The sequence below is a fragment of the Schistocerca gregaria genome, chromosome 5 (assembly GCF_023897955.1).
Source record: "Schistocerca gregaria isolate iqSchGreg1 chromosome 5, iqSchGreg1.2, whole genome shotgun sequence".
In the NCBI taxonomy this organism is placed as follows: Eukaryota; Metazoa; Arthropoda; class Insecta; order Orthoptera; family Acrididae; genus Schistocerca; species Schistocerca gregaria.
The window spans coordinates 188619857-188691945 of record NC_064924.1 but is presented as its reverse complement, the minus strand read 5'-3'; positions in this window follow the sequence as shown (position 1 = coordinate 188691945).

Below are 72089 nucleotides of genomic sequence, written 5' to 3'. Positions count from 1 at the left end.
TGGAATGTTCAGCTGTCGTGACACAGATTGAGCACTTTTTTAAGCTCGCACATTGCGTTTAACGTTCTCAGCCATGGCAAGAGTAACTTGAAATAGGTACAAGTAACGAAAATTGAAAATTTTAACGTATTATGCAAGAGCATAAGCGATATATCGATTATAAAGATGTACGTGTGAAAGAACGCTGCGAGACAGCTATCGATGAGGCAGAGTATGTGTTACATAGAGCTTACGTTAGGTCGCGCGGTTGTAGGCAGATGTTGCTCCGGAGTAGCGAGCAGTAGCGCGCTGGAGACTGGTAGTGTCTGTTGCGATTGCTCGGAGTGGGCAGTCGCTTAGTATTAAATATTCAGTGTCGTAATTTTAGTGTTGTGTATTAATGATTTACGGAAGAAATAAGATTTGAGTTAAGGAAATGTTACAAATATTATTATGAAATTTTGATGGAGAATCTTTCTACAAATTGTTACAACGATCTACTATAAGATAATCATTACTCATTTATTTATTCGCTTTTGCTGTAGAACGAATTTCAATGTGACCAGTTTTGTATGTAACCCCAAGTTTTTCAATTGTATTTTTTTTGTATAAAAAAATGACTCTCAGCGCTATGGGACTCAACTGCTGTGGTCATCAGTCCCCTAGAACTTAGAACTACTTAAACCTAACTAACCTAAGGACATCACACACATCCATGCCCTTGGCAGGATTCGAACCTGCGACCGAAGCAGTCGCACGGTTCTGGACTGCGCGCCTAGAACCGCGAGACCACCGCGGCCGGCTATATTTTGTATAGTCATTTGCTTGCGTAAATGTAATTTTTATGATATGGCTTTCAGAATATTGTAAGATTTTCAGGTAAGATATTACAATGAATCTCCTCAGACATAAATCGCCTTCCAGTTCCGAGTCATTTGTTTTCAAACAAATTCTAAATGTGACCTGTAAATATGAATAGGTACAAAAGCAGTCCCTGTACGAAAACTCGTAACCTGTGTGAAATAAATTTCTTACCTCATAACGCGCTGTCCTTCACTCAGCACTACTTAACTAACTACAGCTGCAAAAGTAAAAAAATGAAAAATATTTGATTGAGAAACATTTAGAATTTGTTTAAATAAAAACGGATAGTAATCTGAAGATGGAACATGACTCAGGAAGTTGACTGTAATATCTTATTCGAAAATCTTACTATATTGTGATAGCCATGTCATAAAAATTACATATACGCTAAAAAATGATCATTACAAAAAAGTCAATAAAAATATTGGAGTTATGTACAAAACTGGTCTCATGCAATTTCGTTGTAGAGCAAAAGCGCATAAATAAATGAGTATTGATTACCTTATAGTAGACTGATGTAACAATATGTAGAAAGATTCTTCATCAAAGTTTCGTAATAATATTTGTAACGTTTTATTAACTCAAATCTTGTTTCTTCCGTAAATCATTAATACAGAACACCGACGTTATTACACTGAATACTTAATACTAAGCGACTGCCCACTCCGGTGCATCTCAACAGTGGGTACCAGCCTCTGGCACGCTACTCCTCGCCACTCCGGAGCAACATCTGCCAACCATCGCGTGACCTAACGTCAGCTCTTTGTTATTCTGCCTCACCGATAGCTGCCTCGCGGCGTTCTTTCACACGTACATCTTTGTGGTATCGATGCATCGCTTGTGCTCTTGCATAAGACTTTAAAATTTTCTATTTTCATTACATGTAGCTATTTCAATATTGACAATAATTGCTATACAGTAGTTGGGTTGAGAAGTCACTCCCCACCTACCTTACTCATATGATCTTCCGCCCTTAGAATTTCACCTTTTCCGCTCTATATTGAAAGACCTTCAAGGAACTATCTACTCGGATGAAAATGAGGTCCGAATATGACTTGACGAATTCTTCACCTCAAAACCACGTGATTTTTACAATTGCGGACTCGAAAGGTTACCCCATGTGCTGGCAGATAGTTGTCAGATGTTACTTTATGTGGCTTTTTATTGCAGTTCTATAAAGTCTCTAGTATTAATGATAAGACATGGAGAGAGCTTTAGCGTGCAAAGAATCCGCTTACAACCCGCAATCCTCCGCTATCGAACTGGAGGGGTGCATGAAATGCGTTTCACTGGAGGTCAATCGTAGGAGACGAAAATTTTTCGTGTTTCTAGCTGGGTAACAGAGAATTTCGGCACAAATCCATTTAGAATAACACGGCTTACGGCGTAGCCCGCACCAAGTTATGAAACGAAACGCAGAAAATTATTCCCAAGTTCGCCGAGTAAGATCTAAAGGACCGTTACTGCATCCGCAGCCTCAAGTTTCGTTCTAGATGGCAATATCGACACGTTTATTGCAATGTTTTTACCTGTTTTCAGTCTGTTTCGATGCGGCTTGCCACAACGTCTTCTCCTATGCCAACCTCACATCAGAGCAACACTTACATCTTGCGTTCTCAGTTATTTAGTGGTTACGTTCCTCTACAATTTCTGTGTACTGTGACTCTCTGTGGTACAATATTATGAAAGTTATTACTTCATCTCTTATCTCATACCCAATATCTGGCTCCATCTAGTCACTATTTTCTTTGCATATTCTTAACTGTCCACCTCATTTTCAACATCAGTCTGTATCACCACATATCTAACGCTTCGATTCTCTTCCGGTATTCCCATAATCCACGACTGAATTTCGTAAAACTCTGTGATCCATAAGAAAATTCTCAGAAACTTCATCCTCATAAGGTCAGCATTCGGTACTAGCAGTTTTCTTTTGGGCAAGAATGTCTTCTGAGCATGTGGTCGTGTGGTTTTTATGGCCTACTTTGCTTCGCCCATATGTTATTGTGCTTTGAAATGAAAAATGATTCGTTCACTTTATCTACTCCGCCACATCAGACGTGACACTCGCTTTACTTCCTGAGATATTCAAGACATCGAAGCAAAAATTTCAGGAATCGATTGCATTAAGTGAGTCGCTATAGAGTGTCGATGAGTAGTCAACTCTACCCTGAAGCGAGATTTTTTTATAGTGATGATACATGGTTAATTCTGTGTACTATAAAAAAATATATATTGAACAATCCTTCATTCTGTTTTAAAACTGTTGAAAAGACAAAGACATCGAGAGGGCATTAATGCGTGGACAACGCATTGCATCGTTACGTGCGCCTCATATTAACGCTTTCACTGCCAAATTATTTTCGGAGTGAAAGCCGATAATGTACCGTTATTTCAATCAATGTCGTGGTCAGAAGCAAAAACTTGGGAAAGTATTTCCTATCACCGTGAAACGCAGAGAGCGATGGGGCATACAGCGTTTTTCAGAAGAACCTGCAAGGTTTCAGAAGAGGACTGTACAAAAATTACAGGTCATATAGGGAACAGACACTCATCAGTGGACAAAGCATCTCTCAAATTCATAGTTGACGTTAAAGATGCTCTATATGGGCACAGTTTGTCACACAGCAAACGTCAATACATGCATATAGCTCACTGAAACACATTGTCTGGGAATGAAAGATAACAGCCATTTTTGAAAATTGGTTCCTCAGGTTGCGTGTCTGTAGATTCAGTACAAAGTAGTTCGATGCAACAATTTGGAGCAGGGATTAACAATGAAAATTCAAGACAACACAGTCACTAGGCGGAGAACTCTGCAAGCCATATTCAGTCCTCCCTTTACCAGTACGAGTTGAGGCATAGTAGCAACACACAGCAAATTCCCATTTTTTCTCTGATAACATACCTTGAGGCACATGCGTTTCAATGGTAGTTAGAGGGTTAAACAGGAGAGCGTGCAACTATTTGAAATACACTCCCGGAAAAATATTATCACGCCTGGAAAGACGACGTCGAATTCGATCCGATGGCGGCATAAGCCACCTGGGGAGAGTAAATGTACTCACAATGGTTTTAACGTCGTCCACCGCCAGCGTAGTGGCATAGTTACAAGAGCGCCATCTGTGTCTGCCCTTTAATAGGCAGTGCTCATACCGGGAAAGCTAAGTGTTTTCTAAACCGCGTGAAGCAAGCAGGTAACCATGTCACGGAGACGCATTAGTATTTCCTACAGCCAACTAAGAGCGTTTGGAAGGGGTCAAATTGTGGCCTGCCGAATGGCGAGACGGTCCTTCCGGAGAACTGTCGCACTAGTTGAACGTGCTGGGACGGTTATGCAACGATACTGGTATAAGCGGTCACGTAAACATTCTGACAGCCGTAGACGAGGTTCTGGACGTTCACACAGAACAGACGCCCGAAAATATTATCTTACTACAAGGAAAGCAATGATACGCCGTACTGAAACTTCCTGGCAGATTAAAACTGTGTGCCCGACCGAGACTCGAACTCGGGACATTTTCCTTTCGCGGGCAAGTGCTCTACCATCTGAGCTACCGAAGCACGACTCACGCCCGGTACTCACAGCCTTACATCTGCCAGTATCTCGCCTCCTGGATAGGTCGTACTGTTACCACAGCTCCGATAAGAGGCCTGTGAGCCCAGACGTGTCAAAACGAACCGCTGGCTTGCAGGTACTCGGTGTGAGTGGATTTGCGGTACACAATTTGACTGAAGATACCTTGTCCCTCCTCTTAAATAGAACATCTATGAAACGGAGTAGTCCATCCTTCTACACTTCCATGGTGAATTTAATGTTAGGGTGGCTTGAGTTTAGGTGGTCCTAGAAAACATCGAGCTTTTCCCTGCCTTGAGGCCATATGACGAAGGTGTTGCGAATCAGTTACTAGCAGTGTAACTACTGGTATGCACGCCTCTAGCCCGTCTACCACTGACGCCACAGTATTTACGGGCACGGCTCTACTGGTGCCGTCAGAGGATCACTTGGATGGTGGAATGGCGCGCCGTGGTTTTCAGCGACGAAAGCAGATTCTGGTCTGCACGCATCTGATGGTACGACGTAGACGAGTGCTTTCTCGTAGAGTGCGTTCGCTCAAGACACACTGGCCCCACCACAGACCTTAGGGTTTGAGATGCTATGAGCTACAACCCTCGTTCACCTTCGGTGTTTCTGGAGGAGACGCTAACCAGTGCTCGGCACTTGCAGAATGTCGTTAGCCTCGTTCTTTTGCTGTTGTTTTTGCATCAGGAAGGTGATGTGTTGTTCCAACAGGATAATGCTCTCCCACACACTGCCCGTGAAACTGAACGTACTCTGCAAAACGTGTGGGAACTTCCCTGGCCAGTAAGATGATCGGACTTGTCTCTAATAGATCACATGTGGGATACAACGGGACGAGACTTGACTCGTGCGGCGTGTCAACCAACAACGCTTATAGAACTAAGTGAACACTTCGAACAGGCGTGGAATAACGTGCCCCAGGTCAGTATTCGCCATCGACACTATCGACTGAATACTACATAAATTACTAATCTGTGTGTTTCAGTATGGATCGATTCCGGATACCATACAACCGCTTTTGCTATTGATCAGTAAATGTAATCATTTCATGTACTCCATATGAACAGTTGCAACTATAAATTTGGAGTGAACTGTAAACCTCGAAAAGGGTGTAATAATATTTGTCCGGCAGCATACGTATACTAATCATTTTCAGATAAACTAAAGGATGAAATTCATTTTCCTTTATGACAGTCGTGTCTGTGACTCCGTCGTACAAACCATGATAAGAAGGAGAAGACTTTTACTGTCCATCTTTTAGCATACAACAATGGTGTCTGGCATGAGAGTTCCGCAGCTAAACATTCAGGAGAACCAAAAGATGTCCTTCAACAATATAAACTGGAAGAAGATGACGACCATATTAAAAGAATTTGGATCAATTTATGTACCGGAAATTGGCTTATAAACTGAAAAGAATGTAAATTCTTCCAATCCATCTGTGGCATGAATCAGCAAACCAGTGTTTAGTAGTATTAGTTGAAAACAGTCATGGTTGGAATTTTAGTTTTTTTTTAAGTAATATATCAACTACGCGTTTCGCCTTATTTAGGCATCTTCAGGCTAGTCTATATAGAATACAGAAAACAAATACATCTGTTACAGGATCGTGATCGCGTTTTGCAGACATGGATAATCATTTCTGCACAATGCGATCACGGCCCTTAAATAGATGTATTTGTTCGCTATTTTCTATGTAGATCAACCCGAAGATCCCTATATAAGGTGAAACGCGTAGTCGATAAATTACAAAAAAATTGAAACCAAGACTGTTTTCAACAAATACTGGAAACTATGTCGTCCAAAGCACTGAAGCTTAGGAAAGAATCCATGTAAGTGTTTCATTTAGTGTTTTATCAGTATTATTACCGTTATTATTATTATTATTATTTATTTATTAAACATGCTTCACTGCATTGTAATAATACAAGTGTTTCTTAAAGTGTTACCTGTAGAACTTTGTACTAAGAAATATAATGCCACTAATACAGTTGCATCAGGTACATTTCATTACAAGCACAAAATTAGGACACATCAAGACATAGCAATTTACCCAAATATCGTATTTACATGTACCAGTACATATCATTATCGTAGAGTTACGATCACAAAACTGTTAGAATTCTAGCATACCAAGAAAACTGTGGAGCAATTGAGTATCTTATTCAATTACAAAAGTTAAAACAATCTGTTGTGAATATATGAAATAAATGTGCTTTAATAAATGGGCTATCGTGATCCTTTTCGAGTTGCTTCCTGAAGGGTTCCGTTCCTTTTATTAAGCTGCTTCTTGCTAAAAGCAGGTTGTTAGCAGTTAGGTCTCCTACATCACAAGTGCACATTGTTGTCATTAATTATTCTGAAACGATTAAAATAGTTTCAATTTTTCACTGCTTGTTAAGATGGATGTTAATTTCTGTGATTATGGTACATTAATCTATAAACGTTGACAGATCTTCGTAAAATTCGGCTTTGTGTTTCCTTGGTTTTCACTACGTTGCTTAGACGCTGTGTGCGTACTTTGTGGGTATTATCCGTGCTCAGTGTTGCTTTATTAAGTTCTGAATTACATACAATCCGTGATAGCCGTTTCATCCGCCGATTGTCGTCATTTAAGTCCTTTTGTGACGTAGAACGTCCTGTTGCCGTGGTGTGCCGTGTTACGCGTTCCGTCCGAACTCCTCGCTGGCAGTAGCGTCTGCAGTGTTATTTTCAGGCCGATGGTGTTCAAATGCCGCTAGAGACTCGGAAGAATGTCCACTGGTATTCTGTCTGTTGTCTGAGGTACCATTTCACGGGCGTACGTATTACTATGTACTGGCCTGTTTGCTCTAACTCCCATCTTCATACTTATGCCTCTTGGGGTATTGATGTTGCCTCCGTAGCGTCTTCAGAAGATCGAGTGCCGGGTTCCAAGCCGAGCTCAGATGGAAACCTGTGTTACAGGTAACGAGATTCTCCGCGACCTTAAGCTCAATGGATTTGTTGATGAAGCTGTCCCAGTACCTTGATGATTGTGTTATAATCTCTGCATCATTATATTTCACAGAAGTATTGAGTTCTAAACAATGCTCGGCAATCGCCGACTTGGTTCCCTGTCTCAGTCTGGTTTTCCTCTGGCGCTCTTTGCACCTGATTTCATTGGTGCTGGTCGCCTGGCCCGTTGTATGCCGTACCACATTCACAGGCTACGTGGTAAATGCTCGGTTTTGTGTAGACTCAGGTCATCCTTCACATTCCCTAACAGAGCGTTAATCTTGGTGGGTGGGCGGACACGCTTTTGATGTTATGTTTGTGGAGGATTCTGCTGCTTTTGGCAGATATCGGCCCGTATATGGCAAATGCGCAACCTTCTGCATTTCTTCTTGTGGTTCTTCAGGAACCTCTGGACGTGTACCACGGACAGAGTGCTTGACGCGGCTCACACCGCAGACGGAGCGCCTAGCACGACATAGCCTAAAATACCGGACTCGTTCCACATTTGAATCAGTATCAGACAGCACCTGAAGAAGACTGTGAGTCACGTTATTGAAACATCGTACAGGAAAGACGCGAAAAGCTGGCAGGGATCAGATTATTAAAGATGACAACGCCTCGCCGGGAAAGCCTGTAAAAATCCATTAGAAATCACTACTGGAAGGCAATCTGTCTGAATATTAGAAATTTGGATAAGCTTCAACAAAGGAAGTGGAGACTGCTCAGTTCTCTCTGTTTCCTGCTGCGATGCCCAGAAGAGGAAGCTGTTACGGTCTTTGCTATTAAACATCATGTCTATTCCAGACGGCCAACAGAATTAAAAATTAGTCAGCGAGAGAGAGAGAGTACTTGATATGCGCCACCAACTTGATTTGGCATCCAGTGAGTTGTTATCCCAAAATGGGTTCGAATGGCTCTGAGCACTAGGGACTTAACATCTGAGGTCATCAGAACTCTAGAACTTAGAACTACTTAAATCTAACTACCCTAACTACATTCTCTACTAATGCCCGAGGCAGGATTCGAACCTGCGACCGTAGCGATTGCGCCGTTCCAGACTGAAGCACCTAGTACCGATCGGCAACAGCTGCCGGCATTTGTTATCTCTATAGCTCTTTATAGCAAATTCTCTAACCGGAGAGACTGAGACCGAGTTAATGACACTTAGAGCGTCCTGTCAACTAGCCAATTTTGAACGTCTTAACGACAAGACGCAGCAGAACGAGGACGCTCGCATGGTCCTTAATCTGATCGAGAAGGAGTTTCTAAGCGACCATCTTGAAAGTACTGAGCCATGGTCTTAATTTTCCAGTTACCCCTGGAACCTTCCTGTTACGGCCTTCGTCAGTGCAGTGGAGCCGGTGATCCTGAAACATCCTGCCAGTCAGGCTGAAGAAGTCCGACGAGAAAAGTGTAGGGCACTCTCTAAAGCCAAGCTGACAAAATCAGACATCTCCGATGACGAGAGGTTGGCCTTTAGACAACTCCGGGAGATGAGAACATTGCGGTGTTACCAGCACATGAACGCTACTGTCGCTCTACAGAAGGCAGGTTATTACAGTAAGGTGCGACGACTTCTGGATGACCCGGCATACAGACCAATAGAAAGGGACCCCACAAACAAGATGTATAAGAATACCAGACCTCCTGTAAAGGAAACCGCCCTTCCATAAAGTTCGTTAAGTAGCTAAGCGCTAAAGGGCCACTACCACCCTGACTTTAGGGCGTGCTTAAGGTGTACGAGGATGGGATTCCTCTATGTCCTACAGCCACCTACCTCACTGATCAACACCTTAAGAAGATGCCGTTGCCATACGTGAGGAAGTGTGCCATCACATTCGTAACCCAGAGGATTTCCTACAACCCGTCAGAAAGCTACCGATCACGGACTCTGACATCACGGTCAGTTTCAACGTGGTTTCCTGTTCACCTGCGAAGTACTGAGTGATTCACTTGAGCTGATTAGAGAAAAGTTCGACGGCGCTTCAGTGGACTTACTCATACACATATTGACCTGGACGTCCTTCCTATACGAGCAAACGGAAGGGGTGGCAATGGGCAGCCCTCTCTCACCGATGGTGGCTAGTCTCTTTATGGAAGTATTTGAAGAGGAGGCATTTATATTGCTCCAGATCAATCGAAATGCTTTTCTAGGTATGTGGATGACACCTTTGTCATATGGCCCCAAGGCAGAGAAAAACTGGGTGTTTTCTTGGACCACCTAAACTCACGCCACCCTAACATTAAATTCACAAAATTTGATACTCTTTTCGAGATGTTCAAAAAGGACTGCGACCTATTTTCTCGCCAGAGGTTCTCGAAGAGATAGAAGAAGAAACGCAGAAGATTGCGTATTTGCCATATATCGGGCAGATATCTGCCAAAATCAGTAGAATTCTCCTTGAACATAACATCAAAAACGTGTTCCATTCATCCTCCAAGGTTGAGGCTCTGCTAGAGCATGTGAAGGATAATATGCGTCTACAGAATCCGTGCGCTTATCACGTACCATGTGAATTTCGTATGACGTACATCGGCCAGACGACCAGGACCGTTGACATCAGGTGCAAGTAGCACCAAATGCACACCAGGCTAAGACAGGCAACCAAGTCAGCGATTGCCGAGAATTGCTTAGAACTCAGTTATTCCGTGAAGTAAAACGATACAGAGATTTTAACACAAACGTCGAAGTACTGCGACAGTGTCATCAACGAACTATTGAGATTAAGGTCACGGAGAATCTCGGTAACCGTGACAGCTGAGCTCGGCTTTGAGCGCGGCACTCGATCTTCAGAAGACGCAACGGACGCAACATCAAGACGCCAAGGGACACCGTATGAAGATGGAGTCAGAGCATACAGCCCAGTACCTGTAACAAAGGACGCACGTCAAGTGATGTTTCAGACAACTGACACAATACCAGGGGTAGATCTTCCGTGCCTCGAGCGGCAATTTTAACACCATCGGCCTGGAAATAATACTGCAGCCGCTCCTGAAGGGCAAGGACTTCGGTAGGAACTCCAAACACAGCACACCACAGTAACAGAACGCCCTAGAACACACGAGGACTTAGATGACGACAGTCGTAGATTAAAATGCTAGCACGGTTTGGACGTCATTCATAACTTAAAGCAGCAAGACTGTCAACCGATAATAACCACAAAGTACACGCACAGCGTAGGAAAAGACTCCCTACAGACGCAGCTTATAGTCGGCGCATACCACGGACAGAGTGCCCGACGTGGCGTCCACCGCTGACGAAGAGCCTAGCGCAACTTAGGCATACATACTGCGCTCGTTCCGCACTGGAATCAGTATCAGACAGGATCTGAAGAATACTACGTGTCACGCAGTTGAAACATCGTGCAGGAAAGACGCGAATAACCGACAGAAATACGATTATTCAACATGACAACGCCTCGCCGGGAAAACCCGAAGAATAATACAGGGTGTTTATAAATGAATATCACCGTTTTAACGCTTTATAATATTTATTACATTAAACTTACAATTATAAATGAAAGAGTAACTCAAACAGTTGTGTTTGGCACCAGTGCACATGCGCAGCGCGCAATGTTTCCACCGCAGTCCGCTAGACAGCGGTAGTAGCGACGATGGCGACTAGTGAACAGAAAGCGTTTTGTGTTTTGCACATTGCAAATACAGAATCTGTAGTTCTGTGCAACGTGTGTTCCGGGTGAAGTTCCGTTGTGATCCTCCAAGTGATAATAACATTCGTAGATGGTATCATAAATTTGAAGATAACACCTGCCTTTCTAAAGGGAAGAGCAGAGGACGATCAAGAGTTAGTGAAGAGACTGTTGAGCGAGTGAGAGAGTCTTTCACTCGTAGCCCAAAGAAATCAGTCCGGAAGGCTAATCGTGAATTACAAATTCCCATGTCGACTGTTTGGAAGCTTTGAAGGAAACACCTACAAAAATTGTGTAAGAGGTCCGTGATTAAAGAATTTGTTGTTAGCGCACTCGAGCAGATGTAATTTCGATGGATTGCTCACGCGCTGCCTGCGATATGTAAGCTATAAGAGAATCTGAGACCAAAGAGCATTGTTGACTGCAGTAGGAACTGTGTGGCAGTAGGAGTAAGTAGTTGCTAGCGAGCAGTCTGGTGTATCGTGTTGGCTGGGCCGGTCGTGTGCAGCGATGGCGGAGCCTGAGCGTTGTAGTATAAGGTAAAAGCAGCCTCGCGCATATGTAGTATTGTTGAATTCCCATGTAAATGTTTTTAAAAAATCGCTTAGTAAGAATCTTTCTCATAAAAAGTAACTTTTGGCAATAATTCATTTCAATTTAAAGAATTTACTAATTTCTCCGATCCTTGGTCATACCGATTATTGAAAAGAAAAATCAGTTCTTTCCTTTTATAAAAGACAAATCTATCGGCCAGCATAGCACTTAGCTGCGCCAGAAAAATTTCTTATTGGAGTAGATATATACGCGTTATCCGGCGACCTAATTAAGGTAAGATTTTTCAGTTTATTTAGAATGATGTATCAGGGCCATGACGCAGCACTGCTGACGTCCAAAATTTACCAGGTTAAATTGACAGTCAATTATTGAAAGGTTATAAGTGAGTCGCAATTTTATTGAGAGATTAGTCGCATTGTATTATTGGTAGGTCACGGAATTTATCTGTGGGAGGTTACGCTGAATGCTATAAATAATTATATTTCTTACTGTTAGGAGGTTACAGAAATTATTTTGTGGGGAGGTTACAATGGTTCAAAGGGCTCTGAGCTCTATCGGACTTAACTTCTGAAGTCATGAGTCCCCTAAAACTTAGAACTACTTAAACCTAACTAACCTAACGACATCACACACATCCATGCCCGAGGCAGAATTCGAAGCTGCGACCGAAGCAGTCGCGCGGTTCCAGACTGTAGCGCCTAGAACCGCTCGGCCACATCGGCCGCTGAAACGCGTAAAACCACGTCCTTACCGTTTACAGTTATTAGAGGCCTTAAAGCCGACAGAGCATGGACTACCTGGCAACTTTGCAAACGAAATGTTGTTTCATGACGATGAAGATTTTCTGCATCATGTTGCCTTCAGTGATGAATCGACCTTTCACCTTAGTGGACATGTTAACACTCACAATGGCTCATCTGTGGCTCAGAAAATCCTCACGAGATGGTACAAATGCAACGAGACTTCCCTACAGTAGTTGTTTTTTGTGCCGTATCCCGGCGGTAAGTTTACTGGGCCTTCTTTTTGGTGAACCTACTGTAACTGGCACTTGTTACCTTTATACACTAGAGCAAAGGCTCTTCCCTCAGTTAGAAGAAAATGAGCCAGAGAACTTCATTTTCCTGCAAGATGGTGCGCCACTTCACTGGCATAGTAAAGTATACAATTGGTTGAACTTCAATGTACCCAAGTGCTGGGCAGGCCGCAAGGGGCCCAATGACAGAGCTTGCTTTGCATGGCCTCCACGTTCACCCGACCTAACGCCACGGGATTTTTTCCTTTAGGGCTTCATCAAGTATCCTTTGTACGTGCCTCCACTACCAGCAGACCTTTACGAATTAAGAAACCGGATTGAAGCAGCTGCTGCTACCATCACAGAAGACACACTTATCAACATTTGGGGACAACCCGGCTAAAGACTTGATGTGTGCCGTGTGACAAATGGTGCTCACTTTGAACATTTATAAGGCTCTTGGTAAAATTGTTTGAGATGCTCTTTCATTTTACTTATCATTTATAACTGTAAGGTTAACATAATAAATAGTAGGGTCACACCAAAAGAAATGCACACTTTTTTTTTAAATCCATCTTTTATTCTACACGTTTGAGAGTTTTGCAGTGTGTAGATACGTCCTTTAGGAAAAATATTTTCATTTCTCCACATAATTTCCATGCCTCTCAACTGCCTTACGCCATCATGGAACCAGCGCCTGTATACCCGCACGGTATAATTCTGGACCAACCTGTTGGAGCCACTGTTTAGCACCGTGCACAAGGGAGTCATCATCTTCAAACCTTTTTCCACGAAGAGAATCTTTCAGTTTCCCAAAGAGATGATAGTCACATGGAGCCAGGACAGGAGTGTAAGGCCGGTGTTTCAGTGTTGTCCATCCGAGTTTTGTGATCGCTTCCATGGTTTTTTGACTGACATGTGGGCGAGCATTGTCGTGCAACATCAAAACATCCCGCTTTTACCGATCTGGTCGAACACGACTCAATCGAGCTTTAACTTTCTTCATTGACGTCACATATGCATCAGAATTTATGGTGGTTCCACTTGGCATGATGTCCACAAGCAAGAGTCCTTCGGAATCGAAAAACACCGTAACCATAACTTCTCCAGCAGAAGCTGTGGTTTTGAATTTTTTTTCTTGGGTGAATTTGCATGATACCACTCCATTGATTGCGTCTTCGTCTCTGGTGAAAAATGATGGAGTGATGTTTCATCACCTGTCACAGTTCTTCCAAGAAATTCATCTCCACCATTCTCGTACTGTTACAAAAGTTCGCTGCATAACGTTTTTCTTGTTTCTTTGGGAGCCACTGTCAACATTCTGGGAACCCACCTGGCACAAACCTTTTTTACCGTCAACACTTTCAGTATTCTGCAAACACTTCCTTTCCCTATGCCAACGTAGTGTGACAATTTGTTCACTGTGATGTGTCTGTCAGCATTCACCAATTCGTTAACTCTCTGCACATTGGCTGGAGTCTGTGCAGTACTACCGCTGCCATGACAATCCTCAATATTGCTGTGCCCGCTTTCATCACGTAACCTGCTTACCTACCGACTAAGTGTACTGCGATCGACAGCAGCATCTCCATACACCGTTTTCAAGATGTTGTGGATGTTTCCCAATGTCTAGTTGTCACAGCACAGGAATTCTATGTCAGCACGTTGCTTCTGACGAACGTCAAGTGTAACAGCCATCTTGAAGACATGCTGTGACGGCGCCACTCACGGGAACAGGTTGAACTAAGTCTGAAAACATGGCGGAAGGACGTATCTACACACTGTAAAACTTTCACACATGCAGAATGAAAACTGTATTTTTACAAAAATAATGTGCATTTCTTTTGGAGTGACCCTCGAATTATAAAGCGTTAAAACCCCGATATTCATTTACAAACACCGTGTATTTTGCTATAGCTTACTGTTTTCCATTATTGGGGAGCTCTCTGAGCTAGGCTGCCATGTATTTGATTGTCCTACACCCCAGTTTGAGCTTCAACCATCTGAAACCTGTAAGTTGTACAATGCAATACTTTGATTTTGCGTAGTACTTCTTGAATCGAGAAGTCTAATACTTCATTATTCGTAATGAATCCAATATTTTCATCCTTCCGTTATCGATTATTGATATTTTTGTCAATATTCGTTAGGTAATACAAAATACAATGTTTCGCCAAGGGCCGCCAGTTGAATCAACGAAAGAGAGTATTGTTTCATTAACACAATATCTGCTTCAATATTTCGGTTGATACACATCAGTGGTACCAGCCACATAAATAAAATTGCACATACTTGATTTATCATTCTTGCAGTAGAACGTAGATGTTTATATACATGTGTTAATACTCTAAAAAATACAAAGTGAGTCAAAAAGGACTTTACAACATTGAAATGATACGGATATTTAGTGAGATAACTTACATAATCGATAGATGCCTCATTTTGTAACAAACAACCTCAAGTTTCACATAAAAGTGTCAGGTGTCATTTTGGTTAGATATGATTACCATTTGTGATGCGGCAAACATTCCACCGATAATAAAATTCTTCCTTCACTCTTTGCAGCAAATCCGATGCAGCTTGTGCAATGAGATCGTAGATTCGATTTTTCAGGTCGGCCAAACTGTTTGGTAGGGGGGAGCATACACACGGACTTTAATGAAACCCTAAAGAAATAAATCCAGTACTGTGAAGTCTGGGGAGCGAGTTGGCTCTTCGCTGCCAACCCACTGATTATCGACGAAACGTCGAACATTCGTGAGGAAATGAGTTGGTGAACCGTCTAGGTTGTGGTAAACCATCCCATCTTGGTCATCTTCATCCTTGTGTGACATTAAAAATTTGTTGCAGAGTTCGTTTCATGAAACCAATACGCACAGAGAGCAGAGCTGGCTCCGCACGAGTGAAAGTCATTTAACTGTGAACTACAACGGTGCTCCTGGTGGCGGAATGGAAAACTGTTGCTGTATATGAATCAAACTTTGGGTTGTTCTCTACAGAATGACACATTTAGCGATTCTATAAGTTATCTCAATAAATACTTATATCATTCCAAAGTTGTAAAGTCCTTTCTGATTCACGCTGTAGAAAACTGAAAAGTCCAATATTCCGCAATAGCTGTATTTAGTGAAGAAATATACTCACACAACCAGTTTCGCCACTTTTAAGTTGCATCTTCTAGTGTACAAAATGCTATGTCATATGGCGCAGGGAGCTATTACAGAATGCCCCAGACTTAAAGCTGGCGTGGCCAGGCAAAGTTCTCAGCTTTCTTCAATTGGCAAAACCGTAGTGAACCACGAATGTGCAGTCTCTGATAGAACCACAGTGAACTGTCTATCACGTGACCGGTTAACGTTCCTGTGGGTCCATGTCGAGCGCTGGATGATGTCCCTCGTAAACGGTATCCAGGGAAACACTGGGTCTGAAAGCCGAAGCGCTTAAGGTTAAGGAAATCATCTCAGACCCTGACAGCAGCCACCGCACACTCTCCGACAACACGCTGCACACCTTGTTAGCTTGTGCTGTCACCGGCAACGATTGCTGTTATATTAGAGACAAACACACATAAGTGTGTCGGCTTCCGGACCCAACATTTACCTGGAAAGCATTTACGAGGGCATCGTCCATTGCTTGAAATAGACCCACGCAAATAAACTCATGCCCATAAATTAAGGATAATTGCAGAATGTGGTGTCACACAACGTGGCACTACACAAAATTGGCGCTAATAGCAGAGGCATATAGGGGACACACACGACGAAGATATGTAAGTCAACGGTAGTGGTGATAAGTTGAGAAAACCGTCCCGAAACACATGTGCTACAAAACGCCACTGTTTCCTGCGCATGTACCGTGTCATCAATATGGGATGTGAACACTATGCACACGTACACAGGCCACACAACGTGTTGGCTTACTCTGATCAGGTGGTTGAGCAGCTGCTGGGGTATAGCATCCCATTCTTGCAGCATTGCCTATCGGAGCTCCTGAAGTGTTGTAGGGGTTTGAAGACGTGCAGCGATACGTCGACCGAGAGCATCCCAGACGTGTTCGATGGGGTTTAGGTCTGGAGAACAGGTAGACCACTCCATTCGCCTGACATCTTCTGTTTCAAGGCACTCCTCAAAGATGGCATCTCGGTGGGGGCGTGCGTTATGATCCATCAGGAGAAAGGTGGGACCCACTGTACCCCTGAAAAGGCGGATATACTGGTGCAAAATGACGTCCCTATACGCCTGAACTGTTATAGTTCCTCTTTCAAAGACATGCAGGGGTGTACGTGCACCAATCATAATCCCACCCCACACCATCAAACCACAACCCCCATATATGTCTCTTTCAAGGCAATAAGGGGTTGGTATCTGGTTCCTGGTTCTCGCCAGATGAAAACCCAACGAGAATCACTGTTCAGACTATACCTGGAACTATACTGTGAACATAACCTGGGACCACTGTTCCAATGAACATGTACTGAGTTCTTCACACCAGGCTTTATAGGATTTCCTGTGATCAGTGGTCAGTGGAAAGCACCTTGTAGGTCTCCGGGAGAATAAACCATGTCTGTTCAGTCGTCTGTAGACCGTTTGTCTGCAGACAACTATTCCAGTGCGTGCAGTAAGGTCCCGAGCAAGGCTATCTGCAGTACTCCGTGGCCGTCTGCGGGAACTGATGGTGAGATATCGGTCTTCTTGTGGTGTTGCACACTGTGGACGTCCCGTACTGTAGCGCCTGGACACGTTTCCTGTCTGCCGGAATGGTTGCCATAATCTTGAGATCACATTTTGTGGCACACGGAGGGCCCGTGCTACGAACTGCTGAGTTTAGCCAGCCTGCAGTATCCCTAGAATACTACCCCTCACAACATCTTCAATATGTGTTTTTTGAAGCATTTTCGAAACACAGTCACCATTATCACATCTGAAAACGTCTGCACACTTACTCGCTGCCCCGTACTCTGACATCTCTGCGTATGTGGACTGCTGCCAGCACCACCGGGCAGCAACTGCAGTTCAAATTCACCGCATGGTCATAGCCTGAGGTGATTTAAACCCGGAAATCCCCCCCCCAGAACGTTGTTTCGTCATGTATCAGCAATTATGAGCATGAGTGCATATTTCATCGTATGACACGTAGTTCATCGTGGTTCTAACACAGACCGGACATTTATCATTGACGGCCCTTTTAGCAACTGAACAAAGCTGAGAAATTTGCCCAGTCTCGCCAACTGCTACTCTGTAGTAGTTCTATAAGCCATATGATGTAGCATTATGTACACCAAAAGATGCAACTTAGAAGTTGTTAAATCGATTGTGTTGGAGTCTAACCGACTTCAATCAATACAGCACTTCTGACCATTTTTTTCTTGCGGTTTTCTATTTTTAAAGGTTTTGACGCCTTTATGTACACATCTGTGTTGTGTTGTATGAATGGTCAGTCAGTCATGTACAATTTCTTTAGCTGTGGCTGCCCTAGTTTTAAAACTAGAGACAGCTATACAGTTTTAATACTGTATTTCATTCCACGTACTATGATTTACCGAATACCTCGTTTTTATACCTAGAACCGTTCATAAAATAATGCCTTGTGGTTACGCACAAAATAGATGCAGATACAGAAGTGGTACATCCGAAAGGCGAAATAACACTTAGCATTTTTGACTACATAATTAGTGTTCCTTTAATGTAATTCCCGTAAAGTTTCCTGGACTACCCATCGACTCGACGGTAACGAGTCGCAACGAGGTGGAGCAGTCGGTGAGGCATTGTGAAGGCGGAGCGCTGCCAGTGTCCACTCTGGCACGTTCTGTGCAGCAGCGAAATCAGAAGGGGAAGTGCGCCTCTTTAGTGCGGCGGCCATTTGTGGGACGGTGCCTCCTCGCTGCGGCTCAAACGTGTCAGGCCTCGGCTGCGGCTCCAGTTGCGGCCACTGCTGTTGGCGCCAGTGGACTGGAACTGTGCGTCGTGTATGGTAGTCGCCGGTCAACCACGCAGCGCAGCTCACACCCGCAGGGCTCCGTTCGCAGTGCGGTTCCCACAATCAACTGCGGGAAGTCTCGTTAGCGAGCATTTGTTCTGTTACGGCTGTCTCTTCTGTGCTTCTCTCAGTATGCACACACAGAATGAATATGGAACAGGTCTTACTTAGAATAATGCAGACAATCGGCATTAACAAAATAGAAAGAACTTTGATATAGCCCAAATACCAGCCTCGCAATAAGAGTTCTACACTCGGAACCGGTAATTTTCCCACCCAGTCAAGTAACTTAAGCAACGTCAGGCCCTTCAACTTTTGTAGTTCTGTCTTCCTCAGTTGCGTGTAATATTACGGTATATTGATAATTTTTACTTATGGACCGTCTGACAGCAGCTGAATAAAACACAATTTTAGTGTCATACGCGTTTCGCCTTTACTTTCTGCAAGGCATCACCAGTGGCAGGTTGCGTGGACAATTTCTTACATATTACGCTCTTGTTGCATTTTTGGTGTTGTTCTTCTTCTTATGAACTCCAATTTGCAATTTTTCCACATTCCACAGCATTATGCACTGAACGCTTGTTTTAATGTTTTTGGCAATGTGGAAATAATCGCAAATTGGCGTTCATAAGAAGAAGAACAACACCAAAAATGCAACAAGAGCGGAATATGTAAGAAATTGTACACGCAACCTGCCACTGATGATGCCTTGCAGAAAATAAAGGCGAAACGCGTGGCATTAAAACAAGCGTTCAGTGCATAGTGCTGTGGAATGTGGAAAAAATCGCAAATTGGCATTCATAAGAAGAAGAACAACACCAAAATGCAACAAGAGCGTAATATGTAAGAAATTGTCCACACAACCTGTCACTGGTGATGCCTTACAGAAAGTAAAGGTGAAACGCGTATGGCACTAAAATGGTGTTTTATTCAGTTGCTGTCAGACGGTTCATAAGTAAAAATTATCAATATACCGTAACGTCAGGCCCGCTTAGTACTTGGATGGGCTACCGCGTGGCTCAGAGACACAAAAGTTCAGTTCAGTTAAAAGGCTTTCACCCGACCATGGGAGCGTGGCGGTTATCGTTGAAACAACCGGTTTTAGGTTATTCCTTTTCTTTGCTTCCAGTTTAATCTGGCTGTAAAAACAGTACAAAATAACCGGCTGCTATATTAACCGGCTGCTATATTTACCGGTTTCCAGCAATAAACGTGGACTTCGAAAAAAGATTTAATAATACTAATGAGAAACTTCCTGGCAGATTGAAACTGTGTGCTGGACCGATACTCCAACTCGGAACCTTTGTCTTTCGTGGGCAAGAGCTTCTGTGAAGTTTGGAAGGTAGGAGATGAAGTACTGGCAGAATTGAAGCTGTGAGGACTGGTCGTGAGTCGTGCTTGTGTAACTCAGATGGTAGAGCACTTGCCCGCGAAAGGCTGAGGTCCCGAGTTCTAGTCTCGGTCCGGCACACAGTTTTAATCTGCCATGGAGTTTCATATCAATGCACACTCCGCTGCAGAGGGAAAATCTCATTCTCGAACACTGTTGTGTTGGCAGAAGAGCAAACACCGTGTTACGAGAGGAGGCCGAAATGCACGCGTTTTAGCTCACGCAGGCTGGCGTGAGGAGGGAAGGACTATACTGACGTGAGGTCTGGAACATGACAAGGAATTAGAATTCAGAAAGCGGACGTAATTAGTTTGATACTTAACTTTAATCCATTAATGATGAACGTCGTTCTTGACGGTAAATGAGTCACAATATTATCTGTTACTTATAGTAACTGAATATGGCACCTTGCTAGGTCGTAGCAAATGACTTAGCTGAAGGCTATGCTAAACTGTCGTCTCTGCATATGAGAGCGTATGTAGACAGTGGACCAACGCTAGCAAAGTCGGCTGTACAATTGGGGGTGTGCTAGGGAGTCTCTCGGTCTGCAATCACTGATAGTGGCGACACGCAGGTCCGACGAATACTAACGGACCGCGGCCGATTTAAAGGCTACCACCTAGCAAGTGTGGTGTCCGGCGGTGACACCAGAAATACTAATGAGGTTGAAGGAGAAATCGATCGAAATGAGGTTCAGGCTGTGAGCGAAATTGGTCTCAGTGTCTCCAGCAATGATGGTGACCGGGAAGAAGACGGGCGGTGCGACGGCGAGAACGAAAGCTTACAGATTGATTGTGGTTTTCCTATATCATCACTTTCTGATGGAGTCAGTTTTCTATCCTGAAACTATCACAAAAATTAAGTGTTCAGTTATTAACATGAGGCTATAATACGTCAAGTGTTATAGGTTTACCAACCAAATTTACATAATGGATGTTTCTTGTTATATGATGTCACAAATTTGTTGTGCATCTTCCACTTTTTAATCTTTTAAAATAAATGGAGCATCATACTTCATTGCTGCTGCACTTCATATGATACCCACAAACCAGGGATGGTTGCATTCCGCGATACAATTAGGACTTCCACCGTATTTTTGAGCAAATATAGTGTATTCATTGAGAAAGGTAAGAAGAAAACGTACATTATATCAAAATAAAGTATAATTTTTTTGCTTGTTTATTTTTGTAGCATATTTTTATTCATTTATGTATGTTTAAAAAAATATTTGTCAGATCTATACTTCTGCAGTTGTCTTGTACTCTGGACCATCGTACCAAACTTTTTGTTGCATTTTTTTGGTGTAATGTATTCGCTATCCGTTTCATCCGTTTCACGATAAAGACCATGTTGTGTAGTGTACAGGGAGTATTCAGTTTACTGAAGTTTATTTTATCCATACATCCGAATAAAGAAACTTTCTCGCACTTCAGCCCTCCCCTCACACAAAACAAACTGAAACACACAACACACGCCTTTGCACCCTACAGAGGTTTCACAGCCATTAGATCGCTGAGGTTGCCAGCAGTCGTCTCATAAGGACACGTAGTGTTCAAACTAGTGCTGACATGTAACGAACAGTATTTTAGAGGCTGTCGGCTAACGTTCCCTAAAATAAATTATCCACATGGAGATGTTTGCTTCCTTCAGACAGTTAGCAGATTCACACGTGGTTCTTCCTAGCTGCAAGGAATATCAGATTAACGGGTTCCCATTATTTCTCGACTGAAACGTTGGAGGAAACCTGGATACTGACAATATCGACATTTAAGGTCAGGTTGCGTTTAGTTAATCTGCCGGTCCACGGTAGGCAAAATTACGATACATTTATACGGTCTTTTAATGATCTATGTACACCGACCAACCAGACCATTATGACTACCGACCTACTATCGATATGAACCTTTTGCCGGTCCATAGTAGGCAAAATTACGTCATACTTTTATGGTCTTTTAATGATTTATGTAGACCAGTAAACCAGGACATTATAACAGGCGACCTACTATCGATATAAACCCTTCCAGGCGATAGCAGCGTCACCTGGCGAGGAATGACTGCTAGTCAAACACACCTACGGTTCAAGAAGTATCAGTGAGCGTGCTGTCGGTGAGCAGAATGGGGAAGGCTCGCGATCTATCTGCGTTTGACGGGGCAGATTTTTATGGTCCGGCTGGGTACGAGCATTTCGGAAACTGCACGACTCGTCGGGTGTTCGAGGAGTGCTGAGGTCAGTATCTGCAACACATGGAGAAACCAAGTTTAAACCATGTGCAGCCGTCGTGGGCATGGGCGGCCACCCCCCACACAGACGTCAAACTTCGTACGCTGCGCAGACTAGAAAAAAAAAAACACCTATGAAATGTGGTGGAGCTAAGATCAGACATTACCGATGGACAGAGTACAAGTGTGTGTCTGAACACACAGTGCACCCAACACTCCTAACGATGGGCCTCCGGAGCCGACGACCCAATTACGTATCAACGCTAACTCGGCGATATCGTCAACTTCTACTGATATGGGCATCTGACCATCGGCAGTGGACGTCGGTACAGTGGCAGATCTTCATCATGCCGATGAGGGGGCGTCTTCTAGGGGAACAGCTCGTTGGACCTGGGCTGCGGGACGTAGGCAAACTGCGGCGACTCCATTTTGCTGGTCTCGGCGGAGGTTGGAGTCCTCCCTCGGGCATGGGTGTGTGTGTTTGTCCTTAGGAGCTTAGGGACTGATGACCTTAGCAGTTAAGTCCCATAAGATTTCACACACATTTGAACATCCATTATGCTGTGGGGAACATTCAAGTGAGCATTCATGGATTTACTGGAGATCGTACAAGGCACCATGACGGCCAAGGAGTATCGTGCATTGGTTGCAGACCACGTACAGCCCTTCATGACGATCATGTTTCCTGGCGGCAGTGGCATTTTTCAACAAGATAATGCGCTCTCTCACAAAGCCAGGAGTGTGATAGTGTAGTTTGAGGAAAACAGAGGTGAGTTCCAATTGATTTGCTGCCAATCTGAATCCTACAGAACACATGTGTGATGAATTAGAATATAGCGTCAGAAATCATCGTCCCCCTCCTCGGGAATTGCTGGAATTAAATGACTTGTGTGTGCAGAAGTGATGCCAACTCCCTCAAGCGACCTACCAAGGCCTTACTGCTTCGATGTCACAACGCGTCGCCTGTGTTGTCTTTCCAAGGTGGACAAAAAATGGTTCAAATGGCTCGGAGCACTATGGGACTTAACATCTGTGGTCATGAGTCCCCTAGAACTTAGAACTACTTAAACCTAACAAACCTAAGGACATCACACACATCCATGCCCTAGACAGGATTCGAACCTGCGACCGTAGCAGTCGCACGGTTCCGGACTGAGCGCCTAGAACCGCTAGACCACCGCGGCCGGCTAAAGGTGGACATGCCGGCTGTTAGGTACGTGGTCAAACGTTCTATCTGATCACTGATAGTGAGTCCTAGAAAAGACGAACTATGTGAAACAAAGTTTTTTTCACTTCCTTTGTTGTTCTTGTAAAATACAGAGATCATCTGTCCGAAATAGCGTACAATTAAACCACTGATGGCAAAATCAAATGCCGGTCGCTGTCGCCGAGCGGTTATAGGTGCTTTAGTCCGGAACCACGCTGCTGCTATGGTTGCAGCCTCGGGCATGGATGTGTGTGATGTCCTTAGGTTAGTTAGGTTTAAGTAGTTAAAAGTCTAGGGAACTGATGACCTCAGATGTTAAGTCCCATAGTGCGTGAACCTTAAATATAGCCCCTGTCCGAGAATGCCACTAAAAATCGTATTAACCAAATGCTTGCAATTCTTGCACAGTGCACGTACGCGCTTACAGACTAACAGGGCATGCTACGTCTTAACAGTAGAGTAGTGTTTCAGCAATACTGTACTGATTCTTATGGCATGTGTTGGTTACTAGTTTCTATCTGCGTTGTTAATTAAACAGCACTAATCGCTTTTCCCACTTCCTGTAATAACCCCGAATTTCAAACAAATGGAAATTTTACGAATTGTTCGTTGCTTAAAAAAGTTTTATTTCAAAACCAAAAGTTTTTGCACTAGGCTTTGGCAGATTGATATGTCGGTCTTTTTATCCGGTTTTCAGTAAAAACGAATAATACCTGTTATAGCCGGGACCGAGAAATAGCGAAAAATACCCGTTATTCAGAACGAAAATACCGGTACCGGTTTTAATCGGTCAGTTTTTCCCATCCGTAGCTCATGTTACGATTCGGCATTATTGTTATTTAAACAGTAATTGATTCGCTGCATTGTTCGAGAACAAATTTTTTAAGAGAAATAATCAGAATGAAACGACGCCATTCAGACACAGCCAGGTTCCTGATCAACAACCAAACATTTACATTCCGAACGGGATCAAAATTTTCTTAACTGTAAAGAGTATATTTGCAGACTAATAATACCAAATAAGTTGCGTAGATGGTAAATTAACAATACCGATTAAAATGAGGATATCAGATGTATAAACCCACTGAAAAAATAGAATAAAAATCTGTCTTAACCCAGCTACCTTTTTAGAAAAGCTATACACATACGCTCCTTTGGGTCATAATGCCCCGGTATGGTGTTTGAAGGTAATGACGATTAAAAGTTGTTAGAAATTATTATAATTTAAAATGTCGATTTATTTGTTACAATATAAACAAATTTTACAGTATTAAATGCCAACAATCTCAACAATAATGTAAGCTCTGGCCCTCAATGAGTCTATTGCACAATAGAGTTTTTTAGTCAGCGTATAAACTCAATCACAGGAAAAATTAGAATGGAGTTTTACGTACAGCTGCACAGTTTGGGCAGTGATATCAAACCTGAGGTGAGTCTCACAAACATAGTTGTTACAATCTGAGCACATCATTGGCTTCTAATTGTCATAACTTGAGAGACAATTTGCATCTGGTACGTTTACAGTTTTGGTTGCCACCGCTGGACTTAACCTTTCATGGACTTTCTATTTCAATTCTTCTGACAATGGCACTGACAGCATTTTTCTAACTTCAGTATAAGGAGCAACTAGGGGTCTTCCCGATTCATCGAGTAATATTATTCTTTTGTAAAAAATATTTTCTTCCACCATGGATTTATTTCTCTCCGCAACACCAAACATTGAAGACAGAAGTATTAATAATACTGTTGACTAGTGGTTGGTTCTCCTCTTGCATATGTAGGTACCAATAATCTGATCCAGTGTGTCAGTTGTTCCCTTACTTGCATTTTAGTCCAATATTACACTCCTGGAAATGGAAAAAAGAACACATTGACACCGGTGTGTCAGACCCACCATACTTGCTCCGGACACTGCGAGAGGGCTGTACAAGCAATGATCACACGCACGGCACAGCGGACACACAAGGAACCGCGGTGTTGGCCGTCGAATGGCGCTAGCTGCGCAGCATTTGTGCACCGCCGCCGTCAGTGTCAGCCAGTTTGCCGTGGCATACGGAGCTCCATCGCAGTCTTTAACACTGGTAGCATGCCGCGACAGCGTGGACGTGAACCGTATGTGCAGATGGCGGACTTTGAGCGAGGGCGTATAGTGGGCATGCGAGAGGCCGGGTGGACGTACCGCCGAATTGCTCAACACGTGGGGCGTGAGGTCTCCACAGTACATCGATGTTGTCGCCAGTGGTCGGCGGAAGGTGCACGTGCCCGTCGACCTGGGACCGGACCGCAGCGACGCACGGATACACGCCAAGACCGTAGGATCGTAAGCAGTGCCATAGGGGAACGCACCGCCACTTCCCAGCAAATTAGGGACACTGTTGCTCCTGGGGTATCGGCGAGGACCATTCGCAACCGTCTCCATGAAGCTGGGCTACGGTCCCGCACACCGTTAGGCCGTTTTCCGCTCACGCCCCAACATCGTGCAGCCCGCCTCCAGTGGTGTCGCGACAGGCGTGAATGGAGGGACGAATGGAGACGTGTCGTCTTCAGCGATGAGAGTCGCTTCTGCCTTGGTGTCAATGATGGTCGTATGCGTGTTTGGCGCCGTGCAGGTGAGCGCCACAATCAGGACTGCATACGACCGAGGCACACAGGGCCAACACCCGGCATCATGGTGTGGGGAGCGATCTCCTACACTGGCCGTACAACTCTGGTGATCGTCGAGGGGACACTGAATAGTGCACGGTATATCCAAACCGTCATCGAACCCATTGTTCTACCATTCCTAGAACGGCCAGGGAACTTGCTGTTCCAACAGGACAATGCACGTCCGCATGTATCCCGTGCCACCCAACGTGCTCTAGAAGGTGTAAGTCTACTACCCTGGCCAGCAAGATCTCCGGATCTGTCCCCCATTGAGCATGTTTGGGACTGGATGAAGCGTCGTCTCACGCGGTCTGCACGTCCAGCACGAACGCTGGTCCAACTGAGGCGCCAGGTGGAAATGGCATGGCAAGCCGTTCCACAGGACTACATCCAGCATCTCTACGATCGTCTCCATGGGAGAATAGCAGCCTGCATTGCTGCGAAAGGTGGATATACACTGTACTAGTGCCGACATTGTGCATGCTCTGTTGCCTGTGTCTATGTGCCTGTGGTTCTGTCAGTGTGATCATGTGATGTATCTGACCCCAGGAATGTGTCAATAAAGTTTCCCCTTCCTGGGACAATGAATTCACGGTGTTATTATTTCAATTTCCAGGAGTGTATTTTGGTTCGTTATCTTTTCTGTCTTCTCTGTTGTGTATTGTGCTCAACAGGGCAACCCTCTTGTTCTTCGTTCGAACGTAAGATGCGACTGTGATGTACTAAGCAAAAAAGAACTTCGAATTGTGAACGTCTTCTTTGCTTGTATAGATTTGTGTCTTCAAAACATAAGAAGTGTCACTGTCACACATGTTCATATTTGTACCAAATATTTTGTTGGTTTGGTCGATATATATTGTTTGAATGTACAACGCCCTCGGAAACCACCAGTTGTTGATCCACGGTTACATTTGTTCAAGGATTATATAATTTTGAAAGTATTTCCTCCCACTATCCCCTAGAGCTCTTATAGGTTCTTACTTGTCATTTACTCTTCGTTGTCCTCGATCAGACTTGTCATCGAGACAAAACACATGCGAGATTAAAAAAAATACCGTTTCAGTGACATTACAAAAGGAAAGATGGTTCTAGCTGTTTTTGATCCCACAGACTCTTTGTTGATTCATCATATGATTTATATACACCAGTCACTAATCTAATGATCTCCACCTATCCCCATAAAGTCTTCGACTCTCAGTATTAATCATTCATTGTAACTTGGAGATGATTTTATATTATTTACTATGACGATGGCGTATCTTGCCGGACGAGGAGCGAGTTTTAAAATATTTGTAATAGACGCTCTTCCAGTCTGCGGAGAATGTTCTATGTTCCAAGTAAATTTTTTGTCTTTGGACTGAATCGGATGAACAGATTGTACGTTGCCACTTGAGGTACTCTTATGTGAAATGTCTTCTGAATCAGATTAAGGATGAATGTTGTCATCACTGGTGTGATTTTTCTTCTTCGGAAATATTGTCCTTGCTGTCAGGTGTATTTCCTAATGCTTCGAAATGCTCATCGGAAGGAATGCGTTTTGTCTTAATAGCCACACAGAAATAATAGCGATAGATACATGAAATGCGTCTGCCCACAGTAGTTGATAAAATGTAACTGCTAGCGATAATGTTCCAGAACAGTGTGAACACAATCAACCTATTGAATTGCAGTGTAACCTCCGATCATTTCCAAAATAAGCAATCAGATATTTACTTTGCAATAGAAAACCGTTATGCGTATACCTCAGGCATTTAGAAATAAAACTTACTATAATATTAACAGAATCTTCCGTCGGTTCCACTATGATATTTGTAGATTCTGTGATTTCTCAAGCCTCCCGGGTCAAACTGAACCGAGGAAGAAAAGAGTGACAAATTAAGTTTTAGCAACGGGGAGAAAAGTAATTTTCTGACTTCGGCTTTAAGATATTTAGAATGCTTAGGAAAACAAAGTCATCAAGTTTGGAGGAATGCTATTTAAATACTAAAACGTTAGGGAGGGATAAATAAGAGAAATACCGTTTAAATAGCCGGCCGCGGTGGTCTCGCGGTTCTAGGCGCGCAGTCCGGAACCGTGCGACTGCTACAGTCGCAGGTTCGAATCCTGCCTCGGGCATGGATGTGTGTGATGTCCTTAGGTTAGTTAGGTTTAAGTAGTTCTAAGTTCTAGGGGACTAATGACCACAGCAGTTGAGTCCCATAGTGCTCAGAGCCATTTTGAGCCATGTAAATATTAAAAAGCTATGCAAGAACAAATTGCTTTTTGAGTCGTACTGGCACGAAGATAATAGCAGGATTAATAATATTCACGTACGTTGATCAAAGAATATCTCTCGGCAGACTTTCTGGAAAATCCCTGTTGCTACTTTCACATAACCTAATTCACTTGTTCACGCAAATGCACATACGTGATTTGATGGTGTTACTTATTTGTAAATCACACATAGTAAATAAATATTTCATTCTGTTTCACATTATGCCCACGTGCAATGCAACGTTTCGATGAAAATATCTTCATTAACGTCAGCCATATCTGCTGAGTCAGCCATCAGCTAGAAGTAAGCCACAGACCAGGGTCGCAAGAAGTTCTCGTAATTGAGTGTTGGGCACCTCCACATTCATTATAGTAAGCTAAACGAAAAATTGAATTACTTAATCTTAGTAAATGTCATGGCGCGAGGAGTTAATTGTAAAATAGTTGCAACATTCAGGACAAGCTTCGTTACCGACTTCAGTATACCACTTACGAAACGATCAACAAGAACCTATCAGCTGCATATCTAAGGAATGTCTTTAGTCTCTCAACGAAACCAACCCAACAGGTCGTCTTGGAGGGAGTGGAACACAAATTTTTAAACCAGTACGACACAGCTCTACAAGAGAAGTTTCCATCGTATTAATAAAGTTAAATTTACTAAAAATGAGCCGGCCAGATGTTCCCCATCCCGCATTGCCGTTCCACCGACCAATCCAGCGGTCCTCAAATGTCTGCTTCAGATAGTCGCACTCATTGTGACATTGTTCTGGGGCACCATCATGCATGAATCACATTTCCATTCACTGCACAGCCTCCAGCAAGATATGGAATACATTAATGAGGAAGTCCAGATAATACGTCTCAGTTAACTTTTTTGGTAGCAGGTATGGATGGCTCTATTAATCTATCGCCAAGTCGTCTGTCCATACTTTGATTGAGAGTCGTTATTGATGCATTATTTCCTGAATTGCTTGGGGATTTACGTCCGCCCACACTTGCTGGTCACGAAAATTCACAACACTACCCCTTGTAAACTCGGCTTCATGAGGGAATTTGAATGTGATCAGTGGATGTGCGGCACGCTTCTGCAACAGCCATTGACAGAACCGCACTCTGCCACGATGACCCTGTGGCCTTAGGACCTAAACGTGCTGTAGATGACATGGATACAGCAACTGTTCATGAAGTATCGCCCAGATACGACAGTTATATATGCCTTCTGCTACTGCTGATCGACGCATACTTGTCCCAGGATTTCTTCCACCGATCATAGCACAGGCTCCTACATCTCAGGCGTGAGGACCGCGCGGGTCCTTTCACTGTCAGTCTTACTAGGCCCCAGAGTACCTGTATTCCTCAGACGCTGGTAAAGGCAACCTAACAGCTTGTCACAGGGCAACTCTACGCTGTGGATATGTTTCAGCGTAGAGAGCACGGGGTCGCAGGCTACATCCATTTGGTAAGCTATAGCAGAATATAACATCCGCCATTTCACTTGTCGAGTAGTAGGCTTCCATTGCTAACAAGTAGTTGAAGAGAGAAAATGTAAATGTACTACGTCATTTGTACGTGTAAACAGAGCAAGAAGTAATCTTTACTACTGCGATATAGTTCAACACGGCACAAATAGTGAAAATTCTAGATGCCTTGAGCTAGTGATGAATGCTTGCGTTAGATACGTGTGCAATATTCGGTTGTATGATCATATCAGTCCGTCATACTCCCAGCTAGGTTGGATACGCCCACATAAGGCACGCGATCTCCACACGATGTGCTTACTTCATCGATTTCTTAGCCACTGGTGCCCCCAATACTTATCTTCTCACAATAAACACCTATCATCATTCCACAATCGCAACACCAGATCGGATACGTCTATCATCTTGGCTGTACCTTTACATAACACAAAATTTTTCTCCGTGTCATTCTCCATCTCAGCCATACGACTATGGAACGCGCTCCCCTGTGATCTTCGTCTTATCCAGAACTACTCAACATTCAAGAGGGAACTCAAGGCTTACATATTAGGGACGGTGTAGCCGCCATTGTTGTGCCCCTCCCATCTCTTTGTTTCTCCTCTCCATCACAGCTTCGACTTTTACCGTCCTATTTCTCTTCCTCTAACCTATCTGCCTCTTATATATCTCTTTCACCCCATTCTATCGTCTTATGTCTCTGCTCGATGAGAATAACTCACAAGCTGGAATAACATAACGAGAAAATTCCCAACTAACAATGGGACTGACATTCAGAAAAGAAAAGTATGCTTACTTTCATATACATAGTCATTATTATTATTATTATTATTATTATTATTATTCTTGATTGTTATAATTATTTTTATTGTTATAATTATCATTGTACTACTGTTATAATATCTATTTTTTTCTTTAAAATCAATACTGCATAATAGGCTACATTTCCTTAATGTTATGTAGAAACTGTAACTCGTTCAATCTGAGTATGCCTGGTTAGGTGTAAGAGAGGGCCTGAAGGCCCTAATCTTGCCAGGTAAAATAAATCCATAAATAAATAAAATAAATAAATAAAATAAATAAATAAGAAGAGGAAACACATAAGTGAATCCGCGTTTGGAAGAAGGTAAGACACGGTGATACGTACCCAGGGTTGACAGTACTGTACCATAAGGCACATAAACAGGATTGAAAATAACCTACAACACAACTCGAACCACACAACTGACTGCAGACTACCTAATGGTAGGAAGAGTACTGTGAGTATGAGGTTATAGTATCCTGCCGACACATTTGACGGAGGGCCAATGTAACGTCTGTGCTAATACCCGCACCCAAGCGTTATGGAATTCTTGCTATAAACACGTGTTTATCTCGGACATTATGTGTTTCCTGACTAATGTTAATTGAATTTATTTTTCTTGTTTCGATTAGTACTATCACGTCTCGAAGTGTTGTATACTTTTTTGAACATCCTCTGTACCTTGAGGCAGCGTAATTCACGGCGCCAAAAGAACCCAGACCATATTCCTTCAGTATTTGAGAATTACATCACTTACCGTCCTCCAACATTTTCTTGCTGACACCACCCACTAAATAATGGCAGCAATCAACTTTCTTATCTTACTATACTTACGATTTTCATGCAGAAAAACTTCTGCATCAAACACACATTTTAATTTATTGCATTTTTACCACTAACGTTGACTACAACAGATATTGCAGATAGGATCCACATATAGCAGTGATTATACTGGACCTGAACGACACATTGCTCAGGAGAAATGGCGTCATAAACAATGATACACCTAAAAAAGCAGTTTTTCTTCGAACGTTGCGTAAATTACCCAGACTATAGTCATCCAGTTTGGGATACGACTACTTCATTAGTGCATGGTTGAATAAGCCAAAACTAATGAAACCGACATTAGTACGGATTTGTATCTTCGAGCCGGCCGGGGTGGCTGAGCGGTTCTAGGCGCTACAGTCTGGAACCGCGCGGCGACCGCTACGCTCGCAGGTTCGAATCCTGCCTTGGGCATGGATGTGTGTGATGTCCTTAGGTTAATTAGGTTTAAGTAGTTCTATGTTCTAGGGGACTGATGACCTCAGAAATTAAGTCCCATATAGTGCTCAGAGCCATTTGAACCATTTTTTGTATCTTCCGTCAGAAATGTTTAACGCGCTCAACGCCAAATATGTGACACATCAACTCATTTCTTAATTAATCGTATGTTTAGGCTGTTTCCAGCACCGTAGTTAGAGTCCTTCAAGATTCGTTGTAGGAAGGGGGTGTGGTTGGCTTTCTACTGGTCTATAAATAAAAGTAAAAGTTATTATTTGTAGAGGGAATGAATGCCAAGAGTTCATAGTTACAAAATTTATCCGCTACGCATTCAGCTACCAGCAATTATTCTGATAACAAGGAAATGGTTTGTACTTACCAGAGCTCGGAAATCTTGTGATCTTCAGGGGGAAGAATTTAAAAGAATTTTTAAAGAATTGATTCATACTGGTTCAGGAAATTGATCTCTGGATTCTGAACTTCAAACTCTAGATGCACATAATGTGGTCGAATATATCCCTACCCTCCTATGTAATGTGTAAAAGACCGTTATGTGTCACAATAGACGGACCCTCAACTGTGAAAGGAGGTGGGGAATATTGTGCTGCCAACAAAGAAGCAGTGATAGCCGAATGAGTCGATCAGTAGAGCTCACTGACTTCGGACGTGGACTTGTCGTTGGATGTCATCTATACCTAAGGAGTTAAAAAAAAGGAGCACAATAACTGAGCAGCGACACACATCTGTACTCAGTGGTAAGCAGTGCTTGAGATGGCGTAAAGAGCGTTGTCACAGGTCAAAGGTCAATAAATGAGTGGAAACGTGTGATGGAAGGGTTTGGGTTTGGGTAATGCTTCAGGTATTATATGGACATAATGTGCACTGCCATTAGTGAAGAACGGAGGTGATGGTGTTTACAGTATGGGATGCGTTTCGTATTTATGAATATCAAGTCATTTTTCAGCATTGTGCACTGTGTGCAGTAGAGGAGCAGTTAGAAGGCGATCATCGTTTGTACGAGGGTAATCCAAAAAGTAAGGTCTCCTACTTTTAAGTACATAGACCTGTGTATTTCTACAATGGTTTACATCAATTTACTGCTTGAACACTAAGCTATTTTTCGACATAATCACCATTTCTGTCGATGCGTTATTGTAGACGCTGTGATAGTTTTTGTATGCCCATTACATACCAGCTCGCCGCTATGCTGTTAGGAAAGTTATGAACCTCTTTTTCACCTCATCGTCGGAGCTGAATCGCTTACCGGGCAAATGTTCTTTTAACTTAGGGAACACGTGATAGTCACTGGGCGCCAAGTCAGGACTATAGGGTGCATGGGTGATTATGTTCTACTGAAACTGTTGCAGGTTTGCCGAGCGATGTGTGGGCGAGGGTTGTCATGGAGAATGTGTACACCTTTGCTCAACATTTCTCTTCTCCGTTTCTGAATCGCCCGTTTGATTTTCCACGGCTTTGATGAAGAAGGATGCCGCCACTGGCTTGATAGTTGCTTGGTCTCAGGTGTAAAGTGGTATGCCCAGGTTTCGTCACCTATGACAACTGAGTCCGGAAACTTGTCCTGTTCGGCTGCAAGGCGGTGAAGAAATGCGCAGGAAGCATCAACTCGTTGCCGCTTGTGGTCCTCAGTCAGCATGCGTGGCATCCATCTTGCGCACACCTTCCGGTAGTTCAATGTTTCCGTTAAAATTCTGTGAGCGGTTCTTCGGGAAACCTCAGGAACCAACGTCCAGAAATCATCCAGGGTGATTCGCCGATCTTCAGTCATGCGTTGCTCAACCTTCCACACTGTCTCGTCAGAAACTGGCGGTCTCCCGCTCCTTTGTGCTTCGTGAATTTCGGTCCGACCAGCTGAAAACTCTCTACACCACTTACGAACATTTTTGACATCCGTGCACGACTCACCATATACTTCCGTCAATTGGCAATGGATTTCAATCGGAGCAGTGCCCTTTGCTTTCAAAAATCGAGTAACTGCGCGCAGTTCGCACTTGGCGGTTACATCCAACGGGAGCTCCATTCTCAACGGCTGCCAAGCCAAGACTGAGCGCCTCAGCGCGGTGTGCGCATGTTTACACAAAGCGCGTGAAGCACTCTTCATAACAGTGTGGCCAACTGCCATACAAACAGAGTTCTGCACTTCTAAAAAAAAGGCGACTTTACTTTTGGGATTACCCTCGTATCAGCAATGACAATGCTCCGTGTCATAGGGCACCGTGTGTCAGGCAATGTTATGTGGTCAGTATCATTCCTGAAAGGGCCTGACTTGTCCAGAATCTCGAGCTGAACAAAATGGAACACTTTTGGAATAAGCCAGATGGTCGTCTTAGCTCCAGAGCTCAGCGTCCGACATTATTACCTTCTTTCATTTCATGAGGAAAAATTGGCCACCATTCCTCCACAGACATTCAGACAGCTCCTTCAAAGGGTCCTCAGCGTACTCCATGCTGTCATAAAGGCGAATAGTGGATACACCCTACACTAATGTCCACTAAAATTGGTTCAGATGCTTCTGATCAGATAGCGTATGAAGAAAATTCTAAGAACGCCTGTTTGTAAGGTCTGATTGTCACATAAAGGCGCAGCAAAGAGTGATTGAAAAAGTCTCTTGGTGCTAAAAAATATGTTTATTTTCAATTAAAAGCTAATCAGTAACCAAAATAAAAACTGCGTGTTCGGCAGTGCATATCTCTCGCATCAAACTCTTGTGCTGGGCGATGTTCAGTAGGGATTATTTTCTGTTTACTTGTTCCAGCCACCCTGCAGAATTTTAGAAATGACAACATTATCAACCTGCACTGTTATTTACACGTATTTATTTATTTAAGGTCGCTGTTTCATCTGTTGTGCCATTCTCCAGTATTATTTCTCTTTGATCGGCGTCAGTGCATATTTATTCGACGTTTCAGTAACGTTTACATATTTTGCACGCGTAGTACAACAGGATTCCCGTCCATTTATTTCGAAGGACTTAGGACTTCATACATTCAGTCGTATCAGGTTTACGTAAACTACGCTCGTGTTTACTCCTGTGCATACACAGCAATACATGCACTGTAGGCTGAGAAACATTAAAAATTTTAAACTATATACGTTTTTTAAAAAGTTCACTCACCATATCTTGCAACAAGTAAGACAACGCTCAAATTAAGTGTCAATTGACTATTTTCATGGGTAGTGATAATAACGCTCTGAGACCTTTGAGATATGCAAAATATGTAAATCTGATATCCCAGAAAAACTATTTGAGAACGCTATCTGATTACAGAAGTTGAACACACATTTACCTTGTAAATTCAAAGCGACTAATATAAATATGACCTGCGGATGTAATATTTGTACTTTGGATTCTGTGTATTCACTCCCAAAGTCAGTGAACTAAATTCAACATGTATTAGGTTTCTGCTTCTGGTGCGCACTGAGGAAGTTGTCTCTATTATATAATGGTCGATCTGGTATGCAGAAATAACTGAATCATGTCAATGAGCAACAAAATCCAGACTCTTTTTTACCTAATATCCTAATAGTGAGCGAGATGATGCAGCTCAATATTTGAAAAATAGCAATCAGCAAAACAGTACGTATCGACCTACCTTCACCAGCAAGTGAAAATATACAGCGTGCAAAGAAACGTGCAATAAATAACAAATGAAGTGTGGTCTGAGAAAGATCGGCTACTAAAATATCTGTGGACATTAATCAGTGGTTCCTAGACAATTCTTTGTTACTAAACTTTGAAAAAAACAAAACACACTACATGCAGTTACAACTTTTAAGGGGTGTCCCACGAGTATGTGCCCAACATACGAAGACAAGCAGATAGAAGAAGTGGACAGTGTTAAATTCCTGGGATTACAGCTTGATAATAAATTCAACTGGATGAAGCTCGCCACAGAACTGCTGAAGCGTCCAAACAAATCTCTATTTGCAATGCGAATTCTGTCAGACATAGGGGATATAAAAATGAAAAAGCTGGGATACTATGCTCATTTTCACTTCATAATGTCATATGGGATTATTTTTTTGGGTAATTCATCAAGCCAATCTAAAGTTGTCCAGGAACAAAAACGTGCAATAAGAGTTATATGTGATGTGGATTCAAGAACATCCTGCAGAGGCCTATTTAGGGAACTAGGGATACTAACTACTGCTTCCCAATATATTTATTCCTTAATGAAGTTTTTCATTAAAAATATATCACTTTTTCAAACCAACAACTTAGTTCATGGAATCAATACCAGAAATAAGAGTAGTCTTCAAAAGGATTTAAAGCCACTTACTCTTGTACAATAAGGTGTGCATTACTCAGGAACAAACATTTTCAATAAGTTACCAGCAGGCATAAAAGCTTAACAACCAATGAAATTCAGTTTAAGAGAAGCCTAAAGGGAATATTGGTGGCCAACTCATTCTCATGCATCGATGAATTTCTCAGTAGAACCAATAACTTAGTGTGTGTACTTGTGTGTGTGTGTGTGTGTGTGTGTGTGTGTAATCTAATTTCTGCAACAATTCAGTGCAGTACTGTGTTCATTGTAAATAAGTATTGTAATAGTGCTCTGTTTATAACCTCATAAATATTTTTTTTCATTTTAAATTCAGTGTATTAACGCGATCTTAATAAATGAGTGGTGTAAAATGATCCTTTCATATAGTGCTAATTAAAAAAATAGAAAATGACTATCATTCTACTTGACACCTGTGGAAGGTACATTAGCTTTTTTGTTTTAGTTCTAAATATTTATCACGTATTATTTTTTTCTCTGACATGTCATCCTGGATGACCTTCTCTCTACTGATCAATTGGAATGAAAATAAATCTGATCTACTCTAATCATTATCTGCATCTTCTGGGATCGGAATTCATGAGTGGTTGTAAATCGTACAGTAATGTTACGGGTTTCCACAAGATGGCACTCAGGCAACATGTTGCATAGGTGCCATATTGTGGAAACCCGTGACATTACATGACTCAACACAATGAATGGTATGGTATATTTCGAAGAAATTCATAAAGCAAGAGGATGATAAGCGTTTATATTACCAATGAATACAAAAGAAAGTAACATTACAGTCACTCAGGCGTAGTGAAACCGTCAGTATAATCCCTGGATGTAAAGACTTCGCTATTTTATACTAGCGAACCCTACAATACTTCAAATCTGCTAAAAATTTATGGGAATTGGATACAGGACCTAATCTCATTCCCTCAACCCCTCCTCCTTCTATACCTTTCCTCCTCCCCACTCACTCTATCCGTCTTCACCTCCTCGTCTCCCCTATCGCCGTCAATCACCTTTCCGCCGATTTTGTCCATCTCTTATCCCATACTCTATCTGTCCATCTCCTCCTTCATCATCTCTCTATTCAAATGTTCCTTTCCTTTCTTAATATTAATTTGCTTCCCCCTTCTCTGTCCATCTCCTCCTAGGCCTCTCTATGAGCATTGGAATTTTGATCTCAAAGATTTGCAGTGTTGACAAACGTTGCCCATATTTCTGAAGTCGACCAATATACCCTCAGTTTAATAGGCTATTGGATCGGACATGAACGCCAAACGTTCATTTCGAATTGTCACGTTTGGCCTTTTGTTTTGGCGACGTTCAAGATTATTTTCTGGCTAAGATCCAACTGAGCGAGTCGAAAGCGACGGTATTCGTTGTTTCGACTCACAATAGATCGAGCTTGAGAAATACTTCGACCTGTGAACCCTGCCTATACTCTTCGTCAGACTCATTGAATCGATATTGATATTGTTGGCTTGCGTTGCTCGTACGCTGACTGGTATTCCGACGCGTGTCATTTTTTCCAAACAAATAAACCAAGAACCGAAATCAACTGAATGTAGCGCACCAAATTACCAGCATCTGGTGTCAGTTCAGTCTTTGCAACGTATCATAGATACAATAGATCACCACCCATAACAGAATGAAATATGACTTTCAATTATATTCCTTTTGCAAAAGGTCAATATTCAATGTGGAATTTGTTCTTATTACGAAAACATGCTACAGAAGAACTTTAAAACCGAAGGTCACATGTTTTTTGTCATGAAGACATCTGACAGCAAACCAACTTGCACTTCTTCATTGGGCTTTTTATACAAAAATAGCATCAAAATTTCCCGAATTTTCTGGTGGTTATTCCAAAAATTTTATTTCACATAAACCTTGTCCTGACAATCACGAACACAAAAAAACAAGTCGACCAAATATGTCAAACTGTTCTCAGGTGATGATCTTTCATACACGCTGCGATTGATTTTAATTTATATAGATTACTATCACGATTTACCCTGTAAGATATTATCAAGTACAATAATGATTCATATGATTGGAAAATTTTAAGCGAAGCCATTATCAAAAATCTTTAGAACTGTCTGTATATAGTCCAGTTATACTGACCATGGTTATATTTGATAACAGCTTAAGGCCGAAATCACTACAGTAATATAAAATAAAGAAGTTTGTACAGTAAAATGGCAGAAATAAGGTTCAAACTTTATTACATGCCTGTGACACAACAATATGCAAAGATTTTCGTAAGTTACCACTTTCAGGTCTTGAATAATTGAAAAGTATTTAATACTTCACGAGAGCGTGACCTCTTCGAATTTACAGTACTACAAAGTGGCAAAATAAATTAGGACACCATAATCATTTTACATTCAAATAAATATTAGCAACCTACAAGCTCTCATTTCACTGTGCGTAAGCATCTACTTTGCTTCTAAGTGCAGAATGACCGTAACCTAGCAATGACAATCTACACTCGACACAATAACTGAGCTTCACCGTGGCAGATAAACTGAAATTGTCTCAGACAATTCTCTATTCACTGTAGAAATTGCGCGACATTTTTGTCTTAGGGGAACGTTCGCCCGACAAAGGTGGTCTTCCCACCAAGTCCAGCTCCACCAACAATCACACAGAATCAAATGTGAACTGTAGCAGAACATAAACTAGCGTGGAATGGAGTGGTGACTTTTCTTTCAAACGAGCAGTACCGCATAGCCTACTACCCACGAACGATTCCCTTTGGTCGAAAGAAAAGTGACTAATTAAAGACACAGAATTGCTTCAGAGACCAAGTAAAGAGGATGCTAATGTGCTTGGAACGCTTAATAGTAACTGATCGTAGGCGACTCATCTAAAGTGCGGCCATGACAAATGTCATGATGTGCCACAAAAATAATGTGGAAAAATGAAAGCGCCCACGGAACAGGCTCCATTCATTATAAATCCTACACCAAACAATGGTTTCAAATCTTATATAACTTTAAAAAATGCAAAAATGTAGGTGATAACCGAGACGTGCTACTAGTGCAAACGTTGTTTTCTTCGCTTTTTCAGGTTACATATATAAAGAGGAAAGTATTCTCTAAAGTTACAAAAATTCAACGTTAAAGTAGAGAATACAATTTAAATAGTTAATGTAGCAAACAAAATTAGCTTTACAGATGACACCAACAAGTTCACGTGGAGTTCTTCAAAATAAGACACCTGGTATCCTTTAACTCTCATTTACATTCGTATTTATACAACGTACGGACATTGCGCTTTGTTTTACAAGTTGTGAATTTGGTTTGCTGTTGAAGTGCAGTAATATTCTCCACGGCCAAAATCACTGTCCATATCACTTACATGTGTAAGCCTTATTACGTATAGACTGACTTTGCAGCGTCTGTGGATCATAGTCAGCATGCATGCCTACTTTTGAGAGTGTACCTAGAACATAAGCATTAACAGAACATTCACACTTTCCTCGTGTGTTCTGTAATGCACACTGTGTAAGGTCTTCTATCTTCACTCAAGTGAATGTACGTCCCTTGGAATGTACTGGGTGATCAAAAAGTAAGTATAAATTTGAAAACTTAATAAACCACGGAATAATGTAGATACAGAGGCAAAAATTGACACACATGCTTGGAATGACATGGGGTTTTATTAGAGCAAGAAAACACCCCATATTGCTAGACGCGTGAAAAATCTTTTGCGCCTATCGTTTGGTGATGACCATGTCCTTAGCCGACACTTTTGTCATGCTTGGCCTCCCAGGTTCCCAGACCTCAGTCCGTGCGATTATTGGCTTTGGGGTTACCTGAAGTTGCAAGTGTATCGTGATCGACCGACATCTCTAGGGATGCTGAAAGACAGCATCCGACGCCAGTGGCTCACCATAACTCGGGACATGCTTTACAGTGCAGTTCACAACATTGTTCCTCGACTGCAGCTATTGTTCATGAATGATGGTGGACATATTGAACATTTCCTGTAAAGAATATCATCTTTGCTTTGTCTTACTTTGTTATGCTAATTATTGATACTCTGATCAAATGAAGCGCCATTTCTTGAACATTTTTTTAACGTTTGTATTTTTTGTTCCTAATAAAACCCCATGTCATTCCAAGCATGTGTGTCAATTTGTACTTCTCTATCTACATTACTCAGTGATTTATTCAGTTTTCAAATTTATACTGACTTTTTGATCACCCGGTTTTCTCCAGTTTGATCATGTGGACATTTTTGCTCCTATTTTCTCTCAGGGACTGTGTCCTGCAGTTGGGCCCCATTTAACACAATCACCAGTACAATACTGGCCAATCGGCGTGGCATCACAGTTTAAGATAGGAAAGTGGGATTCAGTGCAACAATTCTGAGCACCCAAGTTACAGCCAGGCGCGATCCTCTTGACAGTAAATTCAGCTTACTAGTGGCTGCGAAGTAGAATGGCGGACATAGGGCCCTCGAACCACTGAAAACTTTAAACGCAGCGGTTTACACGGCGCTAGTTACAGGCAGCTGGGGTCCACTGGCGCAACCTAGGTGTTGTGAGTACGTGACTTGGAGCAGTGTATTAGCAAAACAGAGGCAAACAGCTGTATATAAATAGGTGCGGATTTCTAACGAAATTCATTCACCTATGGCAGCTCTCCTGGACGGCGGAGTGTGTCACACCATTAGCTACACGCAGCAGCAGATGGGGCGCCAGCGTTCCTGTCCACCGCGGGTCATTGGTCTGACGCTCTGAGGCCAAAGCGGGGTCAGTAGCCAGATAGCCAGCAGAAGGCCACTCTTCAGCTCGCTACCACGGGCAGTCCCAATGTATGGTGGAGGCATCCCGAGGTGAGGACCGCAGATTCGGACTCCAGATCGTGGGCGCTTGTCGTCGCTGCAATCTCAGCTATACCAGAGAGGAAGGACACACCTGGCTGCCTGCATCCCACACCTAGCGGCGCTGAGTTGGAAGGGATGCGGACCGCTGCGTCAACTGCCGACATCCTGACAACGTTGCAGCTCTGTTGGCGTTCAAACTTAACACAGCATGGCATTGCAGTGGCCACTGGGGTGCGTCATCAGAATTGCGCGGCCCAGTGATGCAGATCGAGGAGAACACAGCACTGTAGTTGTAAACAACAAATCATTTGGAAAGCTCGGACGAGTCTTAATATAGTACTTTCTAACTCTTCCTGCTACATTTGGTCATCCTGATACATTTGCTGTCAGAAGCTGCTACAGCACAAGGTTCACATACCATTTTTTAAACTATTGTAAGCTTGCACAGAGGCAACACAAGTCATCGGATGGTTCGTAATATCGTCTCGCACCTCATTCTGCCTGGCATCGTTCAGCAACTCGTCTTCATATGGAATCAGCAAGTCGTTCGACGTTCCCTGCAGAGGTATTAAGCCACGCTGCCTCTATAGTCGTCCACAACCGCGAAAGTGTTGCTAGTACAGGATTCTGTGCGTGCACTGACCTCTCGATTATGTCCGTAAATGTTCATGGGATTCAAGTCTGGTGATCTTGTTGGAACATGAAGTCCATGAATGGCAGAAAATGGTCTCCAAGTATTCCGGCGTAACCATTTCCAGTTAACAGTTGGTTCAAGTTCACGTTCAAGTTCAAGTTCAACACAGGCCACACCGTTATGGAGCCACCACCTACTTGCACATTGCCTTGTTGACTACTTGGGTCCGTGGCTTCATGTGGTCTGTTGCACACTCTAAACTTAGCATCAGCTCTTACCAACCGTGCCACGGTTTTCCCATTGTTTAGGGTCCAACCTACATGTTAACGAGTTCAGGGGAGGCAGTGCAGGTGATGCGCTCTTAGCAAAGGCACTCATGTCTATCACCTGCTGCCATAGCACATTAACGACAAATTTCGCAGCACTATCCTAACGTACATGATCATCATACATCCTACATTGATTTCTGCACTTATTTCAGGTTCGAATCCTGCCTCGGGCATGGATGTGTGTGATGTCCTTAGGTTAGTTAGGTTTAAGTAGTTCTAAGTTCTAGGGGACTGATGACCACAGCAGTTGAGTCCCATAGTGCTCAGACCCATTTGAACCAACCATTTTGCAGTTATTTCACGCAGTGTTGCTTATCTGTTAGCCCTGACAATTCTACGTAAACGCCGCTGCGCTCTGTCTTTAAGTAATTGCTGTTGCGCGCTGTGTTTCCCGTGGTGAGAGATAGTGCCTGAAATCAGGTATTCTTGTAATACTCCTTACATTGTGAATTTCAAGATATTGAATTTCCTAACGCTTTCAGAATTGGAATGGCGTCTGGATCAAGCTCCAACTACCATTCTGCTTTCAAAGTCATTTAATTCCCATCGTGCGGCCATAATCATGTCAGAAACATTTTCACATAAATCACCTAAGTACAAATGACAGCTGCCATTTTATAGTTAGTACTTACAACCACGATATGTATTCGCTTTTCCATGACTTTTGTGACCCCGGTGTATTGTAATAGCGAATATACTGTGATCTATGAGAAATTAATTCAACAATTTTTTTTAAATTGAACAACAAATCTCTCTCTCTCTCTCTCTCTCTCTCTCTCTCTCTCTCTCAAATTAAAACAGAAAATCACCATACCATAGCACCATTCACATGTCCATATGACTGTCTTTAGAGTTTCTTTATTATTTGGTAGTCAGTTGTGACACCCTTCCCTATTAGGACAGTGCCTTAATTAGGTTCCATATTAGCGTGCATCTGCAATATACGTGGCTAACAGCGTTGACATGATCCCCAACTTCAGAGAATGCACTGAAGCGAATACTGTGTAAAAAAACAAGCCAGTTCACAACTCTATGCATAGTTTGTTTGATTATACAACGGTTAAATGTAATTTAAAGTCTTGTATATTAATGAATTCCTTATCTCTGTTGCACTGATCACTTAGTCTTAACTGTAGGTCACTGAGAGGTGTGTTACTAGTTGGCATCTGGGTGACTTAGCTGGTTATAGCTAATGGTAACTTCACTCAGTTTCCTGTGGCAGATGACTGAATATTTTTGGTGCAATGAGATACTATTCTCTGAAAGCCTGAGAATGTGCGTTTGTGTGTTTCAAAGTGTTATGTAGTTGTTTGGGTTGCCGTTGTGGAAGCAGATTGAGTTGTTTGTATTAATTATTGTTATTACTTCTTGAAGTTCCTTTGTATTATGCAAGCCCTCTTCAAGTATTTCCAGGCGTCAAAGAATCGTTTGTAAAAATACAGTTTGGTATTTAAATTTGCCTTTACATGGTAAATAAAGTGGCAATAAAAATATTGTGCATCACATTGCAAGGTCCTCTCATGGTACCAATCTCTGCAAAAGATTCTCAATTTAGCCACGAGTCCATAAAAATGGCGTAGCTGAAATATAGTACAACTGACCGTACCATTCTCCAGAAGACTGCAGCTCCGTTCCCCCTTTCAGTTATGGAACAAACGCATAGATGGCTGACATAGTGTTTAGTGTATCTGGGATTGTAAAACAGTTAAGATCCTTAGACGCCAGGAAGTCATATGGCCCAGATAGTATCCCGTAAAATTATATGTTGACTATGCTACAAATATAGCACCATTCTTATCCATCAGCTATCAGAGATCATTGGAACAGTGGAAAGTTCCACGGGACTGGAAGAAGGCCCAGGTCATAACAATCTATAAAAAGGGTAGAAAATCGGATGCACTTAATTACGGTCACATTTCTCTGACATCGATTTGTTGTAGAATCATGGAACATATTTTATGTTCAGATATAATTATCTTTCTAGACTCTGAGAAGCTCATCTGCAGAAACCAGCACGTATTTAGGAAACAGCGGTCATGCGAGACACAGCTGGCCCTCCTTGTGCATGATATATAACAGGCTCTAGATACCGGCTCCCAGGACGATGCCACATTTCTCGACTTTCGAAAGGCGTTCGACTCATTTCCGCACCGTCGCTTGCTCCTAAAACTGCGGACTTACGGTCTATCCGATGACACACGCGGTTGGATAGAAACTTTTCTAACACGCAGAGAGCAGTATGTCGTCCTGAATGGAGTGACTTCAACAGAAACAAGTGTAACTTCAGGTGTGCCCCAGGACAACGTAATAGGCCCACTGCTTTTTACGATTTAAATAAAGTATCTGGTAAATGGTACTGACAGCGGCATTAGACTGTTTTCCGATGATGCTGTAGTCTACAGGAAAGTAGTATCACACGAAAGTTGTGAACGAATAAATGAGGATTTGCAGAAAATAAATGCGTGGTGTAATGACTGGCAGTTATCTCTCAATGTTAGTAAATGTAACCTATTGCGTATAATAAGACTAAAACCCCGTTAATGTACGAGTACAAAATAAATGCCCAGTCTTTGGAAGCGGTAACATCCGTCAAGTATCTGGGTGTGACTATTCGAAATGATCTCAAATGGGATGATCAGATTACACAAGTAATGGGCAAGGCGAACTCTAGATTGACGTCTATTGGTAGAATCCTGAAGAAATGTAGCCCTTCAACAAAGGAAATTGCTTACAATATGTTAGTTCGTCCAGTGTTAGAGTATTGTTCGTCTGTATGGGACCCTTACTAGTTGGGTCTGATTCAAGAGATTGAGAAGGTCCAAAGAAGAGCGGCAAGATTCGTGACTGGTACATTTAGCCATCGCGAGAGCGTTACAAATCTCATAGAAAGTTTGAAGTGGAACACACCTGAAGATAGACGACGCGCTAAACGGAAGGGGCTGCTCACTAAATTCCCAGATCAGATTTTCGCCGACGATGTAGAGCATATATTATTACCACCATCTTTCAAATCGCGCAATGATCACCATTCAAAGATGAGGGAAATTAGAGCTCGTACTGAGGCGTTCAGATAATCGTTTATCCCTTGCGTGATCCGCTAGTGGAACAGAGGGGGAAATATGACTGTGCCGCAAATTGTGCCCTCCGCCACACACTTCTTGGTGGCTAGCGGAGTATATTGTAGATGTAGGTGTAGAGATTGTACGATCTGAGTTAGCCCTTAATGGATAGATATGTGGGATTTCCTCCTACCAGTTGTCTGTCATTTTCTCATTGATGTTGTCTCTCAGTGCAGCCCTTATAGGACATCACATTCATTAGAAGAGACACGCAGGCGACCTGTGATTGTAAGTGGAAGTATGAGCAGTTGATCTACTTGAAATAAGTTCTGGGTGCCATTGCTGTGCAGTTATTAGCGAGCATGACAAGACTGTTGGAATTAAACAGTCTGATACAATTCAATTCAAAAAGTTAATGAAATTCGAGAACAGGTAAAACCGACAACACAGAACAGACCCGGACTCCCTCCTGTCGGAAAATGGCGAGACTGGCGCGCAGTAGAAATCTCTGGTGCACTTTGTATAATTTCGTGGCTATCTGCACATCTTCCGTAACTTAATAACATTCGTTTATTCACTGATTATATTGGTTTACTACAGAATTGTACTATCATATTAGAACTCTGATGAGACACAGGCTCCTCTTTGTGTTTGCAACGATAAAGTGTGCTTCGATAGCTAATATTTAGTAAAGAAAATGGCGAGTTCTCTGTCTGCATGTATGTGGTTCTCCAGCGTATATCTCGCCAAGCAAGATGCTTTCTCACGTCTCGCTTACCTCTCTTCGCTCCAATGACTCACCGCTGCACCATATGGTCCGTCCATTACCTAGACGTGCGTGGGAAACCAGTGCTGTTGCATTCCGCTTTGCTGCTTAAGGTTCGATGCACACGAGCGATTAAACAACCCGCGTGCTCTCACCGAGATGGCGGCGTCAGGAATCGTTTCACTGCACACACACGGCGGCATCGCAAGGATAATCGCGCAGCAGTACCAGACTGGAAACCAACCAACGCTGTTGTCGGCAGAAGAAAGCAGGCAGTATTTGCCCATTTCGTTTATGAATACAAGAAGAAACGTAATAGCAGGTTTTGGATTCACCGACGGTTTAGTTCACGGTTGTTGAAAGATACGTTCCTGTCGCTGTTTACAGATTTAAGAGAGGAAGAAAGCGTGCTCTTTAATTATTCCCGAATGAGTGTGCAGTAGATTAGGGAGCTAAACTGCAATCATTTATCGTGAGCAAAGACTAAGCGATGAGTCTTTAAATACCGCCTAATCTAGCTAATTTTATCATGAGATCGAATACCAGAACTTTTCTTTCCTACGAATATTTAACTACCATATCTTGTAAGACATGCCCGGAGTTACGTGGAGGGCGAATTTGGAATTCTAACTAATAAACCTACCAATCTCATGCTACACTTTACTGTTGACACTACCAAATGTTGCTGTGTCTTTAAGAAATGATGCGGTTCCAGAGATGGTTTTAACTCTGAAGATATTTCAGGTATACAGCAGCTTTGTAATCTGGACAATGAAATCAGTCCCAGGAAGAAGTTCACTTAACAATAGAAATAATATTTTCACTGATTGTTTTACAGACAGTGTTCGCAAAGTCTCCTGGCAAGGCAAATCTATCTAAATCAGGTCAGTAATTTTAGTTGTGGACACTGCATCTATTTATTGCTGAACGTAAATACTATTTAATTTATATCTGATTGAAATATGTGTAATTATGTATTTGTGGCTGTAATACAATATGTTTAATAGTGATACAGTTTAACAATAGTGCCTATATCATTCAAATGTTTTTTTTTTATTCCAGTCTTTGATCACAATATCAATTCTTTTGACGATGACCGGTTTCAGTCCTTTATTACCAACCTCAGATCTTTTCTAGACCGTGTCCTAAAGTGATAAGGCCATAATGGCATCGTCGAAAAATATAAATATAATCGGCACAGCGTCGTCTCATAGATCTAAAATACGGTTTAGAATAGGCCACTCAATAGCCAGTAGCCAGTTGCAATAAATGACTGTGTGGATGATGTGGCCTATTCTACACCGTATTTTAGATATATGAGACGACGCTGTGCCGATCATATTTATATGTTCCGACGATGCCATTATGGCCTTATTGCTTTAGGACATGGTGTGGAAAAGATCTGAGGATGGTCATTAAGGACTGAAACCGGTCATCGCCGAAAGAATTGATATTGTAATCAAAGACTGGAATAAAAAACATTTCGGCCTTTATCATTTTTCTCATGATCCGGTTTTGCACCAGAACCCTCAAAAACTTTTCGTCCACACACTTTGAACCATGTGGCTTCGTTCTAATCCTATGACAAATATGTCCCACATTTTAGGATATTTCTTCACCTCCTCAGTGAAAAAATTCCACTTTAGTCAGTTTCAGTAGATGTGCGGTCACCGTGGTGGATTGCTAACAGAAGGGATCCATGTTCGGTTCCCGGCAGGGTCGGAGATTATTCCTGCCGTGCGATTTTGTGATTGCTGTTCTTAAGTTCGCGTCGTCACAATCGAGATTGAGCAGTTGAGATGGGCGTATGGGCACATACTAAAACAACTAAAAGTAAAACAAAATCCACGTTCAATACCTGGTCCCCAATGGTAGTTGTTGCTGGATCAAGTGTGCGCTGCCCAATCCACTAACAACGGCTGCTGCACCGCGCTAACTGGCGAGTTCGCTGCAGTAAAGCAATGGTTGGTGAAAAGAATCTCTAGCCCGACAGCGGCACTTCCGTAACATTCGCTGCTCCGTGCGCTACCCAAACGCAGGAGAAAATGACGCTCTGACCTCGTGATAATAAATCGCTCATATGTATCACTCTTACAGGGTGGTGCAAAATACTACTTCGACGTAATAACGGGTGTTATTTTCTTGTTATCGTCTTCATACCATTGCGGAAAATCTCTGATTTAATACAGGTAGTTTTAGAAGCGGTTTCCATCTGCAGCAGTCTGTAGGCCTTTAAATGAGTTCTGTGATGACTGTCTGAAGAACATTTTTCGGCTGCACGAGTGTAACTGGAAATTAGCTTGCGAAGTCCTGGGGTGTTGCCGTAACACTTTTGAAGACTTCATCCTTTAGATAACTTCATAAGAAAGAATCACTCTGGTTGAAATCGTGACTATAAGAACGCCATCCTACTCCATTTCCAGGGACCGCTAAGGTTTCCAGAGCTACGATTCGATGTCCGAATGTCGCCTGAAGCGAATAGACGACTGTAGTCTGTTGTGGATGTGCTCCATTCTGCGTGAACGAGTAGTTTTAGAGCATTCGGGTGCGTCGTGCAGTTAGTACAAATTCATGTTCCAAGACTTGTCTATCTGTATTTCTCTTCGAAGACAGGTTGCTCAATAAAAATGTGGCCAATAATTCAATGTGTAGAAACAGGGCACCAAATAGTCCATTTATGTGGATGACTTGGAGCAGCAGCTTCAACGAGTGGGTTCACAGTATCGCTATTGCGATGTTAGTGATTTCATTCTGACATGTGAATTGAGGCACCAGTGCGTGCGATACAGAATTTTCAGAGCTATAACAGTACCATATGGAGAATCATTTATGGCTACGATTAAACCGTAATAGACAAACACATTCTGACAAGTATTTTGCACGAACCTGGGCTGCCGCTTGCTGCAGCGTCCAAGTAACAAATTTAAAATGTAAAATGTAAAATTTAGAAAATAACATGCTCTCCAAAATTAGGAGAAACGTCTCAGTGTCTGCATGACCCCCAGCCGAAACCCAACTCCATCTACAGATACGTGCCACGCTATAACAAAATGTTTCCAATGGCTCTGAGCACTATGGGACTTAACATCTGTGGTCATCAGTCCCCTAGAACTTAGAACTACTTAACCTAACCAACCTAAGGACATCACACACATCAATGCCCGAGGCAGGATTCGAACCTGCGACCGTAGCACACGCTATAACAACACACATATTTCAGTGATGTACTTCCATGTTATCGCCCGATTCTGACGAATAGATGCCGTCAACATCTCGCCGTTAGTATCTTCGCCATTCGAGGTTAGTGACCCCCCTGGCAGCAGCGAGAAACGTTAAACGCCTCTCCTTGTATTTTTCAGTACAAACAGACGGTTACGACAAAAGGGTAAACTGAGGTAGGGAGACAGTGTGTATAGTTCTCGGAAGGAATATATGGAGCCAGGCAGTTCGTAAAGTGGCCTCGGGCGACAGCCACCCATCTCGCCACACTCTGTGCAGTTGGCAGGTGAGGCAGCGAGGCGTGTGGCCGGCGGTGTTGGGAGAATAGCCGGTGGCGGCGCCGTTCCGGCTGTGTGTGCTCATCGGCGCGTGTTTTCCACCTCCTCGCATCCAGACTTCTCGCGGCAGACGGGATGGCGGCCGCCCGCGGCGCTGGTGACACCTGCCGGCCGAACCGCTGTACTGCACGCGACCGCAGCGCCGCGCCGCGCATCGCCGGACGCACCAGCTCCTGCGAAACCGAATACAGCTCGTTAGCGTCCGCTGCCTTGGGAACTGAGACAGCGGCTAATTCGATGGCGGAAAACGCTGCGTATTGTACGAGCGTGCTTCGGTTTCCTTGGCGGCGAAACGTCAGGATGATGTTTTTATTCTGGTAATGCACCAAGGAAGACTCACAAAAACATTTCAAAAGCCCCTTCCACGTCACTAATTTTATATCTGAAACAACTGTATCGCAGCCCAGATTTCAGCTGTTCGGTGTCGTGTTTACATTTAGCAGGTAGGAACACACGCGGACAAAAAGAGGTCGCGCAGAATCTGGTTTCGATGGGGGGGGGGGGGGGGGGGGTCGCTAGGGGGTTCGAGTGGTTCCTGACGATCGGTTCCTATTTGAGCTAGGAACATGAGATAAATTAAGTGTTTGGTTTAGCCCGAATCAGTGGACGTTTGTACAGTCAGCTACTCTGTTATTGTTGTTGTGGTCTCCAGTCAGAACGCTGGTTTGTTGCAGCTCTTCATGCTACTCCATCCTGTGCGAACATCTTCATCTCCGAATAATTATTGCAACCTACATCTTTCTGAATCCCCTCACTGTGTTTGTTAGGGGATAAAGATAAGCGCCGGAACACCAGTCGGGAACGACAGAGGAGAGAAGACTGTGAGAAGACGTTAAGCCAATCGAACGCTGACTGGCCCCTCTCCAGGACAACGCGACTGCAGCTTATCTTCCGAATTCTTCTGTAGCAACACATTTCGAAATCTTCAATTCGCTTTTTATCCAGACTGTTTATCAACCATGTTTCACTCCATACGTGGCTACACTCCAAACAAATATATTCCAAAATGGTTCAAATGGCTCTGAGCACTATTCGACTTCTGTGGTCATCAGTCGCCTAGAACTTAGAACTAATTAAACCTAACTAACCTTTGAAGTTCGCCGATGACATTGCAATTCTGTCAGAGACAGCAAAGGACTTGGAAGAGAAGTTGAATGGAATGGACAGTGTCTTGAAAGGAGGATATAAGATGAACATCAACAAAAGCAAAACGAGGATAATGGAATGCAGTCGAATTAAGTCGGCTGATGCTGAGGGAATTAGATTAGGAAATGAGACACTTAAAGTAGTAAAGTAGTTTTGTTAATTGGGGAACAAAATAACTGATGATGGTCGAAGTAGAGAGGATATAAAATGTAGACTGGCAATGGCAAGAAAAGCGTTCCTGAAGAAGAGAAATTTGTTAACATCGAGTATAGATTTAAGTGTCAGGAAGTCGTTTCTGAAAGTATTTGTATGGTGTGTAGCTATGTTTGGAAGTGAAACATGGACGATAAATATTTTTTTACAAGAAGAGAATACAAGCCTTCGAAATGCGGTGCTACAGACGAATGCCGAAGATTAGATGGGCAGATCACATAACTAATGAGGAGGTATTGAACAGAATTGGGGAGAAGAGGAGTTGGGGCACAACATGAATAGAAGAAGGGACCGGTTGGTAGGGCATGTTCTGAGGCATCAAGGGATCACAAATTTAGCATTGGAGGGCAGTGTGGAGGGCAAAAATCATAGGGGGAGACTAAGAGATGAATACACTATGCAGATTCAGAAGGACATAGGTTGCAGTAAGTACTGGGAGATGAAGAAGCTAGCACAGAATAGAGTAACATGGAGAGCTGCATCAAACCAGTCTCAGGACTGCAGACCGCAACACCAAACAAACAACCTAAGGACATCACACACATCCATGCCTGAGGCAGGATTCGAACCTGCGACCGTAGCTGTCGCTCGGTTCCAGACAGTAGCGCCTAGAACCGCACGACCACTCAGGCCGGCACAAATATATTGAGAGAATACTTGATAAAACTTAAATTTTTATTCGACGTTGTTTTCTCTTCATCAAAAATGCATTTCTTGTCTTGCCAGCGTACATTTTAAATCCTCTCTACTTCAGCCATCATCAGTTATTTTGCTGCCCAAATAGCAAAACTCAACCACTACTTTAAGTATGTCGTTTCCTAGTCTGACTCCCTTAGCATCACCTGATATAATTCGACCACATTCCATTAGCCTTGTTTTGCTTTTGTTAATGTTCGAATGTCCTCTTTTCAAAATTCTATCCATTCCGTTCAACTCCTCTGCTAAGTCCCTTACTGTCTCTAACAGAATTACATACCATCGAAAAACCTCCAAGTTTTTATTTCTTCTCCCTGAATTTTATTTCCAGTTCCCGTTTATTCTTTGGTTTCAATGCACAGATTGAATAACATTGATGCTAGGCTACTACACTACTTTACAGCATATTAAGCAAGGTTTGAATAACGAACTGAAACTGGCTCCCAGGCAAACTGTGTGAATCGATTAAGTACTTTTCCAAAAGATTTTAGTTGGGCTGAAATTAATGCTCAGATAATGGCACCATTTATATTTGCACCATTCGGATTTTACACGCATAAGGAGTAGCTCTTGTTCGGATTGTATCCTTAAAGTACTTCGCACTGGTGCTAGACTGATGCTTCACCCCGATGTATCAGGCCTTGGTCTAAGATTAATTTTGACTGTGTTCGAAAAAGTCTTGCTTTGCTTGGATCCTACGTAAAAAAAAAGTTCCTTTGGAAGATTTTTGAAGCCCGACACTTCTATACTTCGGACAATTGGTTCAAATTCTGCAGGAAGGTTCATAAATGTATGAAATCAGTATCAACTGTTTCTTATCCAATAATCTTTAACCTTTGTGGAGATACGCTGGTTTAAAAATGGGTTAAATGTAGCACGTAAAATTCGTTCTTACATGAATTGATGAGTGCACGTAAAAGATGTGAAGTGGTGCTTTCTTACGATAAAATTGAAAACCTGCTTTCAAAAATAAAGCTTCATTCGGATTTTAAGTGCAAAGAACACTTTGTTTTCAGTTTTTTACGCTCTTCTGTGTTTCAGACTTGGACGAATCGCTTCAAATTTGGTGTGGAGGCAGACAGACACATGTAATCATTGGTCGTCTTTTGTTTTGTGAAAGGTTTATCCTTTGCTACGATGTAAGCAATATCGTTCTAAGAACAATAAAAAAATATGCCAGATCTATCGTCAACGGAGTCAAGAAAAATCTACTTCGGTTGCCAAGCTGTGGTTGCCTAATATTGAAATGGTGGTAGAATGAAAGTTGGGAACCAGAATAAAAGATAGTCATGTCATATTACCAAGAAAGGTGAATACCCATGTGATCAAAAGTATCCAGACACCCCCAAAAACATACGTTTTTCATATTAGGTGCATTGTGCTGCCACCTACTGCCATGTACTCCAAATCAGCGACCTCCGTAGTTATTAGAAATCGTGACAGAGCAGAATGGGACACCTCACAGACTGACAGACTTCAAACCTGGTCAGGTGATTGGGTGTCACTTGTATCATACATCTGTACACTATATATACACACTCTTAAACATCAACAGGTCCATTTCTTCCTATGTGATAGTCAAGTGGAAACATGAAGGGACACGTATGGCACAAAAGCACACAGGCCGACCTCGTCTGTTGACTTACAGAGAACGCTGACAGTTGAAGAGGGTCGTAATTTATAATAAGCAGACATCTTTCTAGACCATCACACAGGAATTCCAAACTGCGTCAGGATCCACTGCAAGTACCCTGACAGTCTGGAGGTGAGAAAACTTGGATTTCATGGTGGAACAGCTGCTCATAAGCCATACTTTAGGCTGGTAAATGTCAAACGACGCTTCGCTTGGTGTAAGGAGTGTAAACGTTGGACGATTAAACAGTGGAAAAACGTTGTGTGGAGTGACTAATCATGGTACACAATGTGGCGATCCCAAGGCAGTTTGCGGGTATGGAGAATGTCCGGTGAATGTCATTTGACAATGTGTGTAGTGCCAACAGTAAAATTCGGAGACTGTGGTGTTACGGTGTGGTCGTGTTTTTCACGGAGGGGCCTAGAACCCCTTGTTCTTTAGTGTGTCACTATCACAGCACAGGTCTGTTTTAATCACCTTCTTGCTTCCTACTGTTACGGATCAGTTCGGGAATGCCGATTGTATGTTTCAAGACAATAGAGCATCTGTTCATAATGCACGGCCTTTGGCGGAGTGGTTACACGACAATAACATCCCTGTAATGGACTGGCCTGAATTCCTATAGAAAACCTTTGGGGGGGGGGGGGGTTGGAATGTCGACTTCGCACTGAGTGCAGCACTCAGTGAAGAATGGGCTGCCATTCCCCAAGAAATAGAAACCTTCAAGCACCTGATTGAATGTATGCCTGCAAGAATGGAAGCTCTCATCAAGGCTAAGGATCGGCCAACACCATATTGAATTGCAGCATTACCGATGGAGGGCGCCATGAACTTAAAAGTCATATTCAGCTAGGTGTCCCGATACTTTTAATCACATAGTGTATGTCCTCGGCAGAAGTAGGGATGCAAAAGAAGAGACCTGTCTTTTAGTCTTATCTAGCAGCTACAAAGACATTTACATCAAACATCTTGCCATATTGGCTCATTTTTAAATTCATTTTTAATAGTTACCTCTGTTGCCCTAGCGAAATTACACTACCGGCCATTAAAATTGCTACACCAAAAAGAAATGCAGATGATAAACGGGTATTCATTGGACAAATATATTATACTAGAACTGACATGTGATTACATTTTCACGCAATTTGGGTGCATAGATCTTGAGAAATCAGTACCCAGAACAACCACCTCTGGCCTTAACAACGACCTTGATACTCCTGGGCATTGAGTCGAACAGAGCTTGAATGGTGTGTACAGGTACAGCTGCCCATCCAGCTTCAACACTGGTGTATTGTGACGAGCCCGTTGCTAGGCCACCATTGACCAGACGTTTTCAGTTGGTGAGAGATCTGGAGAATGTGCTGGCCAGGGCAGCAGTCGAACATTTTCTGTATCCAGAAACGCCCGTGCAGGACCTGCAACATGCGGTCGTGCATTATCCTACTAAAATGTAGGGTTTCGCAGGGATCGAACTTATAACAAAAGGAAGAAAACCAGACCCAGTTGAACTTGAGTTCAAGTTCAACTGGCGGGTTGAAGCAAAAGCCAGCTTGACGTACGTCGTTTTTTAGTGAGATCATTACAAAATGTTTCTCATACAAAAAAAGCCAAAAAGCCAGTAAATGCACATACCACACTCCAGAATCTCGTTATTTAATTCATTCAGTTTTTAAATTAAATACTTCAAGTTTTTTATAAAACGTCACTTTGTATTTATGATTTTTGTCTATTACAATATTATATTTTAATGCATATGAGTCGTGGGGGCTCGGGTTGCTGGCCTAACTCCCTCTGGCACCGGTATATATGGTCACCTCCCTGGTGACTTATCTCTGGTTTCCCTGGTTGAGGCTCTAACACCCCACCTGTCACTTATCTGGTTTTGGCATGTGTTCACCCCAGCTAATGGACTAACAAATCAACAGAGAGTACAAAACTGCCGCAATATCAGATAACGCAAGTAAATTAATAGGGCCCCGTCACTCCTCATTGAACTGCTGTGGCAGTGTTGACATTAATTGATTCAGAATTCATCACTTTTAATAAAAAATGGTGCACATTGATGTCATATTCAGCTATTGAACAGCAGATGCAAATGTTGAAAGTAAAATTAATTAATAAAGTGACTTGGAATTTCAACTACTTGATTGAAAACAGATGCAGTCGATTAGCACAAAATTATTTTAACTCCCGACCTTCAATCATCACATTACATGACTCTCCGATCAGGCAGTCGTAATAAATTGCGTTTACGTGGAGTAAAGCGCGATAAATCAAAATTAATTCCTACCGACTGATCCAGGCGTAATGCGAAGTGTGAGAAGAATTCCCCAATACACGGCCCATGAAACCCTCGTGGAAACTTTGCCGGCGTGATTCAACAAATTAATCAGTGGCCTAATTCAAGACGTAGCGGGTGCAATATCACCGAATTCAGCATGGCGGGGCGGCGTTCTTGTGAGGACGTCGGCCGACCTCGTGGTGCTGCAAGGCTGCGCTCGTCTATTCACTCGTAGCTATCGTGCTCAGTAAATAGCTGAACCAAGCTCAATCGTTCCATTTGCTAAGTCCTAAACTGCAGAGATGCTAACTCTTTCTCAGGCAAGCTGAGTAAAGGACGCTATGTGCGCAGTCTAGGCAAGCTTGGAACGGAAGACCACTAGGGAGACTTCTCCCAGTCTGCTCTTCGCCTCGGTTTCCCCTCCAGCAAAATCAGTTACGCTAATTGCAACGCAAGTCGCGTTAATTATGCGTCGCTTCCCAGCGCCGACCAATGCCTGCTCTGGGAAGTGAACAAATTCCCACTAAATTTCCCTTCCTCTCAACTTCTGATATTTAGATCCTCCCAGGCCACCCATCAAGGTTAGCATCTGCACAAAACACCAATTTTTCCGGAATTCTGACTCCCAGGAGAGTACTTCAGATTCCTCGGTCCTACGTTCCCATCGGAGGCCAGCGTATTTCATTCTGTCACTCTTCACCTGATTTACTTCATACTCTGCGGACCGTGAATTCAGCGTAAAGTTGCTATAGTCACGAACACACATATTTAGGCCTCTGTTGACCGCTCCACCGTAGCTTTGCGCGGCTTTCTCGCATGTTTCCCTGAAAACGGGACGACGGACATTTATCCACAGGCGTACAATTTCTCCCTCTGCTTCCCGGTACACCATCATGGGGTCAACCATCTTAAGGCAGCTGGAGGCGGCGCCCCATTACCGCTTTCTCAGAGCTTGAGCCACCCTAAGCTTGCTATTGTCACTTCCCTTCGCCGCTCCCCAGCCGGGCACGATCAAATCTGAATACTTCCCTGGGATAAACTAGCCTCCAGTAAATCGACACGTATCCACAAAGTTTTCATGTTGTGTGAATTACTTTAAAACCATCACCCGACATTAATTATTCCAATACGTCCATAGTATACCCTCTATAAGATGCATTGTGCCTTGTCAGTTATTTTTGTTCAGCCCTATTGTTCGCTCAAGGTGAGTTAGGTGATCTTTAATGACTTCATGTAACGTGCATAGTTCTTGCCATCTTACAAGGTGTAGAGGCTCGGCACAGCGGGGCGAGTTGTGAACGGCACATGATGGAAGGAGGAGGGATGGAGCAGCATTGCCTGGCAGCGAGGTCTGGTTGGGCTGATTTGGGATGGACAACGTATGTACCAAACTCAATCGCCGATCGGCTTGGTAGTTGGGCAGCTGCTGACTAAGGTAAGGAAGGTCGTGCTCTGGAGCTCTGGTGACTGGGGCCTCCTTACGTTATTGGAAAAGAAGTTAAATGAATACTGCCTATGGATCTTCTGACGCTGTCGTTTAATTGTCTAAAGGAAAACTGGGGAAATATTATTGCCTTGTTCTGGAATAATATGTATTTGTTTGTTCTGCAGTACTCCTTGGCTTGAGAGTGGCCAATGGTTGTTAGTGCATCTTCTTTGAAGCCACGCGATTCTGTTAATATATACCGCTCGTGTTAACCCACTTGGGGTGCTATGTTATGAATTGAATTGAATGAACACCGGTTAGTGGCACTGTACCTGGTGGTAATGTTATGGTACTGGGTACGAATTGGAAATTTAATTGAGATAAAGTAAAGTGAACTTATTCTAACCTACACTGAGGTGTTTTAGTCATAACTGAATTACGTAGAGCTACTACTGAGTGAAATTTTCTGCCTTGTTTCAGGGTTTAACTGCGACCGCTCTGTTTGTCTTTGTGAGTGTATATTGTTATTGCCTGAAGTTGCTGCCTCACGTCCGATCTACATTCACAGTTGAATGCGAAACACGCGAGTTTTCCTCGGTGTTTGCAGCCGTGAGTTCTGGGCCGCTACCTTGGCGGCATCCTGCCCTGTCTAGGTTATTGCCGCGGGGACGCTTTACCACTTCGTCTGACATACGTAGCAAAAGATCAGCGACTGCCGCCAGGGTTGTTGGCTGTGGAGTTCGGCAGGATTAACTCATGAACCTTATAAATTACGATTCAAATTTCTTTTTTTTTAATGTTATAGTCTCAGATGCTTTTTGTTTATTGAAAACTGTTACCTTTTGCTTCTAACGGTAAATCTCTGTAGTTTGTCACTTTATTGTCACTATAATTCTGGTTTTCATGTTAGTAACCTGAAATTTAATTGATCAGTATGTTTTTCCTTCAATAAATGTCAATTTGGTGAAAAGAACGAAGTATCTGATGGGTCTCCCTTCCAAACTTTGATGCTTGATCCTTCCCTATCAACGTGTTACCTGGGTTTCAGCAGACGTCTTTGCTTCTTGAACATCTTTCGGATACATAATGTTATATAACATACTATGAAGACGTTTGAAATACGAACAGAAATTACAATAAAATTTAAGGTCTTTAATTTTACCTGGTTCTGAGTGTCAACAAATGTAGGGGTTTCGTATGCTCTGAAGAATGTGTTATGGAAGTGCAATGAATCCTTTATTATTGCATGCAGATCGTCAAACATTTGCACAGTCATCCTAAAATATATAAAAATATTATCACCATCGTTTCTCAAGTCCTTAACAAGTATAAATAATGTTCCAAAGTCGTATCTTCTCATCTTGATAGGATGAACGCACCGCACACTATTGCTCCCTTTCTTCAGGCATCTTTAAAGCAATACCCACCCAACTAATTTATTACAGTCCATTTATTAAGTTCTGTGTCAAATCTTACGAACACGTGGCGTGCTGCTGTCGCCACAGAGTGTCTGGTACTGTAGGCACAAGCCACCGTGCAGTTTACTAGACACTCGTGATGAAGTGAAGAGCCCGTGTCTGGCAGCAGTGCAACAGGCGCCGTTTTCTTGAGAGCTGGTGTGAAACAACCTTGAGTGCAGCTGGTCTTCGTCGCGTACACTGAACCTGGAAATTTATTTAGAGATACAGAATATGCTTATGGGAATACACAGATGGTACGAGATAGTACATTAGCGATAATTTTGCGGAGCCTACAAATGAAGCAAGTATCTTTCTAAGTAGCTGGGTACCACCGTTCAGTCATTTTATAGACTAGAGTTCTGAAAAAATGACGTCATTAATAATATTATACCAGATGTTCCTACCGAAAAAAAAGGTTCAAATGGCTCCGAGTACCATGGGCTTTAACATCCGAACTTAGAACTACTTCAACCCAACTAACCTAAGCACATCACACACATCCATGCCCGAGGCAGGATTCTAAATTGCGACCGTAGCGATCGCGCTGTTCCAGACTGAAGCGCCTAGACCCGCTCGGCCTCAGCGGTCGGCCGATTTTCCTCCACTATTATAATTGGATTATATTAAAAATTCCGACGAGTTTCAACAACATTCTTTGTCTTTTTTCCATTTGCGGCGTCTCAGAAGTTACTTTTGATTCTGCAGACTCTTATAATGACATACCAAAGACGACTTTTAAGCAGTTCATGTAACAACATCCACCTATGATTGACATACGGTGCCATGTATGATCTTCAGGTGAAGTGCTCCTGAAACCATTCTCATGAAAACAAACACAGCACAGGTGTAATATTGTACAGTATTTATTATTTGTCGTATAAACCAGTTAGCGGCTGTTACGCCATCATAACGTCAAAGATAAGTCCATGTCCAACTACTTATCTAGCGCTCTTCGGGAGTTATTGCCCATTATACAGGTTCTCTTTCTAGATTCTCTGTCAAGTTTGGTGACTAGAGGAACTCATGTCGCGTATTCGCTTGTGTAATCTTTTACGAAGAGTCGGTCCTGTGGATACTTACATTCATCCACAGTGGAGTGGTGGGCATTTGCCTTTATGATCTTGACACACTCAGCTGCCGGTCTGTTATTATGAAACTAACGAGTACCCAGCGTCGTCTGGGTACATATTTATTCCAGTCTTCTATCAGTTCATCTCCTTCTTCTGTCTGCCCTGGCCATCTACTCCTTCACCCCACTCTGTCCATCTCCTCCATCCCCTTTTTTTTCCCCCTCATCTACCCCAACTCTCTATCTCCTCCTCTCCCTCTCAATCTCCTCCTCCCCTCTCTCTCTGTCTATCTTTTGCTCCTCCCTTTCCCAGTTCCTCCTCTTTTCTGCTGCTGTCCATCTCCTCCACTACCCTATCTTCCCCTTCTATGCCCACTTCATGCATCCTCTCTATCTGTCTATCTTCTCATTCCAACAATCTGTGCCCATCTCCACCTCACACTTCCCTGTCAGTCTATGTCCTCTTCCTTCTTTCTCTCTCCACATCTTCACACTTACCACATAAGGGGGCTGGGGATTGTTACTCCCACAGTACTTCTTTCCAGATAGTAACAGATATGGATGCCAAATTTTGTAAGAATCGTTCCAATGGTTATGATGATCTTTTCAACTGTGTTTTACGCGCGTACGCACAATTCAGATATATTTCACAAATTGAAGACAAATAAAACGAAGCACAGTGATGAATTACTCGAATGGAAAGGAAGGCGGTAGATGTGATGTACACGTGCTGACAAATAAATGATTACGGTTTCAGTGTACTGGATTATTTAATGAAGAGAAAAGCTTTACAAATTGTGCAAGTCAATAACGCATTGTTCCAGCTCTGCCTTTATGCAAGAGATTACTCGGCTGGGCACTGATGTACAGATTTCTTGGATGTCCTTCTGAGGGATATCGTGCCAATTTCTGTCCAACTGACGGGTTAGATCGTTAAAGTTCCGAGCTGACTGGTGGGTCCTGCCCATACTGCTCCAAACGTTCTCAATTGAGGAGAGGTTCGGCGATGTTGATGGCCAAGACAGGGTTTGCAAGCACGAAGGCAAGCTGTAGAAACTCTCACAGTGTGTGGATGGGCAACATCTTGTTGAAATGTGAACCTAAGGTGGCTTGCTGTAAAGGGCAACACAAAGGGGCGTAGAATATCGTCGACATAGCGCCGTGCTGTATGGGTGCCGCAGATGACACCTTTGGTGTCCTGCCATGAAAGGAAATGGTACTGCCGACCATCACTCATGATGGTTGGGCTGTATGGCAGGCGACAATCAGTTTCGTATCCCACCACCCTCCAGAGCATCTCTAGGTACAGCAATGGTAACGTGGAGAGGGAAAGGAGGAGAATTAGATGGAAAGGGACTGAGGGGAGGAGAAGGTGCATATGGATAGAGTGGAGATAGATAGAAACAACTGGAAGAAGAAGATGGACAGAGAGAAGAGGAAGGAGGAGATTACAACAATACCTTCACTAACAGTTAATTAGTTCAATAATTATCATGTTGTGCACTCAAAGTATGATCTTTTTATTGTGCAACTAAAAGGTCTTTAATGAAGCAAGTATTGCTACATCAATTGATTACAGTCACTGAAGAAAATTAACAATAATATCACTCATCTTGTATTCGCAATCCGACGATCTCGCTCTGGCTTTGGCACGTAATTAAAAGTATTATATAGGTAGCATGACTACCGCTGTTGGTGCGAAAGGCACTCGGATGTTAATTACGCCGACTTGAAGAACTTACAAAGACAATCTTTCAGGACTAATTTGATGATTTACGTTTTTCATTGCAATGTGCTTCATACTTTTTAAACAATGGTCGCTTGAAAATAATTCTTGACACTCACTTTTCAATAAAATTCACATTTATTAAACTTTTAATACTTTCTCATGCTCCAAACATTACTTCATCATACAATTTCGCAGCCGTTACTGCTCTTAGTAGAACTCACAACTTTTTTCATTGTCCACAACTCAGAGTCAACTCAAAGTCAAGACTGTTCATATTCAACACAAAAACTTGTCTTCTCTTTACGCTTCCGCGCCAAAAGTCACAAACCAGGATCAAAGATAACAATAAATACAAACATATACACGCTAGATAATATGTCGATTTCAACATCTCAAAATATCAACGTACATACATATAAAAATGAAACCAAATTTGAATAGAGTGAAAAATATGAGACATTACGTAGAAAAATATTCATTACTGTACGGTATCGAAAAATAGGGTTGGCGGATGGTAATGGCTTCGCAAATAAAGAAGCATTACAAGATGAACAAAGGAAAGGCAGAAGGGGCAAAGGGGAAAGAGCAGATGAACAGAGGGGAAAGAGAAGTAGATGGATTGGGAAAGGAGAGAAGAAGAGATGGATATAGAATGGGGAGAAGGAGATGGACACTGAAAAGTGGGTTGAAGAGATGGAGAGGAGAAGGTACAGGAATGGAAGGAGGAGGAGGAGATGCACGAAGGGAGCGAAGTGTAAGAGATAAATTTAGACAGGATAGGGGGAGATAGAGGGGAAAGAAGCAGATGGACAGAGACGGGAGGAGGAGCAGATAGGCAGAGAAGGGAAGGAGGTGGAAATAACGCAATGGAGAGGACGAGATGTAGAGGTGACAGAGAAAGGAAAGAGGAGGAGGTAGACAGAGAGTCAGTACGGAACTAGATGGACTGAGAAAGGAATGAGGAGACAGGCAGAGAGAAGAGGAGGAGAAGAAAGATACGGACTAATAGGAGATTGGAATAATACACGCATCAAAAAAAGTTTTGCATCATCTCAGTTTCCAGAACTCCTGAAGTGGATATTGTATCACAAAGTCCCTTCGCCTGTACAGAGATGTCCCTAAACCTGGCCAAAGATGTAAACAACCCTGCCTGAGCAGCATCAATTAGACAGCCGATAAGTTCGAGTCTTTTCACCAGGAAGGAGGTGCACAGCTCATGTTGTCTGTGGTTCAACCATGCCTAGACAGTCAATACCGCTGTTCGTCGCGTCCGCTTCGCTACTTTGTGCGAGAAAATGAAACGTCCCCTTTCTTTTTAATTCAACAATATTAATAAATAAATGGTTTAAGTACGAAATTAATCACTCTAATGCGTGCCCTGTGTTGCTAAATGTGCGATTTGCTGTAAGATAATTCTGTGGAACTGTCGTAGTTATCGTCCTCTGTAAGCAAAGTTCTGCTGAAGTCAATGTACTTACCTCATCATAAACGGAGGTGAAATGCTTTCCGTATAGATATCGTAGTTATTACGTACCTTACCGTGATCAAGAAAGTACTATAATGTAACGTATTGTTGTGCTACGATAAAGGCTGTCTCATTGTAGCTATACCACAAAAGTTACTACTAAAACATGTTTTACTTTCCAAAATAATACAGAAAAACTGTGCAGATGTAAAACAGATACACTGCAAAAGCAACAATGTAAATCGGGTCACTTATTAGTAGCGTCGTGATATAATCGTGTAACTATTAGAGAAACCAAATGCTGAGTCATCTTTAATCTCACCGAATGAACTTCAAATAAAGAAGTGTTTTCAAGTAAACCATAATGTTGCATTAATATCTCATTAGCAGTACTGGTAAATGTTCTAAGTATGTACGCCTTATAGTCGTTACGTAATCGTGCAACTAACAAGCAAGAATGTACACATGAAATAACACAGTGATGTCTGTTCACTATAACAATGCACTTGCAAATACTGTCTAAATATGTTCCGTAGGTTCTAGACTGGATAGTGAACTTCAAAACATTGTTGCATGTTAACAGTTTCTAAGTGTGGCAAAGCATACTAGAAATGTGAAGTGAAATGTTTTATGGCAAAGACAAAGTTAAAAAGCAGATTATCTTTCAATAAACGGTTTTACTTGTGAAATGTGGTGTAAACCTTTACTCTTCCTAGTACGCAGACTGTCAACTGAAAAGCAATTATCATGTAATTACGTCGGTAAGGAACATTGGAATTTTGCCCAAGGTTAGCTTATGTTATTTTTCTCTGAGCCGGCCGGCGCACGCGGCTGCCTGCAGTGCGAGTCATTGTCTGTTTCTTTGTTGGCGCACGTCGTTATTGGGATTAGGAGACCTAACTTCTACAAATTCACCTTGCCGAGAGGGCCCTGCTCTGTTTGAATCCCGCCAGTTCTGATGCAATTCAGGTCTGTCGTTACGATCATACCGTCTGTCGTCATGTCGGTAATTTCTGTAATTAATTGTTTGTCGGTCATGTGGTGGAGAATTTCTCCCTGAATTATCACTGCGCGGTGGACCCTTGCGTCTGAAGTTATTCTGTCTCCCGTGATAATAATTATTTTGGTTTCCATATTGTCTGTTTCTCCGATTGTCTCTGTGATAGTCATTACCGCGGAGAGGTGATCTTTCCCTGTAATAATTACTACTCTGCCAACGGTTGTCATACGGGTGGTGTCTGTTTTGGTCACGATTTACGTTGTACGAATAGCCTTGTCGTGTATTATTTCTGTCATCGCGGAGTTGTGACAGGTGTGACCTGTAATTGTTGTGATCCTGTTTTCGCGTTCCGCGATTGTCAGTGTCAATTTCCAGTTCTTGTAACAGTCCCTGAAAAGCTTCAATGTCGTCTTTGCATCGTCCTGCTAAAATAATCTGTCGTAAATGTTCAGGTAATTTGATTAAGCAAATGCGGATGAGTTCTGAGGGGGTGTATGGGTTTGAAAGATACTCATTCTTATGTAACATGTCTTCAAAATATTTGACAAGACTGGAAAATTCAGATTGTTCGAAATGTTTCATCATTATGATGCTATGTTTTACTCGGTCTTGTGTAGCTTGAGACCAATATGCTGAGAGGAAGGCATGATAAAATTCTCCTTCACTATGACAGTCGTGAATGACCGATCGCATTCTTACAGCTGGTTCATTCTCCAAGTAGCCACACATAAATTCTAATCTGTGCTCTAATGACCAGTTGGGAGGAAAACAATGAGAGAAGTGATGGAGCCACGCTTGTGGATGAATGTCGTTGCCAGAATTCTTAAATGTTTTGAATTTACGTGCAGTAATGAACAGTTTATAGTCAAAATCATCGTGTCGGCGGGTAGAATATCGTTCATTGTTATGTCGTGTCGGCGGTTCCATCTCAAAATTCGGTGCACCTTGCCAATTTCTTTCATGACTTCCGAAATGCCCTGTGTTGTTATTTTGTGGCAGTTCCGTATTTTTATGTCCCTCTTCCCGTATTGGAGTGCGAGTGTCCTCTGAAATACGTAATTCTTGTATTACCTGTGTCAGCTGATCTTGTACTTCCCGGATTTCTCTTTGGTGTTGCGTATTAATTTGATTCTGATTTTGTTTGAATTTCCTAACTTGTTCGAACTCTTCTGTGTCATTAAAGACTACCGGTTTTGTGTCATTCAGATTATCATCTACCTTCGTAGATAAATTAGTGAACTGATCCGAAAGTTCGGCTACTATCTCCGATAGTGAACACATTTCCTCAGTGTGTTTTTCTGAACCAAGTTTCAGAGTGTCCATTTGTGTTGAAATCGAATCTACTGTGTCCTTTAAGTTTTCCTGAGTTCTTGCAAGTTGCGTAACCGAATCGGTGGATGCAACTGAGTCCATTTTAGCTTGCAAGGTGTCGTGATTTTCACGAACAACAGTTTGCAATGCTTTTATGGCTGCTTCGTGATTCTGTAATGCGTTTTCATGCCGCGAAAAAATAGGTTGAAAATGCTCACAAATTTGTGTTTTTACGTCATTACAGATTTTTTGACATTTCGATTCAATGTTATGTAACTCAGTACTTAAATCTTCACGTGTTTGTTCAAGTGTGGTGTCTAACTTCCGAAGATTTTGTTCCATTGTGTCTAACTTTTGAAGATTATGTTCCATTGTGTCTAACTTTTGAAGCCTTTGCTGTGTTTGTCTCTGATTTTGTTCCATTGTGTCTAACATTTGAAGCTTTTGCTGTGTTTGTCTCTGATTTTGTTCCATTGTGTCTAACTTTTGAAGATTTTGTCCCATTTGTTTCTGATTTTGTTCAAGCGTTGTGACTAACTTTTGTAGCCTTTGTCCCATTTGTTGCATTAACTGTAATAACAGTGCACTGGTGTCTGAAACATGTTCCTCAGTGATTTTCGGCAATGCATTTGAACTGGCAATATTCGCATTTTGAAAAGCAGAAAATGTGTCTTGATTTATTTGAGAAAATGGTGAGGAAGCAAAATCTGAATCTACAGTATTTGCAAGATTGTGTCCTGTCATTTCGGAATCCTGAGGCGAGCTGTTGCCGACCGATCGATCGATAATGCTTCCCTGTTCACTAATTGTTCCACTGCCTACACCGTTATTTGCAGCCCGCTCCATTTCCCTATGCGCTATTACCAAATTACTACTTTGAATGTTAGTGAATTCATTACATGGTGACGCTAACACCCTGCTTTCGTCTTCACTGTCATTTCTCAGTTTACTTTGGAGCCTAGTGTTCCGTTTTTCACACGCCATTATTGTCACAATTTTTCACATGACAACACAGAAAAACGCAATTTGAAGAACAAAAATAAGAGAACACATTCACATAGCACTGAAAATAATATCTAGTTAATTGCAAGCGCAGCTGCGAAATACTTGGTGCAAATCTACATGCATGCCACAACTGTTTTACTGTACAACAATGAAAGACTGCAACTACAAAGGAAATTCTCTCTATGATTACGCATTAGCAATAAACAAAGGCTACACTAACTACACAAACTACAAGAAAAAATCAGAAGATTCCAGTGAGGTATCCTGGCAGGGTCGCCATATGAAACGTCCCCTTTGAAAAATTGTACAAGACTGTGCTTAAACTGACACACGATATTTTTAGCGCAACGCAATCTGACTTCCAAAAATCCCTACAAACGAATGTCCCGGACTAACATTAATCTATACCTTTCACAAATCACTTACCTCAGAAAAATCTTCGTTACTAGAACTACTGCAATACAGCGAGCGCCACTACTGACAGCTAACTAAAAGAATCAAACTACGGAAGGCACTAACTACTGCTAGGTATAGTTAGCAAATGAAAGATTTTAATAGAGAACAAACAGTGTATTTACCTTAATAGTCAAAATATATATGGTAGTTCATGACATCCAGTCTTACAAATTACAAAACTCCGCCATTTCTCTCCTCACATCCACCACTGCTGGCGGCTCGCCTCCAACTGCGCAACGCTACGCACTGTTAGCATCCAGCTGCCGCTGCCTGACACTACAATGGCAGACAACAATGCAAACTAAACACACACTGCGCACAGCACAGCCAGTGATTTTTCATACCAAGCGCTAAGCGGCGTTACCAATAAGAAAACCTAAACAGCCTACTTACAAAAGGTGTCTCAACAAGATAAGTGCCCTGGCGTCTCGGAGTGAACCGAAGCGATGTTGTTTGGACATGGTCAGACAGACAGGAACTGTCAATGACATGCCTCGCTCAGGCCACCCAAGGGCTACTACTGCAGTGGATGACCGCTACCTACGGATTATGGCTCGCGGGAACATGGCAGCAACGCCGTCATCTTGAATAATGCTTTTCGTGCAGCTATAGGATATTGTGTTATCACTCAAACTGTGCACAATAGGGTGCTTGATGTTAAACTTCACTCCCGACGTCCATAGCGATGTCCACCTTTGCAACCACGATACCATGCAGGGCGGTACAGATGGTCGCAACAACATGCCGAATGGACCCTTCACGATTGACATCACGTTCTCTTCACCTGTGTGAGTCGCATGTGCCTTCAACCAGACAGTCGTCGGAACGTGTTTGGAGGCGACCCGGTCAGGCTGAACGCCTTAGACACACTGTCCAGCGAGTGCAACTAGGTGGAAGGTCCCTGCTGTTTGGGGTGGCATAATGTGAGGCCCACGTACGGCGCTGGTGGCCATGGAAGGCGCCGTAACGGCTATACAATCGTGAATGCCATCCTTCAGCCGATAGTGCAACCATATCGGCAGCATATTGGAGAGCATTCGTCTTCATGGACGACAATTCGCGCCTCCATTATGCACATTTTGTGAATGACGTCCTTCAGGATAACGACATCGATCGACTAGAGTAGCCAGCCTGTTCTCCAGACATGAACCCTACCGAACATGCCTCTGATGGATTGAAAAGTACTGTTTATGGACGACGTGACTCACTGAGGGATGTACGCCGAATCGCCGTTGATGAGTGGAACGATCTGGACCAACAGTGCCTTGATGAACTTGTGGATAGTATGCCACGACGAATACAAGCATGCATTAATGCAAGAGTACGTGCTACTGGGTATTAGAGTTACCGGCGTATACAGCAATATGGACCACCACCCCTGAAGCTCTCGCAGCTTGGTGGAGCAAAATGCAATGTGTGGTTTTCATGAGCAATAAAGAGGGTGGAAATGATGGTTAAGTTGATCTGTATTCCAGTTTTCTACATCTTCCGGAACTCTGGGAACCGAAGTGATGCAAAACTTTTTTTATTTATGTACATTCATGGGCAACGCCAAGAACTGATCTAGGTTCCAAAAAAAAAAAAAGGCACGCTGCTTTGCCTTTCTCGCCATATTATTTCTCACCAACAAAACCTTCTGTTGACAGCCGAATCTCATTATCTGCAATGTAGTCAGAAATAATTCATTTTTTAATTTGAAATATAATGGAACATCACTTTTGAATTCGTCAGCCAAATTAGAAAATTCTGAACAAACATAACTACATGGCTTGAGATTATTATCAGCAAATGGTTATAGTTAGGAAATAAACAGTATGTTTAGAAAGTTTCTGTTAGACAAAATGTCCAATGAACTAAGTTACAAAAATTTGTATTCAGGATTAAAAATGAAATGCTGTAAAGAGCGACCATGTTTTTTCCGAGTTCAAGCATGCATGAGATATTGAAATAATAGTACCAAATAATCAAACAGAGCGAGTTACGGAAATTTGCAAAGCAAATCTGAAAATCCTTCCTAAACACGACATTCCACTTTCTGCAAAGCTAGCACATGCGACTGCATTTTACCTTCTTGGTAAATTCCAAATTGCAGGTATTCCCTCCAGCTTCAGCCAATGCTCGACACCCAGATCACTCTCAGATGAAATGACTACTTGACAACATCATAAACTTTGGAATCCAGAGAGTCTCCTTTACACATGTATTAAGAGGAAGTGTTATCCTGAGGCCAATATCGCACACAAAACTAACATTTCACCTTATGGGTGAAGATTAAGTTAGGTATACATGTGAGAGTATTTCAATCTGAGAGAGAGCTATTTGAGTAATACAAGTCATGCAAACACCGCCGCAAATCAGTTCGCAAGCCATGTCCGTGCGTAGACCAAGATTCAGTTAGCCGCGCTATGCCAGCATAAACTTCGACAACCACCATCTCTCGCCGTACCCCACAGGCAGAAAAAACTATAACGGTTTTGTCGGGAGAGCGAGAGTAGCGTAAAGCATTGAGCGGTGATACTGCGTCGTAGATTTTGCTGTATTTTACAGTTTGTACACCATCATATTTTGCTGTACTCATATACACATTATGTAAAAGGTACCCACGGAACTGCGTTTTATGAGCCATAATTTGTAGCCGTGGCATGTTTCTGACCGAAGACGTTTCCAATTTTACCTATTACACGAACAGTACGGGTAGGTAGCCTATTTCGAAAGTTCCAGACTTAATGCAAAGCTGCAAAGACCATATGGAAACATCATAGACATATGGCACAGAGTAACAGAAAAATGTAACTGTCACAGATGAGACCGGATCCCACGTTAACACGAAAGTAAGAACGAGAGACTAGCGCTTACCCACTGCACCACATGAACACTGCCGCAATGCACTGCTTTCTAAACGTGTACCGGCATTGTCGCGACATTTCAGAGTGCCGTTATGGCATATACGCACTGTGAAGTGAATATCAGCGATTTGTCGGCAAAACAGAGAGATGAAGAAAGCTGCCAGGGAGTGCATTCAGGACGAAGGTGTACATTTAATTAGTTTGTACGAGGAAATTCGAGCAGTAATGAAGGTATAGTTAATGGACTATAGGAACTGAGATAAGAAGCATAGTCTGTTCGTTGAAATGTCTACTGTTTTTAACACTTTCAAAGAAAGAATTTACCAAAACTATGGAAAGTAGTTTTGGATTGAAAAACAAGTGAAATTATGTTTGAAAGTAATCGTTTAGGAACTCGGAAAACTGCCATTTAACTACGCGTAATAGAGCTGTATCTATGACTATCTATGACGTTGTATTTATGGATTATATTATTATACTGGGTGTTGAAGAACAGACCTTCAGAAATTTACCAGTGACTTCTTAAGTTGATACAAGTAAAAAGGTTCAAATAAATGTACGCTCGGAAATGCTTCTTTCATCAGACATCCGCCCAGCTTGGCTTTTGAACGAGTGTGGGTAACAAGATCAAATTCACGTAATTTTATTTAATCGTATTGGTTACTTCACAAACTATTAAAGAGAAGAAAGCCACCTGATAATAGAAATCACAAGCACTGTCGAATGGATTTATGCACAATAGTATCCACCTCGTGCATTTTGGGCACAATTACAAAGAGTATTTATACTAAGATGGTATCTGTCCTTTCGGACACCTCGTGCATTTTGGGTACAATTACAAAGAGTATTTATACTAAGCTGGTATCTGTTCTTTCGGACATGTCCGAAAGAACTGATACCATCGGTGACCATGCAGCTCGTTAGAATGAAATTACAATGAAATGAACACCCTTAGCTGCCTACAGGCGTTGACATACGTCAACGGCGACAGATGAAAATGTGTATCCCGACCGCGACTCGACCCCGGGATCTCCTGCTTACACGACAGACGCACTATCCATCTGAGCCACCGAGGACGCAGAAGTTAGCGTCTTTAATTCATTTCATGTAGATCTTTATTTGTCCAGATTTCTCCACCTTAAGGACGTAAACAGCTACGGAAACGATCAGTGGCTACAAATGGAACAAACGCGGCTATAATTTTTGTATCTCCCTTGTAGTTGTTTTCAAAAAAAAATTTAGCAAAGAAAAACTATTTTAGAACTAAGGATTTGATTCAGTCCTTTTACGGATTTTAACTAAGTCACAAACAAAGTTTGGATAACGAAGAAACACTTGAACAATTAAAGATGAAAAAGTAGTGTAAACAGCTTAGAAACAAAATTAACAGGAATTGCAATGAATCAGCAAGGACTGACTGACGAAGAGAACACGATATGTGTTGTAGGCCGACCTTTCAGAGACTTCGCTCAGTGGAAGAGGAGTCAAAATAAAAGAACACGTAGAACCTCGCGACCGCTACGGTCGCAGGTTCGAATCCAGCCTCGGGCATGGATGTGTGTGATGTCCTTAGGGGAGATAGGTTTAACTAGTTCTAAGTTCTATGCGACTGATGACCTCAGAAGTTAAGTCCCATAGTGCTCAGAGCAGCCGCACGGGACTAGCCGCGCGGTCCAGGCGCTGCAGTATTGGACTGTGCGGCTGGCCCCGGCGGAGGTTCGAGTCCTCCCTTGGGCACTGGTGTGTGTGTTTGTCCTTAGGATATTTAGGTTAAGTAGTGTGTAAGCTTAGGGACTGATGACCTAAGCAGTTAAGTCCCATAAGATTCCACAAACATATGAACATTTTTGTTTGTTTGTTTGTAATATGGTGTTTATTAGTCTACTAACGGTATGACTGGTGAATAAAATTAAAAGAAGATAGAAATATATATATGAAAACAGTAAAAGAATGAAAAAAATTATTTAAAATGATTTTCGCTGAAATTCTTGTAATGTAAATCTTGATTCATAACTATGTGGAAGCGGAAAAACTGGAATTAAAGTGTTCCGTTACTCGTGGTTCGTCGCGAAATTATTGCAGTTGCGTCAAATCTTCAGCACTGTTAATGATTCTTTATCGAGTGAAATTCATATGCTGACAAACTCGCCGTACGTTGCAGGTAGTAGAGGCTAATAGGATAAATTAGATTTATCTTAACAACAGATTTCAGAGAAAGATATAAAGTAACCAATACTTAAACATAGGTAGAAACTGAACAATAGAAGACTAGAGATCCCTGTAGTGGTAGTGTAATTATAAGTATTTACCTGTAGTGTAGAAACAATAGCTGCAGAAATGTAAAATATGAAATTAGTATCCACTAATGTATTTAGATAGTGAGTTAACATGTATAATTACAATACTTAAATAAAGAGTATTCTTTCTCGCCGCTGAATCGCGCGATGCTTGTGGTGTTTGGAATTTCTGTATTCCGAATTTTTTCTACGATCTGTATTATCCAAGGGGCTGAAGAATAAACATAAGAATAACATTAAGAATTAGCAATTGATATAAGAATGAGATATAAAATGCGATAACCTTTCCAAGACTACAACTTCTGAAAATACCAATAGACATACATTATATATTAAATGTAGGACACTTATTGTGAAACCAAAATGTAGTTTTATAATTATTATGACGACCCTGTATTCCCTTATTTTATAAGATACATTCGTGTACTAACTTGCTGCGGACGTGTGTAGATTAAAGAATAAAATAAAATAAATAAAAACAATAATCTGGCTTCAAACACTGGACGCAAACAGCGAAATGCCGTGCCGCTGCCCACGTGGCCACCACGTCTGCTGAAGTTATTGCGCGAAAATGTGATTCTAAAGCATGTCGAAAAGTTTTTCGGTCATCTTCTAAGAAACGGTCCAATATCTACGAATAAATCGAGAGATGTATTCGCTTATTTTGGCTCCTCTTCCATTTGGCTAAATATCTATGAAATCGGGTTATGGGACTTACTGTGTTCT